General features: G+C 54.2%; 3 protein-coding genes across 8 annotated transcripts; 2 read left to right on the plus strand and 1 right to left on the minus strand.

Annotated features, from left to right (window-relative positions):
• Positions 1-4335: 4335 nt before the first annotated feature.
• Positions 4336-24822, minus strand: MAP2K2 (mitogen-activated protein kinase kinase 2). 2 transcript variants are annotated; one of them, XM_065578398.1, is made up of 11 exons: positions 24598-24822; positions 22725-22935; positions 19610-19756; positions 18789-18866; positions 17936-17987; positions 17705-17829; positions 15256-15469; positions 14117-14181; positions 13076-13137; positions 11303-11348; positions 4336-9140 (listed from the first exon to the last, which is right to left on the minus strand). In XM_065578398.1, exons 1-11 carry the CDS (start codon positions 24681-24683, stop codon positions 9030-9032), a joined length of 1197 nt encoding a protein of 398 aa, XP_065434470.1. In that variant the 5' UTR covers positions 24684-24822; the 3' UTR covers positions 4336-9029. The 2 variants fall into 2 exon arrangements, with proteins under 2 accessions (XP_065434470.1, XP_042697414.2); XM_042841480.2 differs by lacking the exon at positions 24598-24822 and having other exon boundaries at positions 22725-23117.
• Positions 24823-32753: 7931 nt separating this feature from the next.
• On the plus strand, positions 32754-47028 carry CREB3L3 (cAMP responsive element binding protein 3 like 3). 5 transcript variants are annotated; one of them, XM_024105803.3, is made up of 10 exons: positions 32754-32935; positions 36949-37085; positions 37612-37909; positions 39415-39533; positions 40951-41088; positions 41833-41939; positions 42300-42368; positions 42762-42846; positions 43760-43856; positions 44872-47028. In XM_024105803.3, exons 2-10 carry the CDS (start codon positions 36951-36953, stop codon positions 45204-45206), a joined length of 1383 nt encoding a protein of 460 aa, XP_023961571.2. In that variant the 5' UTR covers positions 32754-32935; positions 36949-36950; the 3' UTR covers positions 45207-47028. The 5 variants fall into 5 exon arrangements, with proteins under 5 accessions (XP_023961571.2, XP_023961570.2, XP_008167107.2 ...); XM_024105802.3 differs by having other exon boundaries at positions 32755-32935; positions 36946-37085; XM_008168885.4 differs by having other exon boundaries at positions 32755-32935; positions 36946-37085; positions 37615-37909.
• Positions 47029-55728: 8700 nt separating this feature from the next.
• On the plus strand, positions 55729-58130 carry LOC101932822 (relaxin-3 receptor 1-like). The gene has a single exon (XM_005281269.3). The coding sequence runs from the start codon at positions 55823-55825 to the stop codon at positions 57101-57103; it is 1281 nt and encodes a 426-aa protein (XP_005281326.3). The 5' UTR covers positions 55729-55822; the 3' UTR covers positions 57104-58130.
• Positions 58131-69225: the final 11095 nt, after the last annotated feature.

Here is a 69225-nt window from a genome sequence, read left to right on the forward strand (position 1 = left end):
TCAGGGCACAGACAGATAGCTTGGGGGCAGCCTAGCAGGGCGCCGGCCAGTATGGAGATGGTCATGTCTCTAGGCAGTACACCCCCCGGATAACACAGGGACAGAGAGCTGGGAATGAAGGCATCATTGTGCTCCATGAGCGTGAACGCATTCACCTCACAATTGTCAGCCTTTGCAATTAGCTGGTTCCACATGGCAAGCAGGGCCAGGCAGAAAGAGGACGGACGCATCCCTGAGATGTCTTGGAAGCTACTTGTTAAACTTATTCTAGACTCTTCAGAGGAAGAGCCGGTCCAGGTAAATCTTTCTGGAGACAGAAAGCACCGATCTCCAAAGAAATGCATTCAGGCTGAGTTGCTGTACGCTCAATTCCCACCTGCACCAGAGATTTCCCAGGTGACTTGATTATTTGTATTCCTGTAGCACGTAGGAGCAGAGTTTGGGCAAGTCCCATTATCTGCACCTGTGCAAAATGGGGACAATCTTTTCTTTCGTCTCAAGCCCCCAGTCCTGCACCCGGATCTGCACAGGGCGACCTCTGAACCTTCCCAGAGCCCCACTGACGTCCCCATGGAGGAAATGGCAGAATTAGGGCCTCTTTGGTACACAACTGTCTTGTTATGCCTGTGTACAGCACCTGACACACTATGATGCCAATCTCCCAAGTAAATAATGGAGCGCTGTCTACTGACAACACTGAGATCAAGCATTTCAGGGCAGCATCCTGCCCTATGTTCTGCAAAACCCCGTGTGAATTTCATCAAACACGCATAGTCTATTAAGGACCATTGCACCAGTCAGAGGGACTATGGTTGATGCTGTTGCACCAGACATCGTGTAGTGTAGCTCCCAGATCTGGCTCAATCCTGCCAGGTAGGGTCAGGGGGACGCACCCCGCCACGCACTGATGGAGAGTGAGTTTTTGCATCCATAAGCGAGACATGGATTTCACATAGGAGGTGGTGAGACCTATCGGTGAGAGAACGTTCAATTTCCTGTGACCATTTGAATTCTGCTTGCAGCCTCGGCAGACAACTCATCAACACTCTCCACGGTACTCGCTTGCATCTGCCTCAGGGGTTCTGGTGGCCCAGTTCCAAGGGGATGTTAAGTCAGCGTTCTACGCAAGCTTTATAACAACAACTTTTCCTTACCTGTATTACCACCGTCCCCGTCGATTGTTAGAGATGGAGAGAATTTTTAAAATTCAATTCCCTCTGCAGTCCTGACCGGTTTCCATTTCCGAGCTTGGATAATGAAAATCCATCCATCCATCGAGCTAGTATTACTGGTGGCTGGCGAGCGTTTGGTTAAAGACTCTTCCCTTGCACCTGCCCATCACCCCCACACGTCTCCGTTGATGAAGATGTTTCCAGGGATATTAGGTTTTGAAAATATCTTTTAAAAAAAAAAATCTAAATTTTGGGCCAGACTTGTGCCTGAAAGAAGCACGTAGGAATGTTCTAACCTGCCACTGTCAGGGCACCTCAAGAAAAATACCAGCACAGCGTCTCGTTCTGCTTTCGGTGCCATTGGTGGAAGCTGAACCTCAGAAACCCGGACTGGGATTTTCAAAGACGCCTAAGGGAGTCAGGCGCCTGTGTTTGGCTCCCAAAGCTGTGTTTGGCTCCACAACGTTGCTGTGTTAATGCCTTTGATTTATCTGTACATCTATCCAACTACTGACCTGGGATCTTAAACAAGTGCTTCCCAAGGGGCCTGTTAGCATCTAAACAAATTCTTTGAATATTGAGAAGTGTATTATAACCATAGCCAGCCCTTGCAAGGATCATGGCTGCAAGATGACCAAAGGGGAGGCCAAAGACCTGGTACATGGACCAGATATCAGTGGACTGTAGAGACACCAATCTGCATGAGAGTCAGGCGTAAAATCATGAGTTTTGGAAGAAGGCTATTAAAGTCACCGACCCCAACAGGGAAGTGGCAAGAAAAAAGAAGTAGTGTTATGACCATAGCCAATTCCTGACAGGCAGGCCACCACGCAACGGAGCAGGCCAAACTAACATCTGAACCACAGAGCTGGGCTGAGAAAGGAAATTCTGTTTTGTTTCATTCCAATTCAGAGAGAAATCCAAACGGATCAAAATGTTCCGTGGAAGGGGATGGAAACCAGGTATCCTGGAAGCCCTGAAGTCTCGTGGAGCTACAAAACTGCAGTGCTGACATTTGGGCTCAGACTGAAGCCCAGGTTTTGGGACCCTTGCTGCTCGTGGGTCAGCTGCGGATATTTCCTTGCAGTGTAGACATACCCAAGCAGGCAGGAACAGCGCTGCGTTCCATCAAATCATCATCAAAATCAAACTCTCGCTGCAAAACTTTTCACTTTTGCATTGGCAAATTCTGACCGAAAAAGGTTTCATCTGAATTTTTCCCCGCCTAGCTCCAGTTACAGTACCCCCAGGAGCCGATTCTCCTGGTCACGTTCATGTCAACAGCAAAACTCCGGTTGACTTCAATGGGGCCAGGATTTCACCTTCCATTTCTAACACACAACCGTCCAGAGCACGGGAGAGCTTTTTCTTTAATTAGCTTCTTGCTGCTCGAGTGCCATTATTTTAAGTGTTTCAGGCTGCCAGGTGCATAAGCCAGATCCGCTTCACTGCTACGTCATGTGCCACACTGCTCACTCCTTTCATCGGAGGGTGCCATTTCGCCCAGCGTTTGCTCTGTCCAGAGGATCAAAAATGAATGCAGGACTCTTGTGTATTTTGCTAACAGCAACTGATTATTCATATCTGCTTTCCAAGCATCTGTGCTGTTTGGGTCAGTTTCACTTTACAACTAAGGGAAACTATTTTTTTAGTCACGTGATTTTTTTTTTTTTTTAAACACCTACATTTGGGTCCTAAACTGGGCGGATTTCTCTTTGGAAGAAGAGTGATGTCAAATGCGTCCTCTTCTCTCTGTGACGGCCGGGGGACCGTGTCCCATTTTTCACTCAGCACCCATCCCCCTTTTAATTGTGGATTTCTCCAAAACAATATTGTACAGGCAAATTCTATGCTTAATGGCAATTAGCCAGGCTGGGTAAGGAATGGTGTCCCTAGCCTCTGTTTGTCAGACGGTGGAGATGGATAGCAGGAGAGAGATCACTTGATCATTACCTGTTAGGTTCACTCCCGCTGGGGCACCTGGCATTGGCCACTGTCAGGAGACAGGAGACTGGGCTAGATGGACCTTTGGTCTGACCCAGTACGGCCGTTCTTATGTATGCTCCTCCTCTACAGCTAGGGAGACAGAGGGTATTCTTTCCCCACTAGCATCCATGATCCCCAGCACGCACACAATGTTCTGGAGGCAGAATTCAGGGTAATGAGAAGTGCCTCTTTCTTCGACATACTATGGATTGCTACTAGGGTCCGAGATCCACAGTGCTGAAATAATTCTTCATCCTCTACCTTCTTGAAGCATAAGAACGGCCACACTGGGTCAGACCAATGGTCCGTCTAGCCCAGGATCCTGTCTTCTGACAGTGGCCGGTGCCAGATGCTTCAGAGGGAATGAACAGAACAGGGCAATTGTTGAGTGATCCATCCCCCATTGTCCAGTCTGAGCTTCCGGCAGTCACAGGTTTAGGGACGCCCAGAGCATGGGCTGTATCCTTGACCATCTTGGCTACTAGCCACAGATGGACCTATCCTCCATGAATGGATCTAATCCTTTTTTGAACCCAGTCATACTTTTGGCCTTCATAACATCCCCTGGCAACATGTTCCACAGGTTGACTGTGTGTTGTGTGACATACTTCCTGGTTTGTTTTAAACCTATTAATTTCATGATTCTTGTGTTATGCGAAGGGGTAAACAACACTTCCCTATTCACTTTCTCCACCCCATTCATGATTTTATAAACCTCTATCATATCCCTCACCCTCCATCATCTCTTATCTCCGATGAACAGGCCCATTTTTTTTAATCTCTTTGTCTAGAAGCTGTTCCTCATCCCTGTATAATTTTTGTTGGCCTTCTTTGTACCTTTTCCAATTCTAATATCTCTTTTGAGATGGGGCGACCACAGCTGCACGCAGTATTCCAGATGTGGGCATACCATGGATTTATATAGTGGCATTATGATATTTTTTGTCTTATTATCTATCCCTTTCCTAGTGGTTCATAACATTGTTAGCTTTTTTGACTGCCGCTGCACCTTGAACAGATATTTTCAGAGACTATCCACAATGCCTCCAAGATCTCTTTCTTGAGTGGAAATCGCTAATTTAGACCCACCATTTTTTATGAAGGTCAAAATTCATGTTTCAGTTTAAAAATTCATGTTTAAAAACCACCTGTGATGAAATTAAAGAGGAAAAGGGCCTTTTAATGTAAAGTGCCATTTATTTATTTTTTTTCCATGATGAAAATAGTTAAAAAAAATTGCACCAACAAAACGCTCAATACACTTTCCCCTTCACCTCCAAAACCAAGCGCAAAAGCAAAACAAAAATATCCTAAAGCTTTCGAATCGTAGACCTCCCTACCATTTTTTAGTTAAATTAGAGGCAAAAAAGATACACCCCCCCCCACCCCAGAGCCTCATGGTTCATATACATGACCAAAAAACAGTACATAGTCATTCAGAGCACATGATCTCACCATTGCAATTAGATTTTTTTTTTTAATTAACCCAAACACTTTGTATAATACATTCAATCCTCAAGAGTTACCAGATTTGATGGAATATAAGTGCACTCTAGGAAAAAAAAAATTAATGGGTTGTTGGAAAACATACAACTGCCACTCAGGAATGATGCTTCAGATTCTAGCTCTCAAATCTTTGCTAGCTCTCCAGTCTTCCCTCGGGCTATTAAACTCTACCCATTTTCTTCCTGCGATATAAATATTACGGGACACTGTGGCAAATGGACGGAGAGAGGCATATTAGAGTGAAATCTGAAGCCTGCAGCATAAGTTTTGGTTTGGAGCAGCAGTGGAACCTGTCTCCCCTTCTTCTGGACATCAGGAGATGGTAAAAGCTTGGCAGACGTTCCCCCGAATGGAGTGAGAGATCCACATTCTTCCAGCTCTCTCAGCTGCGTCTCTGCATTAGTGTCCTATTCGTCTGATTAACTAGAACCCAGGCATGAGAGCACCTGATAATCTGATCAAATAGGGTAACTCGGGGGTAAAAATAAAGGCCTTCAAAAATGTAAAAATGACATCAGTGCTTGAGCCACTGGTACTATTTGAAAAAATAAGCACAATCCACTATATTTGTGTGTGTGTGTGTGTGTGTGTGTGTGTTGTTTTAAACACCCAGCATATCTGAACCACAATCAGCAGCATGAAATGCATCTATGGGTAGGGAGGGAATCCCCCGCCCCCCCCCCCCGTTAAATTATTACACTGTCGACATGCTAGTTGAAAGACTTTACTCAACACTGGCTGGCATCTTGCCCTTCATCAAGGGGGTGAAACCGACACCATACAGACACGGCAAGTGCTTCATGAGTGATCAGGTTCCGCCCGACACCCTTTCCTTTTCAGGTACATTCGATACATTACCCAGTGGAACGCGGTTACAGGAAAAGAATGTATGGGTTTTGGGGGAGGGGCACGGATATGTCTGCTGCCTACCCAATAACGGGACTGTCCCTTAGAAAGCAGCGGTAGCCAAGCTTTCCAAGCCTCACAAATCACGCCCCCTCACAAATCATGCCCCCTCTTCCCCCCTCCCCCGAATTTACAGGTTCACAATTGACCTTCGCAGCCACCGAGGGCTGGTTCAGGTTGTTCCTTAAACAGTAGCACAAGAATGCTAGGGCTGAGGACGCAGACAGCCTCTGCCCGTTAAGCCAAGACATCGTGCCTTAAGAGACCCGACAAAGACAAGATTTCTAGACTCTAGCCAAATGGAACTCGCACATCACACCCTCCCAAAGCCAAGAGGGCAAGGGAATGAGTCATTCCTATGGCTTGTATTTCTACAGCAGGCAGGAAAAGAAAGGGTATATTTAAAAAAAAAAAAAAAAGCATAAAAGGCTCTTTGAAGAGACCCTGTCCATGTGATCCATGCAGGCTATCTTCCCACCTCATGAGACTCAACCGTTACCACAGATCAAGGCCCTTCCTTGCTCCCGTAACGGCAAGGTACGTACCTATCATTCCCTAAACTAGAGAGGTAGCTTGAGAGAAGCAAGATTCCACCAAAGGTGAGCAGGCCCTTCTGGTTAACCATTGTTTAACCTCTTATTCCTTTCCCTCAAGGAAATGAAGAACCGGATCCCCCCTGAGAAAGAGGAGATAATACACTTGGCAAATTCCATACACACTACTGCCGGTCACACAAAGCAAGCGAGTACAGTCCCAAAAGAGGCTTTCTCAGACTTCGTGTCTGGATCAGCAGAGCAAACAGCTACCTCAGTTAGCCACTTTCACTTCGCCATCCGGGTCTCCCTGCCCAGAAAAACGTTTCTGAGAACCAGGCAGCTCACGGGAAAAGGCAGAAAGCAAGATCCGCTTGCCCAAGGCAGTGGGGTCGGGGCAAGACTCTACTCCTAGCTCGGCAGCAGAAAAGAGAGCGTACGACTGGTGTCCCCCTTCTAGGGAAGCATGATGGAGATCTTCATGGTTCAGAGGTTGCCAGCAGGACTGTCGTTAGATGAAGCACGTTTGGAGTTACCACCCCACCTATCACAATTATGGATTTGTACTGGCCTTCGGCGGGGAACGCCGAGCAATGGGGGAAGCGGTCATAACTCGAAGTAGCAGAGCTTCCCCAATGGAAGAGGCTAAAACTGGACAGGACTCCTAACTACCGGAGCTGAAGACGGAGGGGGCCTGGGAAAGGTACTGCAATGGTGCAGGCAGCTCTGTGTAACAGTTCAGCCACCGTGCGATGGCATCCTTACCTATCAGAAGAGCGAAGAGACGTGCACCATGTCTGGGTGGCCTTGACAGGTCTTTCCCCTACCCAAGGAGCATGTGCCATCAAACTGGCAGGGGGGAGATTTTGCCCAGGCAAAGAGGACAGCCTAAGACACCCAGCTCCCATTAATGCCAATAGGAATTAGGCACCTAATGGTCCTTGGGGAAGTGTCCCCCAGAGACTTGATTGCTTTTGGCTAGTTACGTCACAAAACTAGTTCCGATGTGTGGTTTCATTCCTCCAGTGGCCTTGTACAGCATCTCGCCAGCTGGTCATAAGATGGCTGGAGTCACAGCTACCTCGCCCTGGTCTTCTGCCTTACGTGGTTGTCTAAAGGCTGCCGGTTGAATGTGCAGTTATACAGTTAAAAACCAGCCACTCTAACACAGTGAGGCCAAGCAGGGGAGGGGAGGGAAGAGAATGAACTTAGAAAGACTAGGTATATTCCGGGGGAGATCACAGGTTTGAAACACTCTGGTAGGAGCTGGGGGTGGGGGGAAAACATCAGTGCTGGAGGAAAAACAAAACAATCCTGACCACTAGCAGGCAGCGTGGAGACCCTTTCAAACAGGTAAAGAACCCTGGGTGGAAATCTGCTGTTTGGCATCCTGTAGGATTTGAGGCATCTCACCCATCCTCTCCCTGCCTCTCCAAAGAAAGTTTCTAAAAACGCTTGCATCTGCCACAGCCCTCATGGGAGATGGGTCTCACTGGACTGTGGAGCAGCACAGAAAACGTGCAAAGGATCAGCTACACCACAAGAGCCTTTGGCGTTTGCACCACACTCCTGGATGGCTGCTAGATCAGCCTGGTCAGTGCTGTGAGTAGATCCGAAGGAAGATCAGGACTTTTCTTCCCTGGGCCAGTCGCTAGGGATTCAATTCCCAACACAGCATCTCTGACTGGCGGCAGAACGCGCTGGATCTGCAGAGAAATGCCCGCTTTCCCTTTGTATCGCCAACTGTCGGGTGTCTTCCCTTCAGAGTGTGGCGGGGCAGTTGGGCAGTAATGCTGCTGCAGTCGCTGGAGGGTACTGTCTCCTCCATCACAATTCTGGGAGGCCCACGCTTACCACAAAAAGCTTCTTGCCCTGACCGTCACATTGACCGGAAGAATAGCCAGTATTGCCCTGCAGTCTGTTATTAACTGGCTCAGACGCCTTTCCCTTTCTTAGCAGGCTAACCGCCCAATGTGGCGACTTATAGCCCAAGACGATCACCGAACACGCAGTGCGTGCCTGGAACATACTAAAAAACCCCACGTTTTAAAAGCAGAAACTTTTCCTCGCTACACCTGGAAGATCAGCAGGGAAGGAAGTTGGGCTACTAGAAATCAACTTTCCAACGCACAGTAATGCAAAAGGACCTCAAAGCTACATGAAGAAAAACAGGATTCCCTAGTCAGTCCTTTCTCCATCTTCTGGGTTAGGGCAGAGCCCTGGCTGGACACAAAGAGGAACAGGACAAGGGGAGCTAAGAAAGGCTTCCCTGTTAAGGAAACGTGGGAGAGAATTTAGTTGCCACTCCTCTTTCCCCAACTAGGCTAAAAATATTACCCACGAACCATCTCTTTGTTCTCGCAGTACCCCTGCTCATTTCCCCAAGCAAGCTCAAGGAATCTACTAGTCTCAACACCTTCACTTCCCCTTCTTGCTCTCTGCCAACACATATGCAAGAGCTGTACCATCTGGCAACTGTCCCTGCCCTCACCCCAGCCATTCCGCATTGATAGGTTTCTCTGTGTCCAGTGCTACAACTTTCGACACTAGCCATTTTCAAGCCCACACCAAAAGGAAGTGTACAAAGCATGTGATCTCCCCCCCCCCCCCCCCCGCACACACACCATATTTTTTTAACCCAAGGGAACAGGTTTCAAAAGAGACAACATAAGCAGCAGCACATTTCCCAAATGTCAGAAACGTCAAAGACTGAGCCGCGCTTGAACGCAGGCATGAAAAAACAAAACAAAGAAAGCAAGCCCGTTTCTGCACGTTTGTTGGATGATGGGTATTTCCCAAAATGATGGTGCTTCGCCGTTTTGGGAAGGGGATGGGGGGGGAAGGAGGGCGGTTCTGTCTTCTACTGAAGGGCAGGAAACGGTGGCAGACAGGCAGATGTATGGACACAAGGCAGTTTGCTTTGCCGTCACATGGCGGTGCGGGTGGGAGTGCTGGGCTGGTTTAACCGCAGCGTTTTACATAGCCAGCCTGCAAAATCCACCTCTTCCACTTCAGAGCGCTTGATAAAGGCGTGATTCTGAAAGGGGAAAAGAGAGAGTAAAGCACATGCATCGCTTTAGTCTAGCACAGCTCACAGGACACTCCGTACTTCCCTACCACAAAGTCCTCGCTCGGTCTACACTACACACTTACTTCGGTATAACAACATTGCTCAGGGGTGTGAAAAAATCCACAACCCTGAGTGACAGTTATACCAACCGTAACCCCCCGTGTAGGCAGCGCTATGTCCTGGGAGAGCTTCTCTGGCTGACGTAGCTACTGCCTCTCGGAGGGGGAGTTATTAATCCGAAGGGAGAGCGCTCTCCTGTTGGCTTAGGACTTATCTCCACTTACCGGGGATTCATGTGCGGCGACTGATCCACCGGGAGGGGGGGGGGGGCAATTTAGTGGGTCTAGTGAAGACCCACTAAATCGACTGCCGATCTCTCTCCCGCCTCTCCGGTACTCCACCGGAACGACAAGCATAAGGTAAGTCGACCCCGGCGGTGCAAATGCTGCAAAAGTCGACCTAAGCTACATCAACTCCAGCTACGTTATTCACGTAGCTGGAGTTATTCACGTAGCTGGAGTTGCGTAACTTAGGTCGACCTAGCCCCGTAGTGTAGACCTGCCTCAGAGCGTCTTCTCCAGACGCATTAAAACGCTGCAGCTGTGCGGATGTCAATTTGGCGGGCAGCGCTGCCTCCCGAAATCAGTGTAGGAGGGTCACTCAGATCAGACAAGGGACAGCGGCACCCAAGGTCAGGATTCTGGAGCAATTACCTAACCTGAGACGGCAGGTGCACTTGGCTAGCTGCAGCCAGCCCCTCTCAGGTCTAATGCTGCCATCTGAGAGCCAGCGCTGATGTAACAAGGGCTCCCCCGGCAGTGCTTTACAGGACATGAATGGGAGGACGAAGGGCTGCCACAGGGTAATGGTGTCTGCTGCTGCCGCTATACTAGATAAAAGCCAGGAGATCTGTCTCCCCAAAGCAGTTCTAACCCAGTGACGGGGTCTATATCACCCAATGACTCATCATGTTGCTAATGGTTTGGTCTGACAGACGCTTGTGCTGCAGTGACAGCTTCTTGCTGGAGTCATGCTGTACTGCCAGCACTGTTCTGATGGAGCTGGAGGACCGGCTCGTTCTGTTCTCCAGCCAACAAACCCAGCTTTTTAGATAGATGACCAACTAGCTGTTATTTTCAAGTGTGGGGCTGGGTTTTTTTTGGTTTTCAGACAGTTTATCAGTAGGGGAGGGGATGACAGCCATACTGCTATCTAATTGGCTGATGCACTGCATAGGATAGAATGAACAGACACTGGCGACAGTCCCAGTGAACAAGAAAACGCATGCATCCCCACTGTGGCCCAGCTGGCAAGCCTCGTGGGAGGACACCTAGCATGGGGAGCTGGGGGGGGAGGGTATGCAGCTCCAGGCGCACAGGCAGAGCGGTGTGTGATCTCAGAATTGGCTCAGCAAAACTCCAGAGCTGCAAATCATGTACTCCACCCCCCGGGGCGGGGAGCCTTAGATGCAGAACTGACCCAGAGCGGGCAGGATCTGAGGAGCCTGCACCCCAGACTTGGCTGTCACACTGGGAGACGGCATGTAAAGGATCTGCCACTCCACGGAACTGCCAGCCATTGCACCCGGAGGAGGGGGGAGGCAGGTGATGAAGCCCAGAGCACCAGCTCCAAGAGGTATTGGGGGGAGGGGGCACAGTCTCCCCATCCCAGGCCACAGCAGCTGAGGAAACCAGTGCGCAGTGGGGAGAGGATCTGGACCTTACCAGGGAAAATTGCTCTCCCAAACCGCCTGGGAAGACATGGAAATTTCTCTGACAGAAACTACTGTTTTCCTTCCCAAAGACTTCTCTGAGGAATCATGTTAGGAAGGCCGGGTGCCTGCCCTGGGCTTGGTTAGCAGGATGGGCTGCAGGACCTACGTGTATTGGGCCCGGTTCTGGAAGACTGTAAATGCCATCAATCTGACTGGCATTTTCCTGCAGCTTTTCCCTCACCTCCCACTCAGTTCATCCTTAATGTCGCCTTGGAGCTTCCAGTGTCTCAAGAGGAGGAAACCACATCCAATAGCATCCGCTTCTGGGAAAGGAATGGAGGAAAATCCCGCCCACAATGCAAGCCCGAGGCCCGAGCTGCCCCCAGTACAAAACAACTTGCAGCTCCCCACTCACCATCAGCATCTTCAGATCTGCCCGTTCTGCTGGATTTTTAATTAAGCTGAGAACAGAAGAAAAGGAAGGAAAGCTCTGTCAGACCCCTCTTGTGAAAAGCTCCTTATTTGGCCAGGCAGGCTACCCAGTCAGGTGTCTGGTTTATTTGGAAGCCAGAGAATCTTAGACCTGGTCACTTCTATCACAACTCTAAAAGTGGCTTTGTGGACCCACTGCTGAGGGACACTCTCCAAGTCTATCCTAGCAGATTCCTGGAGAGCAGGACTCCCTTGAACAGTCAGACCTTAATATCAGGTCTATCCAGGTTCTCATGCCATACCGCAGTATCCATGCACTTACCAAAACCTGCAGCAGGCTTAGGAGATAAGCATCATAGAAAAACTTCGGGGAAACCTGATTCTCAAGGAAGAGTCTAGCAGAGGCTGCTGCTAAACCACTCCCACCCTCATTTGAAAATAAAGATGAGAGCGTAAGTTTCCAGCAGTGACCAGCCATTTTAGGAGCCCAGCTCTGAAACACCAGAAAGACACCTTATTTTGAGATGGAGCTGCTGTTCTACATTTCTGAAAATCAGGCTTCTTCGAGGAGTTTCAAGTTGGGCACCCCAAAATTGAGGCTCTCAAAGTCATTAGTCACCGTGGAAAATTTAGGCCTAGAAAGCTGCAAAAGATCAACCCATATCTGAGACGGCAGTGCATCCATGAACCAAAGCAAAGCGGGCGGGTCTCAGTTCAGGCCCACAAGTCATGCTGCTGCCTCATTAGGTGTATCTAATATGGGGGCCGACAGCATCCATTAATGTTGAAAATTGGCACTGTAACGTCTAAATACAACCAACCCCTCCTTCCCAAGTACACAGTCTACATTAATGACAGGCTCTTCTGAACATGACTCGTAAGCAGAGGTAGCTGAGCTGGCAGTGTCATCAGAGCATGAAGCCCCAAACTGAAGAAAAACAATCCCTTCTAAGGCTAGGTCTACACTGCGGGGTGGGGGGGTGGGGGTGTCGACCTAAGATACGCAAGTTGCGTATTTTAGGTCGACTTACCTGGCTGTGTGGACAGCGGCAAGTCGACCGCTGCCGCACCGCCGTCGACTCCGCTTCCGCCTCTTGCCACGGTGGAGTTCCGGAGTCGACGGCAGAGCCATTGGGGATCGATTTTATCGCGTCTTCACTAGACGCGATAAGTCGATCCCCAATAGATCGACTGCTACCCGCCAATCCGGCGGGTAGTGAAGACGTGCCCTGAGTGAGGAGACGGGCAAGAGATTAAGAGAGAAGGTCTCATGCGCCTAGAAAACATTCTAGGCAAGCTTCCTCTGGGTGAGTGTTTGGAAGGATACCACATCATGGAGAAGGCTGCCAATAAACCAGCATGGGCTGCTGAGTTTATCTAGGCATCCACCAAAAGGCTTATAATAAATACAAAGACAGACTGGAGGACTGGATGACTCAAGTGACCAACCCACACTGGTAGCAACTCCAAGCCATTACCCAGCAGCCATTTTTGTAGCCTATACGAAATGGGCCGGTGGTCTTAGTAGAACAAGCGCCCATTTAAGAGCTCACAGGGATCACAGATTGAATGGATCACAAGGACTGACTGACGGTGGTCCCTCCAGGTCAGAGTGGAGGCACGCTGGCAGGGGCACATGGGAAAACGTGTGCTGCCCCTGCCAGCCTTGTTATGGGATGGAAAGTTTCACTCTCTAGGGCTGCCGAACCAACCCCGTGCACAGCCTTTATGTTCACTTGTAGAAAGAGATCCTTACCATTTATTTACAAACTCCTGGAAGTCTTGTGTGAAAACTCCATTCGGCAGCTTAGGAGGAGGCTGGGAAAAGAAGAAGGGTTTTCTGCATCAATGGGTCAGGAAGAAGCAGTCACTGAAAACCTGCAGCCCGAAGACCTGACTGTTCATACGTTTTTCCCTTTAAACCTCAGAACCACTGCTTCCCTTTATAGCCAATAGCCTCCCATCAGTGCATATCTTCTGCCAGCTATACCATTCAAGGCGTCCGAAGGAAAGCCTTGCCCCCCACCCTAGGTAAAGCACTGCCCATTTGGCTAGGTGCACAGGGGAAGCAGAGCTGCCTACTTTTGAAGCATTAGGCATTAGTCGCTGCCAAAAGGTTGGAGTTCAACATCCCAGATCAGTGTTCGGATAAGACACAGCAAATCCCACATACCTGAAACCCTACAGCAGATGGAACTAACTCAACAGGTACAACTGCGGTTAGGTAACAACTCATCATGTCACCTTACAGGGGAAGCTGTTCCTCCCACAGACTAGTCCTGCCTCCGTACTGGGATATGCTCACTTTAAGACCCCAGATTGTAATTTACCTTAAGGTTTTTCAAAAAGAGACCAGGCGTTCGCCCCAGGCTGAGAACACTGGGGTGATCTGGCTCCTGGCAGAGGGATTGTTTATCCTTCACAAGTCTATGGAGGAGTTTGTTCTAAATGGCTGATTACTGAACAAATAGTTCATTAACCCTCAGGGCTCCCCTTTCTACTCTTCTCACAGTTCCTTCAAAGATATTATAAGCCCTTGTCTGCAGGGTCTTATTCCAGAGCTAGAGGCAGTTTAGCGTTGTAGACTTTAATCCCAAGAGACAGGAAGAACAAGTGGGAGAGACGGGCTGGGATCCGATACAAATAGAGTGAGTAGGAGAGAAGGAGATTTTAGTGAAGCTTTCAGTTCTTGTTACCCCTTTAATTGATGAGCAAATGAGGATTTTCGATCTATTCCAAGTCCAGAGACTCCAACAAACAGAGGGAAAGGAGATGAAAGGTGATTTCAAATACCAACCTCATTAACAATATAGTCCAGCAGTTCGAAGATGGCCATCGCAGGCCGACTGTCCATTCCGTGGCCTGTGTAGTTAAGAGGACAAAGGCAGAGTAAGAAACTGCACAGGGACGGAGGTAACAGAACCTGCACAGTGGAATTCAGACTCTGATGGAAGCAAAAACAAGACAATGGGGATGGATTTTTTTAAAAGCCCGTTTTGAGCTTTATGGTTGATGCTACCAAATCACGGATCCATTTAATAGCTGGGAGCATTTGGGAAGCACAAGATCATAGAGCTTGGAGGGCTGGAAGTGGACCAAGAAGCCTTTTGCCTTTAGATCAGCAGTTCAAATCCAGCCACTCAATAATTACCATCTAATGGCTGTTCAGAGGCCTACACGAGATGAACTTGGTGGCCTCAGTCCAGCTCTCAAATACACCACAACTGGCACATATTTGGCCCCTTTGGGATCAGTCTAATCAGAGGCCAAGGAGCCAATGGGCTGCTGAAACTGAACTAGCCCTTACCCCAGGCCAGGACTCAGGCACGCTAGCAGGAAGCTGGCTCTGCCGATACAAATGCCGTACCTGACCTGTGGGTAACGGCACTAGCCTCTAGGGCTGTCGCTTCTCACCAACAAAGTTAGTCAGCAAAGCAATCTCACATTGCTAGAGATACCAATTTCCATTCAAGTTCTGCACAGTTAGGCCAAGATTTTCCAATGATTCTGTGGGCCCCCAACTTGACACTCCTTAAAGGGACCTGATTTTCAAAGCGCTAAACACCAGGCCCCTGAAAATCAGGCTCCTTTCAAAGTGCCTCAAGTTGAGCACCCCAAATCACTAGTCATTTTGGAACATCTTGGCCTTCATGCGTATGCTGCCTTTAGGGGAGACTGATTTTACACACGTATTCTGTAAAAACCAGAGAAGCAAGAGTGAGTGCTGGTTCTGCTTCCAGTGTTTGGGTATAGGCCAGTCTTCTGCAGAACAAGTTCCCATTAGAACCCTTATGTATTTGCCTCGCTTCCATTCCACGTCCAAACGCAGAGAAATGATGAAAGCCAATTAATGGTCCTGGATTGTTTCATACTTCTAACCCAGCCCCATAAACCAAAAAACCATCCCAGCAGACAGGTGTCAATTTCAGCCCCTACCACTGACAGGGCGCCCTGGGGGTCTGGGCCGCGGTGAGATGCTGTGAGGTTCTCCCTCTGCCCCATCGACCATGGGACGGCCAAATATCGCTTCCAGTTCCTTGGAGTCTGGTGGGGGGATTGGGTACCTTCCGATAGACAGCTCCACCAGGGAGAGACCCATGCTCCAGATGTCGGATTGAACTGAGTAATGAGTGCCCTGCAACCGCTCAGGCTGTAATGAAAAGTCACAGATGTGCCTCAGTAAAACTGTACTTCCCAACAGAAGAGAGGTCACCACATGGAAGAGACTCCATTGACTGGAAGTCATCTGTGGCTATGGCACATTACTGCAGAGAAATTCTGCCTCACCTGGAAGGATACAAAACACTCCCCACTAATTATACATTTCAATGAAATAGACATGACTCTCTCTCTTTCCCCCAGCCCCCGCCTCCCACACCTTCAGGCTAAAGTGGCTCTGGCTTAATGCAGTTTTTCTGTTTCGAGGCTGAAATGCTGCGGGGATAGGCTGTTTGGAAACTCACTCAGTCTTCTTTATAAACTAGAATCCTCTGAGGACCTGCCACTCTTGACACCAGCAGGAAACATTAATATGCTCAGAGGAAATATGGGCGGTGGGGGGGGATTTCTTCTACCTAGAAAGGTCATGTCCACAGAATGTGTAGTGCAGGTTTTATATACTTAAATGCTACTTGAGTGCCGCTCTTCTTTAAGTTCTGCTATGGCCAGAAGAGTGATTGACACCATGGGGTTATTTTCTCAGTGTATTCAGATCTACTTTACTCAGTATACATGTAAAAAAAAAACCAACAACCAAAAAAAAAAAACCCACCACACAACTGCCCCATACTACAAACTCCCAAATAGAATCTGAAAACCTAGCTGGGTTTTCTGCTCCTTACATCACCGCAGAACCAATAGGGGTCACAGCTGTTAGTAGAGATATGACTCAAAAAACACACAGAGCTGAGGGACTGAGAAAGAAGAGGACTTTTTTTTGTTTTGTTTTTTCAGTCTCTGTCCTAACTATAACTGCACTTGAAGAGGAACGGTGCCCAAAATACAAAGAAGTTCAGAGGGAAGGACACAAGTGCAGGCTGACAGCACCCCTAAGAATCCACGTCTTTGTTCCTAGCCGTCAGGCTGTGGAGATGCACATTATACGCCACCCCACTGAGGCAAACGAGCTAAGGACCAAGTGTCAGCACAGATTTAGAGTTTTGTAATTATACCGGTCAGTAAATCTCCTGCTGATGAAAGCAAAGGACGCTGGCTAGAATGGGAGTTGTGCAAGTTTTCACAGACATATAAGAGTCAATATGCAACAATTCCATTGCAGAAAGAGAAGTTACATTGCCCCCAGACTGTGTGGATAGAAAGAGAAAGCCCAACAGCATCTAATGATTAAAGGAACTTCAACTTAAGACATCTCACCTAAAAATAAAAATTAATGGAGATATCCCATCTCCTAGAACTGGAAGGGACCTTGAAAGGTCATCGAGTCCAGCCCCCTGCCTTCACTAGCAGGACCAAGTACTGATTTTGCCCCAGATCCCCAGGTGGCCCAGTCAAGGATTGAACTCACAACCCTGGGTTTAGCAGGCCAATGCTCAAACCACTGAGCTATCCCTCCCGTGACCTCTTCAGACCTCTGTCTGAAATTCTTCTACCTACTGCTACAAGTAACACCCGAGGTGACTGTCACTTCTCTTTTTCCAGTTCACGTGGGGCACTTGACACCCCATTGCCCTGCACCGTGTGGAATATCTGCATCAGTGTGAAGCGAATGGAACATGTTACCATTCTGGCTTTCACTTTGCAGCTGGTGTGAATGACTGCACAAGGCAATGGAGAATGAAGTGTTTTATGGAGTCCATTTCAGAGTTTTCACCGGAATAAGCCAATATCCCTTAGGTGACTTGGTTCTTTCCACGCAGAAACAAGAGCGGAGGGGGGGGGGGGGGGGGAGAAGTGGAGAGGAGCAAAACGACTTAGAAGTTCAAGTGCAACTCTAAGCCCACAAATATTGGCAGGGGAACTCAGGAGCACATATAGGACTTCAAACTACTTTTAATTCTTTTTTTAAACTGACCCGTTTTAAGGTTGACGGCATTCCTGTAAAAGGAGCATGTTTATGTAAGTGCACTTAGGTGTTCTTTGTACATCTAAAAAATAAATCAGGCTGGAGACAGAAGTGAAGTGAGGTCTTGATCTAGCCCTCAGTGATTTGTCCATATATTACAACTACCTCTCTGGCTGGCCAGGTTGCTAGTTTCGGCATAGAAGGGTGTAACAGCAGGATACTACAGGCCAGGCTAAGAGTGCCTGGCGGAGTTGTGAGTGATCCTGGACACGATGCTAACGCTCTGTCTGGTTCCCGAGAGTGGTAAATCCCTCTCCCTTGTAGAATACACCCAAAGGTTTGCATAAGAATAAAGGGGCTTACAGACATGTAGGATCGAGTCCCCACAAAGGAGTTTGCCATGGAGTCAATGAGCTGACCGCTAACCCCAAAGTCACATAGCTTTATCTCTCCCCGGGAATTGACCAGGATATTAGAAGGTTTCACATCTGAGAATAGAAGAGAGAGAGAGATAAATGTATGCGCAATGCTAGGTAAGAACAATCCAGATCTCTTGTTGTCATGAGAAGCTATTTTTAGGTTCTCCCCTCTCACCTCTGTGCATGATCTGATGCTTCTCTCTTAGATAGGCCAAACCTCGCAGAACCTAGAAGGAAACCAAAGGACAGAAAGAGGTAAAAGCTGGGAAGGAAAAGTCTTTCCCTTTGGAGAGAGAGATCCTGCACAGACTTAAGATGCTGTAATACTGCAACATCACCAGTAAAGCCTCCCTGTAGCAACTAAGGGCTTCAGCTTTAGGGAGTAACCGGCACACAGCCGAGCAAATGTTGGCTGCACTTTAGATCCACTCAGCTTAAGGAGATAAAACTTTCAGACAATTGAAAATCCCACAGTGTTAGATATGAAGTCACTGGTTCATTGGCTCGATGGAAGCTTTCCATGAGGCTCCTACACCAGTTTCTACCCTCCCAGCTGGGGCTGCAGTAAATGGTCTGAAATATACTAACTTCACAGCCCATACGGTTATTCTTTTGACTCCTAGTTGATGATACAATAACGATATACGGGGTGGAGAGAAAACCTTCGTTTGCAACTTGAATTAGTAGGTGTATCTACCAACAGGAGCTCCAGCTCCAAGGAAATAAGAGAGTCCTGGGGTACAGAATGGATTTCAGGAAGGGTTGGGAAACAAACCGGCAAAGGGTCAAGACTCAGACAGTGTTTGCTCCCAGTACACCCTGAGAGACAGTAACTTCTGATAAGACCAAATAGCAAGCGTGAAAAGTTGGGATGGGGGTGGCAGGTAATAGGCACCTGTATAAGACAAAGCCTCAAATACTGGGGCTGTCCCTATAAAATCAGGACATCTGGCCACCCTATTCTGAAAGCCTGAAGCCTCTCCTCTTCCCTTTGGGTTTTGAGTGAGCTCTGGGAGAGGGATACTCACCGCTATGCTGACTTTCCCCAAGATCTCCTCAGGAATCCTTTTGGCTTCTTTCAACACTTGATCCAGAGAGCCTCCATCCTAAATTCAGAGCAGAGAAGTTAACTGAGCACTAGCAGGAAAATAAAATAAGATAAACGGCCTGAAAAATGTTTTCCAACTCTAGGCTCTATATTTACATACCTATGAGGACTGGGCGGTGTAAACAGCATAACACATTTGGGTTCACTAGTCAGTAACACTAGATCAGACTGTTCACAGATTAAGGAAGATCTCTCTGGTAATCACCACAGATGGGTGTTCCGAGGATACGCCCATCTCTTGCTAAGCACTTCATGATTAAACTTTGCTATCATAGGAAATGCCATTTTAATGGCCTCGTCTAACATATTAATGTCACAGGCTTTCCGCACGGTTTCCCCTACACACTGTCAATGCAAAGGCAGTGCTGACTGCACCAATGTGGAGGGGATACAACACACCCTCCCCGCCAGATACAGCGGAAGACGCACATTGCAGTTCAGTGAATTCTGTTCAGTGGAGGGTTTGCAACATTTCCTCTTGGCTGGACCCCAAAACCACCACTTCCGCTTTCCAGAAAGTCAATTTCTCTGTATTTTAGCTGCCCATGTAGGGCTGTGTTGCTCCTAGACAGAGTTTGATGTCCCAGCTCCACCACCCATGCACTGAGCAACAAGCCTTTTGCTGTCAGAAAAACCTCTAGCATCACTTACTCCTTTGCATCTACAACCCAGAGGGATCTGCCCAGCATACAGCACTGGAGAGCAGCAGCAGCTGCTTAAAAGGAGGGAGTTTAGGCTCACCATATGCTCCATGCAGATGCTGATCTCCCCATCGCTGTAGAACGCTCCATAGAAACCCACAATGTACGGAGAGTTACACTCGTGCAGGACCTGCAGCTCTCGGATAATTTGATTACGAATGGCGGGTTTAATTTCTAAATGAATCAGCTGCAAAGAGAGAAAAATCAAACAACAGAATCAAGGAGCAGCTACGAGAACATACAGATGTAGCCTGGAAGTAAGGGAAGGGAGAAGCGGAAGAGGGGTTTGAAAGAGCTCCACTTTGTCCTGTGCTGGTGACAGCTGGTCGCCCTATAGTTACCACTCTAAGCGGTGAGACTTTCTGGACAACTACTCTTGATTTCTGCATGCTGCACAGAATGCAACGGAGCACACTAGTCACCCCCCGGCTGACAATACAGGGTACAGGGCAGAAAACCAATGTAGCAAACTGGGTGCAGAGACGACACCCAACATAGTAAACGTTTATCACAAAAAAAGTCATCTCTACAGGCACTGTAAAGGGTGTTTGAATACCAAAGAAACCAGAGAAGAACTAAAACATGGTCACTAAGAGGGAGTTGTTTGAAAGTTGACGAGCAGCTGAATTATTCCTTGGGCTCCATGTAGGACCAGTTTATCGATGTGCAAGGAATACCTCGCAGGAAGGGAAGCTGCAGCCGCTAGAAAAAGCAAGTAATTCTCAAACAGTGATCACCATTACACGCTTCAGAGTCTCCTGGGACTTCGATCATTCTACATGGGGAGACAGGGAAGGTTTGGACCAACAACGTACAGCCCTATGTTTGACCATGCTCAAAATCTCAAACCAGGCTCTGAACACAGGTTTCCATCAGTTTTCACACACACAGCATCCCGCTGACGCCCTTCCAGCTCCAGTACTCCCAAGCTAGATGCTAATGTGGAAGGCTTTACAGATACTGCTTTCCAGGGGAAGCCAGTCAGTGGGACATATTTGCTCATCAGACCCATAGAATTTTACCTGTTGCTTTTAAAATTCATCCCTATAAGACAAGAGACCGGAGTTTCAAGTTAAGTCACACTGTGGATTTGAACAACCGTCAGAAATCTTACGTGTTCTCTCGCGGAAGGCTAGCCATTTTTCTGACAGGCGGGTAAATTATTTATTTCCATTATTAGGCATCATTAGGTGGATGAACAAATTGTGTGTCTGGGACAGTACGTTTTCGTGACAAATTCACAAGGCTCTTCACAGAACTATTCTAGCATTAACAAAGATATTAAGTTGGAGGTTGAGAAAGGACGTCTCAAGGCACAAGGATGTCTGGGACTTTATTGCTGCGTATGATCTAATTCACAGCGAGTGGCAAACAGTCCAGGAACCACTTTAACTGACCTGTCCTCTGCTAGCAAAGTGCACTTCTTTCTGCAGGTTAAGCCACACATTTTCTCTCCTTGTTAGCTACACCTTGCCCCTGAAAACTGTATAACTTTCCCACAAACCTCATCCAATTTAGTCGAGTTGATTAAGAGCTGCTCTAATGGAAAGATAAAGCATGAACGTGCTCTAAACAGTACATAGGATTTGACATAGTACAACTCATGTTCCATGGCCTAATAGAATCATAGAATATCAGGGTAGGAAGGGACCTCAGGAGGTCATGTAGTCCAACCCCCTGCTCAAAGCAGGACCAATTCCCAACTAAATCATCCCAGCCAGGGCTTCGTCAAGCCGGGCCTTAAAAACCTCCGAGGTGGAGGAGACTCCACCACCTCCCTAGGTAACGCATTCCAGTGCTTCACCACCCTCCACAGTGTTTCCTAATATCCAAACTAGACCTCCCCCACTGCAACTTGAGACCATTGCTCCTTGTTCTGTCATCTGCCACCATTGAGAACAGCCGAGCTCCATCCTCTTTGGAACCCCGCTTCAGGTAGTTGAAGGCTGCTATCAAATCCCCCCTCATTCTTCTCTTCTGGAGACTAAACAATCCCAGTTCCCTCAGCCTCTCCTTATAAGTCATGTGCTCCAGACCCCTAATCATTTTTGTTGCCCTCCGCTGGACTCTTTCCAATTTTTCCACATCCTTCTTGTAGTGTGGGGCCCAAAACTGGACACAGTACTCCAGATGAGGCCTCACCAATGTCGAATAAAGGGGAACGATCACGTTCCTCGATCTGCTGGCAATGCCCCTACTTATACAGACCAAAATGCCGTTAGCCTTCTTGGCAACAAGAGCACACTGTTGACTCAAATCCAGCTTCTCGTCCACTGTGACCCCTAGGTCCTTTTCTGCAGAACTGCTACCTAACCATTCGGTCCCTAGTCTGTAGCAGTGCATGGGATTCTTCCGTCCTAAGTGCAGGACTCTGCACTTGTCCTTGTTGAACCTCATCAGGTTTTTTTTGGCCCAATCCTCTAATTTGTCTAGGTCCCTCTGTATCCGATCCCTACCCTCTAGTGTATCTACCATGCCTCCTAGTTTAGTGTCATCTGCAAACTTGCTGAGAGTGCAGTCCACACCATCTTCCAGATCATTAATAAAGATATTAAACAAAACTGGCCCCAAGACCGACCCTTGGGGCACTCCGCTTGAAACCGGCTGCCAACTAGACATGGAGAAGAAGACACTGAAGAAGGGGACAGAAGATTTCTCAGAGAATTAATTATGGAAGAAACTCATCTTTGTGCCACTGTATCAAATCCAGCTCAGGTCAACAGTGGCAGAAAGTCAGGATCAACTGACGACTGGTGGATCATGCATAACAAGTTTGAGGAACCTCAATCCATTTGCTAGTGTCCACATCACAAGAGCCACCATTGCTGGTAGTTTCAGCAGAAAGGACAAGGAGACTAAACTCTCTTCTCACCCCAAGGGGGGATGCTCCAGGTCAGGGTTGAAGCACAGAGAAAAGAACACTGCTGCTGCCGGGGCAATACCTGTTCTAAGGATACCAAGGAGACTTGGTCTCCAGGGCCCATAACCAGGCACCCTTTACCAGTATGGAATTCATTTAAGGAAGCAGAAGGGTTAGGATAGGCAAAGTTCTGCTTGTCTAACAGGGTTTTCTGCTATTACAACCTCTCTCCTGCGTGGCACAATAGGCCAACACAAGCACAAGAAGGACAATTCACTTGCCACCTCTCTTTTACCTTTCGTGCCATAATGAGTCCTGAGGGTTTGTGCTGTACTTTGGTGACCACCCCACCGTTGCCAGCTCCCAGCTCGGAGATCCTCTCAAAGTCGTCATCCTTCAGCTCCCCAACCTTGGCTTTCTGGGTGAGGAAAGCCTCTAGCCTCTTCTTTTGCTGCTCATCCAATTCCAATTCTTCCAGCTTCTTCTGAAGATCTACCAGGTTTGCCCTGAAGAGAAACAGGGAGGAGCAGAACAAACTGTTAGAGCCGGTTAGGTCTCTGCTAAAGACAGAGAATTTGACGTCCCTTCCTCCAGAGGAGATGGCAAAACTGGAACTCTGTCTGTTTGCTAGGTACACAAAGAGCCAAAAGGCCCAGCATAATACAAGTCCCATACATAGTTTATGTTGGATCCCTTCAGCACTGCCGGTAGGGAGAAGGCAGCTAAGAGGAAAGCCTTCTCCAAAGCTATGTGTATTCAGATTCAAATCTTGATATGGCAGTAAGATAAACAAATGACGCCTTATTACAAAGGCACGAACCCTGGAATGTTACTGATAGGGAATTGCCATATTGGAGATAAATGATGCAACATCTTCCCAGAAGCACAGATCCCTTACAGAGATGCATTTTTTTTTTTTTTTTTTTTTTTTACAATCAGCCATTTAAGCAAAACCAGGGGGAATCATTAAAACCTTAAAGGCGCTCCAGCAGCAGTGCTGCTCACTGCCGGGAAAGGAGCAAACTGTGCCAGCAGCCGCTCCCCTTTCTGAATCCAGGGATACATCTAGGCAGTCCACTAAGTAACATGAGAGGGACTTTCCATGAAGTCATGCAAATCCCCCAGCTTAAAACACTACACCCCTCACCATCCTGCCCAAACACGATGCCTATCTATTATCCATGCACAATGGGGCATTTATGCTCTGACGCCATCTGCCTTTTGGTGCTCCTGTTGGGATATCTTTGGTCAGGAGAAGACTGGACTGTCACTGTGATAGGCCCAACAGTGTGGAGCTATTTCCCCTTTGAAATTCATCCCAGCCCTTTAATCCACAATTTTAATCCACCACCCTAAAACGTCTTTTTTTCAGCGGGTGCTTTTTACGATCACCTGCCAACCCTCACACCTAGAGCCCACCCCCTCTTCCCTGGCAATAGCACCCCATCCCCCCAGCTTTGTTTCACAGGTAAATGTTTACGGTGAAGAACTGGGCAGAGCTCCAAGCACTTAGGACAGGTGACTCTTTACAGGTACTCCCCGTAAACTATACAGCCCTCATCATCTCTGAGCCCCCCTTCTCTCTCCAATCCACCCCCCCCAGCACAACTGTCCCAACATCCCCTGTACCCCCAGCGTCACCTCTCTCCCCCCACGCCCACGACACCAGCCAGTGTGAGAGGCCCAGCTAGGTGCCTTTGTCTCGGGCCCTGGGGCCTCCCGTCCTAACCCCGGCCACCTCCCTGCCCTTCCCTTGGCCCCCTGGGGGCGACCCCTCTCATCACCCCATTTCCACTGGAGCTCCTGCCCCCACCCCCGCCGTTCCCTCCGGGGGGGCACCTCCTGCCCCGGCTCCCCCCCATGCCCCCAGCCCCACAGAGCCCCACTCACAGTTCCCAGCCCCCCACTCTGGGCTCCCCCCACCTCCCCAACCCCCCACTCTGGGCTCCCCCCACCTCCCCAACCCCCCACTCTGGGCTCCCCCCACCTCCCCCGCCCCCCACTCTGGGCTCCCCTGCCCCAGACTCCCCCCAGGCCAGGCTCCCCCTCCCCAGCCCCCCACTCTGGGCTCCCACCCCCCACTCTGGGCTCCCCAACCCCCACCTCCCCAGCCCCCCACTCTGGCCTCCCACCCCGGCCCCCCTTCGCCCCCCCGCCCCCGCACTCACTCGGAGGAGCCGTCCGGGCTCGGGCCCTCGGCGATGGTCGGGGTGATTGTCAGGGCCGGCAGCACCGGCTTCCTCTTGGCCGGCATGGCCGGGCCGGGGCCTCCCTCCTGTCCCGCGGAGCCTAGCGGGGGCCCCGCCGCATGGCCCGGCCCGGGGCCGCCCTACCCCCCGCGGGGCTCGGCGAGCCGCGCTACGCGAGGCCGGGGCTTTGCGGCCTGGCCGGGGAGGGGGCAGCGGAGGCCGGAGGGAGTCAGTGCGCGGGGCCGGGCTGCATCGCAGGCGGGGCCGCACCGGAGCGAGCCAGGCGGGGAGGGGCGGGCACTCCCGGCAGGGGAGGGGGGGGGGCCGCGGGAGTCTCGCGAGAGCGCGCTCCCGGCTGCGAGGCGCGGCCCCGGCCAAGGCAGCGCTCGCCGCGTGCGCGCCAGCGGGGACGCGCAGGGAGAGGGATGGAAAGCGGGGAGGGGAAGGAGAGATGGGGTGGGTGTAGGGTGGGGGATGGAGGGATGAGGGGATGGGGCAGAGGGGTTGGGGTAGGGAGGGGGATGGAGGGATGACGGGGGAAGGGGAGATGGGGTGGGGGTAGGGTGGGGGATGGAGGGATGAGGGGATGGGGTAGGGGGTGAAGGGATGAGGGGGGAAGGAGGAGGGATAGGGTGGAGGGATAAGGGGATGGAGTAAGGTGGGAGGGATGATGGGGCTGAGGGTCGAGGGATGAGATGGTGAGGGATGGGGTGGAGTGGAGGGATGAGGGGATGGGGTAGAGGGGTGGGGGTAGGGAGGGGGATGGAAGGATGAGGGGGGAAGGAGAGATGGGGTGGGGTAGGGTGGAGGATGGAGGGGGGAGGGGGGAAGGAGGGATGGGGTGGGGGTAGAGTGGGGGATGGAGGGATGAGGGGATGGGGTAGGGGGTGGAGGGATGAGGGGGGAAGGAGGAGGGATAGGGTGGAGGGATAAGGGGATGGAGTAAGGTGGGAGGGATGATGGGGATGAGGGTGGAGGGATAAGGGGATGGGTCAGAGGGTTTGGGGTAGGGAGGGGGATGGAAGGATGAGGGGGGAAGGAGAGATGGGGTGGGTGTAGGGTGGGGGATGGAGGGATGAGGGGATGGGGTAGAGGGGTGGGGATAGGTTGGAGGATGGAGGGATGGGGATAGGGAGGGGGATGGGGAGGAGAGGTGGGGGTAGGTTGTGGGGTGAAGGGATGAGATAGGGTGGAGGGATAAGGGGGAAGGAGAGATGGGGTGGGGTAGGGTGGAGGATGGAGGGAGGAGGGGAAGGAGAGATGGGGTGGGGGTAGAGTGGGGGATGGAGGGATGAGGGGATGGGGTAGGGGGTGGAGGGATGAGGGGGGAAGGAGGAGGGATAGGGTGGAGGGATAAGGGGATGGAGTAAGGTGGGAGGGATGATGGGGCTGAGGGTCGAGGGATGAGGTGGTGAGGGATGGGGTGGAGGGATGAGGGGATGGGGTAGAGGATGGAGGGATGAGGGGGGAAGGAGGGATAGGGTGGGGGTAGGGTGGAGGATGGAGGGATGCGGGTAGGGAGGGGGATGGGGAGGAGAGGTGGGGGTAGGTTGTGGGGTAAAGGGATGAGATAGGGTGGAGGGATAAGGGGGAAGGAGAGATGGGGTGGGGTAGGGTGGAGGATGGAGGGATGAGGGGGAAGGAGGAATCAGAGATGGGTGGGAATGAGGGGGTGAGGGATAGAGGGATGGGATAGGGTGGATGGTGAGGTGGGGTAGGGATGAGGGGAGTGGGGGATGGAGGGTTGGGGAGCTGGGGATGAGTGAATAGGACTGGGTGAACAGAAGGATGGTGGGAGTGGAAGGTCTGGGCTTTTACGGAGTTATTAGCTGGGAATAACAATTTCTGTAACTTTAGTTTTCATCATGCAGATTTCCAGGTGTTCTCATCAATAATAAATCTTAGACTTTTTGGAGAAGTTGGAAGGATGCAGTCAGACCCACCGTTCTGTCTATCAGCCATCTGCCTGCCTAGCGACTCAGATGGCTCCCTGCCTCCAGAGCATCTGAGCACTTCCTACGGGTTTTAAAACAGAAAGAACAATAACACTCTCTTCCTTCCTCCCCAGCCCATAGGAGAACTAACTGCATTCGCTTATAATTCATATGGGTGTGTGAGAGAGTGAGGGCAAAGAGATGATACTGCTTTTAGTTCTGCCTCTGAGCATCATGTGGACTCAGGGATCGTGCTCCTTGTAGAGCAGTATTCTGCCACTGATCTTGGCTGGTCCCAGATGCTGCAGAAGACGGGTAACTCTCCCGTCCCAGGTGTGTGATTATATCCCAGTCGGGTACCGGTACCAGGGTGTTGGCTGAATTAGAAATCTAGGTAATAAATACATGATAAAAGAACTAATCATTATCAATGAATCATAACCAAGGATAGATTCCCTCATGACACACTCTCTAGTGATCCGCTCATGCCTCAAATCACAGTCTTGTGTCACCAAGTTGTTCTTCCTCCCCTCTTCCCGGGTCATCCCCCTGGTTGCCACCCAGACCTGGGCTAATCAATTGGAACCCCCCCTGTGGGCTTGGTTGTGAAGCTGATGAGATGGCATTGCTTCATTGATCAAAGGGCAATGTTCAGTTGCATAATTACATGCAGGCAATTAAAATCAAGTGCACTCCTGATCCCGGCAAACCCTGATAACTGAACGTTGGTACCAGCGCCAAGTGGGTGAATTGCCAGCATCAGTTTTGACAGACAGGTTGTGACCAAAAAACCCCAAACCCCAGCCCAAGCCACTTTCACATTTCTCCTCTTCCAATTAATGCTATAACATCCCCTCTGTGAGCTTCTGACTCCAACAAAATAGCAGATGAAATTCAGTGGTGATAAATGTAAAGTGAGGCACATTGGAAAACATAATCCCAACTGAACATACAAAATGATGGGGTCAAAATTAGTTGTTACCACTCAAGAAAGAGATCTTGGAGTCATTGTGGATAGTTCTCTGAAAACCTGGTCAATGTGCACCAGCAGCCAAAGAAGCTAACAATGTTAGGAACCATTAGGAAAGGGATCGATAAGACAGAACATATCACAATGCCACTATATAAATCCATGGTACGTCCATATCTTGAATACTGCCTGCAGTTCTGGTTGCCCCATCTCAAAAAAGATACATTAGAATTGAAAAAAGTCCAGAAAAGGGCAACGAAAATGATAGGAGTATGGAACAGCTTCTGTATGAGGAGAGATTAAAAGGAGTGGGACTGTTCAGTTTAGAAAAGAGATGATTAAGCGGGGAGGGATATGATAGAGGTCTATAAGATCATGAATGCTGCAGAGAAAGCAAATAAGGAAGTGTTATTTACCCCTTCACATGACACAAGAACCAGGGGTCACCCAATGAAATCACTTGGCAGTAGGCTTAAAACAAACATAAAGAAGTGCTACTTCGCACAAGACACAGTTAACCTGGGGAACTCGTTGCCAGGGGATGTTGTGAAGGCCAAAAGTATGACTGGGTTCAAAAAAGAATTAGATAAGTTCATGGAGGATAGGTCCATCAATGGCTCTTAGCCAAGATGGTCAGCAATGCAACCCCATGCTCTGGGTGTCCCTAAACCTCTGACTGCCAGAAACTGGGACTGGATGACCGGGGATGAACCACTCAATAAAATCCTCCCTTTTAGTCCCAGAAGTCCCAGGATGTCAGCCCCTTTTGATGAAAAATTTTACTTCAGGCCTTTGGCACAGCCCCTTGGTTTCCCATCTGGTTTGATACAGATGTTTATTTTACCTTTAGGTCTCTTTACTACAAAGCACCTTGGATACTTTTGTAGCTAGAGGGGGCTGCAAAAATTAAAATGTGTTACAACAGAGCCCTGCTTATTTGTTGGGGGAATGACATAAACCTTTGGAAAATCAGGAGCTTGGTGAATTGGGGAAGCGTAATACAGCTGCGTCTGCCTGAGTTCGCTCAGCTTTTCAGCCTGCTGGGTAGTCAGACGGCCTTTCCACTGTGCTCAGGGTGTTGTGCAAACTACCGAAAACCCACTGAAATGCAGCCACCTCTGGGGTGGGACGCAGCTGCTGTATAACAGCACACAGCAATGCTACACAACAGCTCAGGACAGGAAGTGAAGGAGAATACAGTAATCACTTGATGCGGTATGTAGGGAGACAGAATAGAATGGCCTGTGGCTAGGAGGCTGCCTTTAACAGTACAAATCTTGCAAAAAGTGTCATGGGCTCTAATCACAAAGCTCGCAGGCCTTCGGTTTTGCATTTCAGCTGAAAGACCTTTCCACTCCCAGTGTCTTACGGCATGAAGTTTAAGGTGTATGGGAGTTGGAGGCTGGCCAGCCATACTTTCGAAATGCCCCAAGCCTTTTTTCTTTCTTCCTTCTCCCAGATTCTCTGCTATGGGCGAGGGATGCTATCGAAGGTTCTCTAGTGAGCTGTATAACTGAGCTTTAATCGACACGGACTGCTCTGCATGGGCATCCCCGCGGCACAGGCTATGCGCCCGAAGTCCTGGCCCAGCACGTGCCACCTCAGCATCAAACCCAGGATGGAAGGGGGAGGTAGGGTGACCAGATGTCCCGATTTTATAGGGACAGTCCCGATATTTGGGGCTTTTCCTTACATGGGTGCCTATTACCCCCCTACCCTCTGTCCCGATTTTTCACACTTGATATCTGGCCACCCTAGGGGGAGGCAGTCTCTTTGTTGGCTTTTCCACCGTCCTGCTTGGAGGCCAGGAGAGGATGCCCCCAGCAGCCTGGAGTTAGCTGCTCTCTGCTGCCGTTATGCTCCAGGTTCTGCTGATAATTGTCAGTTATTCCCCAAGCTGCCTCCTGCAGAACGTGAAGCTGAAACTTGCGACCTTTGCACCAAGTGCCATGGATAACCCGGCAATAAAATCACACACCTGAGGACATTGCCCAATGCAGGCTCCTGCCCCGATGCTATTGGAGCTGACAGCACCTGGGGAACAGGATTAAAAAAATCACAACTTCCTCTGGAGGTGGTGGGGGGGGTGTGTATGAACCTGTATGCACCCACTAAGCAGCATTAGAGTTCTGTCTCTCTTCGGCAGTGGGGGAGCTCTGTGTATCGCCTGGACTGTTGCCCAAGAGAGCAGCTCCACATTCCCTCTTGGGAGCGATCTAACGGGCCCTGAATTTTGATAGACCCTGTTTAGTCTTACGCCTTCCCTGTCGATTTTGACTGGAACCTGCTTCTGAGCAGAGGCAGACTGGAGCGTACCTCTGAGATGGGGTCAGTGGGCTTTGGGGGGGAGGCGATCTGCTAAACTCACCCTCCAGATCTGCCAAGCAGGTGCCTAGTGGCCAGTCTCCACTGTGTTCACCTGAGCTTGGCCGCTGGGCTTCAATCCCTAACGGCGCCCCGCTCCCTTAAGGCCCGATTCTGTGCACCGCTCCGCATCTCCCATGAGGTGCTGGGCATCTGCAACTCCCGGGGACATCAGCAGATGCTGAGGGCCCCCAACGCCTCCTAGGATCAGGCCATTGATTGTTAATCAGAAGATGTTGTGCAATGAGATAACAGTGCTAGACGCTGACCTTGCATCTCACTCATGGCCTTGCCCCTCGCCCCGGCCCCTTGCACCACGCCGCAGTCACAAGGTTTCTTACTCATCTGGGCTTCGGGATCCCTCTGCTAGGGGGAAAATCCGCCTAGGCCTCCCACTGCTGGAGGGGACGGCTGGGCCTCAGGCAGAGGGGATGCTTGTATATTTCCCACCTTGCTCCCTTCCCAGCATTCCCGGCCCCAGAGGCACAATCAGGATCGATTGCCAAGCCTACCATTCCCCTGTGACAGCCTGGAGCTGGGCTGGCCTGGCAACTGGCTACTACATCTCGGGCCTGGGCTTCCATGGCCCTTCTCTGACTTGCCCCACGTGACTGAGAGCAGGATCCGACCTTCGCTGTCCTAGCGCCAGACGGGAAGCACCGTAGCCACAGCCCAAAGCATCCACTTGCCCAGATTCAGAGGTTTCCGTGCATGGTTATTGGAAAAGCCTCTGAAACAGGCATTTTCCGCCCGAAGGGCAAACCGGCCCCGTGCAATAACGCAGAGTGAACAGCTCCCACAATCTGCACTGAGAAAATCACCTTCCGGGCCACATCGCTCCTCCCATTGCCCACCGCACCAGCCATCAATGTCCTCCGTAAGTCCAGGAGCTTCTCTGGCCCCCGTGGCTGCAGTAAACAGGCACCTGACAATCGTTCATTCTCCCAGCTCCCCTGGCAAATCTGTATCATTATCTCCACCTTACACAGGAGGAGCTACTCAGAGGGATGCCGTGACTTGTCCACGGTCACCCCGGAAGTCTGTGGTAGCACCAGGATTTGAACCTTGATTCTCCGGAACCCAAGTCCACAAGCCCAGCCTTCCCCTCAACAGGCTCATCCCAGTCTGCACCTCGGACCTCATCTGCTACCATCTTTGTGCTCTGTTTATCCGCCAGCCGCAACACTGTTCGTCTCCTTAGGATCATAGAAGCAATTCCTTCGAACAGTCAAGTTATAGAGCCCTCCCCAGAAGGGTTATAATAGAAATTGGCAACGTCTTCACCATTACAATGATTCGTAGAGTTTAAGGGCAGAATACACCTTTAGATCATCTGGTCTGACTTCCTGTATGTCACAGGCCGTAGATTTCACCGCTAGCCCTGTCCTGGGCCTGCTAACTAGCGAACCGCTAAAGTACAACTTCCGGAGAAGCAGCTAATCTTGATCCGAAGACATCAAGAAATGGAGAATCCGCCCTTCCCTTGGGAGCTCGGTCCATTGGTCAACCACCTTTGCTGTTAAACATTTGTGCCATAATTCTCATTTGAATTTCTCTGGGCAATTTGTAGCTGTTGGATGACTATGTTTTACATTAACTGCAGCTGGGCGTTCGGGACCGCTTCACTCCAATCCAGGCCTCGCTGCTGTCATCCAGGCCTGCATCACTGCAGTGCGCTCTACATGGGAGTACTCTCAAAGTCTTCCCAGAGGCCTTACCTGGTGTGGATGGCTGCCTGTCTGGTGAGGTTAGCCGTAGGGCTCTTCGCCTAACAGCCAGCCATGGAACAGACCCATCAAAACTGGACTGGTCTATGAAGTTCAGGACGTGTGGCCTGTCCCCTCTGATTTCCAGTGTGCCCATCACCTTAGTATCTGGGCAACATGATAAGCTCAGCTGCTGCACTACTGGGGAGAACAACTCATGTGCTTGAAGAAGCTACAGGGGAGCTGCTCCGGCAGTGCTATCGCCCCATAGGCACCTGGCAGGCCAGAGCCAAGAGGCCTGACTGGGTTGTCACTGATGCTGGTGTAAATCTGGAGTGACTCCATTAAAGTCAATGTCCAGGTAGTCCAAGTGAGAGCCAGGTCAGACCTCAGGATGTTAGTTCCACCCATTCCATCACCTGGTCCCATATGGGAATTCTGCCCACTGAGGGAGGAAGAAGACAGAGCAGGATAATAACGAGGGAGGAAGAAGACAGACCAGGATAATAACCTTCTACTCCTTAGAGGTTTACATCCATCGATCTCAAAGTGCTTAAGAAGGTAAGTACCATTATCCCCATTTCACAGGTGGAGAAACCAAAGCACCAAACCTTCTACTCCTTAGAGGTTTACATTCATCGATCTCAAAGTGCTTAAGAAGGTAAGTACCATTATCCCCATTTCACAGGTGGAGAAACCAAAGCACGGAGGTTAGGTGGCTTGGACCAATGTCACACAGCAAGTCAGGGCCAGAGCTGGGGGTAGGACCTAGGAATCCAGGTGTCCTGCCATGTGCCCTGGCCTCAGAAGGCCGGAAAGGCAGCTCATGTGTTTATGGGATAAGATAAGGGCGCGAGTCCAAGGCAACATCTTCCAAATGCCCCGGGATTATTTCTGACACCCAGAAAATGTGATTAATGCTGATGCGTTGGTCTAGCAAAAGGGAAATCGTTCCTGAAAGTGGGTGAGAGTTCACAGAGAGATGGGGCGGGCTGGGACTTTGCACCGCCGGGCCCAGGGCCCACCCTGGCTTGGAGAACAACAAAAACATCTCGGTAATAGTTACCCAGCTCCCCTCAGCCATTACCGCTCCCCTCTAGCCGTCAATCAGCATAGAGCCCTTTGCCCCACTGTCCAATCAGAACCGGGGAGGGTTTTGCAATCCTTGAGGCTATTTCTGCTCCGTTGGAGTTTAAACTTTGCCACTGAGTGAAAGAAACTTTGGGGAGAAGCAGAGAGAGAGAGAAGACTCATTCCAGCCACCAGTGCTTCCCGGGGTTCGCCGGGAACCCCCAGTCCACATCAGCAGAGGCTCTTGGAGTGGGACTTGGCTATAGACAGAGGTGAGTCCATGGGCTAATTCCTCCAGAAATCTGTCCTTTTGGTGTCTTTTCCTAGCCGCCCTGAGTTTGGCTATCAGTGCCACACAAACAACAGGACAAAGGTCGGGACAGGGGGACAGAAAAGTCCACTGGCCAAAGAGTGATTTAATAACAACCGATTGCTGTTAATAGCATATTAATTAGCAATTTCCCACGCAGACTCAAGCAGCTACCTTAGAAAGTCTGCCTTGGGTTGGGGTGTGTTTTTTTTTTTTTCATTATATTTTTCAAACTTACCATCAACCATTAGTATTTGGCATCTCCATTATAAGCATTGAGTCCAGATCCGGTCACTGAATATTCGTCTGATGCCTATAAAATGTGATTCATGCTGGTACCTGTTTGTTTCTTAGGGCCAGAATTTTCACAAGAAATGGGTCCTAGGTGGTATGATACAAATGAATCATCACCACTCCTCATTTGGGCTGCCAAATAAGTATCCAGATTTTCACAAGAGCTTTGTAGCACAACGGGGCAGCTGGGGATTAAGATCTGGAGTATCTGTACTGTAGTTAAGTACCTAGACGGGAGCTGAGCTCTTTTGAAAATCTGGCTTCATAGCTACAGAGCGCGGCTGGCTGGGAACCGATTTGTTGGGTACCTGCAAAAGATTTCGATGAAAACAAAACAAGACTTTGTCAAGATTTGCCGCCCGAATTTTTCGCCAAACTGAAACATTTTGGCCAGCCAAACTCCAACCAAAAAACCGTTGGGTTTGTGGCCAAGCAAAATGATTCAGTGTCTGAAGAGGGAAACCTTTTCAGGTTTTTCAACAAAGGCCCCCAAATTTCTTCAAAATTGGCCCTTGCCCGAGGAAAAGCTGTTTGGCACCGAAAAAACGTTTGGAATGAAAAACATCATCGCCGTTACTCCAGAGCCCAAGGGTTGTGTTTGCAGAAATAATTAACGGGCCACAGTTTGCTTTAGCCTGGGGTAGACTGGGAGGAGCTCTGCAGTGCGCCTGATCCTCCTTGGCCTTGTGCTAGCCACAGATTTCCGATTCCTCCCGGTGTACGACACAAGAGAGCCCCTCGGTGCTGGGTTTGCACCGGGGAAACGGGAGCCCAAGATAGGGGCAGATGTAAGAAATCAAACTCAGTTTTGCATCCACTGTGCCCTCCCCCAGGTCAGCCAGCTCCTGCCCCTGGAGGGGGAAGGACCCAAAGTCAAGTAGCTGTTTTCTGCCTCTCTGTGGAGAGCCTAAAAAAGAGAGCTGAGAGGCACTCAGAACTCAGAGGCCCCAGAACCCTGTGGAGGGCCACGCTATGGGGCAGGAGAAAATGGACAGCCATGAAATCACCCCGGCTCTGTAGCTGCGGAGTGAGTCCCAGGCAGGGGTCAGCTCAGAGGTTCCTGGTTGCCAGGAAACAATTAGTTGCTCATTATTTCAGGTGGGCACCAAGTGAGCCCATCACCCAGTCACCTCCCCTCTTAACCTGCCAAAGGCAGCCGCTAACACCTCCCACTCCCAGTCCTCGATCCGCCTCCATCGGCTCTATCCGCCTCAGGGGCCACCAGAAAGGGCTCTGCAGGCCGAGGACTATCCTACGGGCGCAAGCCAGGGCCTGGGATGTAGCAAGGATGCTCCAGGTTTCAGGTCCTCTTGCTTTGCCTCTCTGAGCCCAGCCAAGTTCTCACCTACGTGAGGCAGGAGGGGGGGGATATTTGGGTGCTTTGGACACTTCTCTCCAGCCAAGGGCCCTCTCCCCGTGGCTGGGACGGCCACCTCCACTACGTTGGCGGTGCGTCCTGACAACCGGCCTTTGGGGGTTTGCCAGCACCATTTCCTCATCTCCAGGGGCTCAGCAAGGTGGGGTTGGCACATGCAGGAGGGAGTCTGGCATCAGCCCATTTCCAGAGACCTGCTGTATGGAGGAGAATTGCTGATCTCCGGGGACCCAACGGGGTGAAGCCCTCGTGCTTGGAGCAGTTTGGAGGGACCTTTATTAGTCACCAGCTTGGCCCAGGAGCCTCCCTCCTGCATGTCAGAGATGGGGGGAGCGGGGAGGCTCAGAGCTATCAAAATGCCAACCCCTGCCCAACAGAGCGGTGCAAAACAATAGAACGGACCCTAGCCACTTAAGACTTATTGGGTGTCCCTGCTCTGCTCCCCACCGCCCCTGGGAACTCCAGCACAGCAACGGGGAGAGAACTCGGCTGTGCAACGACATTTCCTGTCTCTTAAACTAATGGAGAATCTCCCTTAGGTGCTGGCAGTATAGGGGCTATGAAACACAGGCTAGGTGTTTGGATTCCCTCCATTAGAGAGTATTGGTGCACACATATGCACGCAGGCACACAAAGACAAAGACACCGCCCCACACACTTCTTTGTGTCTACACCACAGCCAAGATTTTCAGCAGTGACTAGCAACTTTGGGTGCCCAACCTGAGACACTTTAAAGGGCCCGACAGTCGGAGGGGCAGGTGAAAAGCAGCCCCCTTTACGGTGACTTAAGTCAGCCCCCCAGGATCACTCATCCCCTTGGGAAATAGTGGCCTGTCTTTCCCTAAGCGCGGGCCTCGAGGGAGCCGCCCAGGGCCAGCCCCTGCCTATGCTACGCTGGGGAAACGCTGCAATGTTGTTCCCTTCCAGTTGGAGGTGCTGCTGGAGACAGCCAAGGCAGACGCAGAGAGTCAGACGGGGAGAAAAGTTGGAGGTTCAGAGTCCAGCAGTAAATGTGGCTCCAGTCAGGCTGAGCGGGAGCGGGGGCGGGGGCGGGGGGGAGATTCTAGGAAGAGGCAATAAACCCAGCCGTGAGGCCTGGTTAGGCTCCATGGCCAATGCTGAGGGAAGGGGAACGAACCTGAATGTTCCCCACTCCCCTTGGACTCCGTCCCCACTCCCAGGCCTGGGGGCAGAGCCGGCGGGGAAGAGGATCCCCATCCCAAGGCTGGGGGGGACACGGCACATGCCAGGCAACGAGCTGAAGAAACAGAGAGAAGAGGAGCTGGTGGGGAGATGATTCCCCAGGGGAGGCAGGTGTCACGGAGTCCCCGGGCGATGCTCTGGAACTGCTCCCCACAAAGCCAGTCAGGACTTCGGAGAGCCTCCTCTCCCATGGAGCAGACTGTCTTCAGGGCAAGAAGTTCCCATGGCTTCACCTTCCTGGGACTGACCTTGGAGCATTCAGCATATGCCCGTCCGTGCGCTTCCCACAGCGAGTCCACCCAGGCCGGGTCCTGGGGAAGCCAGAGGGTCCTGCACCCCCACTTCGCCGTCAGACGTGACTCTCAGCCAGCCAGTAAAACAGAGGTTTATTAGATGACAGGAACACAGTCTAAAACAGAGCTTGTAGGTCCAGCGAACGGGACCCCTCGGCCGGGTCCATTATGGGGCCCAGCAAGCCAGACACCCACGTCTGCACTCACTCCCCGTCCCCAGCCAGCTCCAAACTGAAACCCCCTCCAGCCCCTCCTCCTCTGGGCTTTGTCCCTTTCCCGGGCCAGGAGGTCACCTGATCTCTTTGTTCACCTTTAGCCATCCCCTTGCAGGGGGGGGGAGGGCCCCGGCCATTTGTTGCCAGGAGACAGAGTGTCGGTGATTTATGCACACTGGCCCTTTGCTCTGCAACAATCTCACCCCCTAGAGACTTAAGAAATGCATAGGGGAAACTGAGGCACCCGCACACTATTCAGAGGAAACATTAAGAACAGTCCCACTTTGTCACAGCAGGGCAGGAGGGATTTGCTCTCCCATCCCAGTTCTCACTATATCCCTGAGCCCTCCCCAGCTCTGCACCCCAAGCTCCTCGCTGAGCCCCCACCTCTGCACCCCAAGCTCCCCACTGACCCCCCCGCTCTGCACCCTGGGCTCCCCACTGAGCCCCCCTCCCAGCTCTGCACCCCAGGCTCCCCGCTGAGCCCCCCGCAGGTCTCTGCACCCCAAGCTCTCCGCTGAGCCCATCCCCAGCTCTGCACCCGGGGTGCCCAGGGAGCTGGCCTGGCCTTACGGCACTGTCTCTTCCCCAGCAGACATGGCCTCCAGCTGCCAAATGGGCAGCATTGACAGCCTGGAGCTGCTGGACCTGCTCTTTGACCGACAGGACGGGATCCTCCGGAACGTGGAGTTCGGGGGCCACACGGCCGGCTGGCCCGGGCCAGAGCAGAGTGTGAGTTCCCCTCCCCCAGAGCCGGGGCCAGCGGGGGAGGCAGGGGCACACGAGGGAAACACCAGCCTGGTCTCCCAACCAGGCTTTCCCTAGGGACCCCTCTGCCTGGGAGGCCAACAAGTCACTGACTGATCCGCCCAGTGCAGAGCACTAGTGCCGGGGGTGGGGAGGGGGAGGCTGACCCCACCTCCTCCCCTGGGTGCACTGGGGTCCCCTCCCCTGGGTGCACAAGGATCCCCACCGTGCTACTCAGTGCACTGGGAGCCCCACCCCCTCCCCTGGGTTCACTGGGATCCCCACTCCATGCACTAGTGCCAGGAGCCCCTCCCCACCCCTGGGTGCATTGGGATCCCCACCCCATGCACTAGTGCCGGGAACCCCAGTCCCAGCCCCACCCCCGCCCCCGGCTGGCTCACGCTCTGGCAGGGCGTGTCCATGGGCAGGCCAATGCCCGGCTCCATCCATGCCCTGCTTCCCCCTCCCGTGGGTGACTCGTCTTCTGGTCTCATTTCCGTCTCTTCTCCAGCAGCTGCCCGGTGCCCAGGAGAACGAGGATTTCCTCAGCTCCATCCTGGGCTCGGGGGACTCCAGCTCTGACTCCCCGATCTGGTCCCCTGCAGCCAGCGACAGCGGCATCTCTGAGGACCCGAACTCGGACCAGCTCGACAGCCCCCAGCACTACGTGCCCACAGGCAGCCCGGGGGGCTACTCGGATGGGGGGCCCGGTGAGCCGGCGTACCCCTACCAGGAGTCCTCCCAGGCCCAGCCCGCTCCCAGCCTGCCTGGGGCTGACCTGCGGGAGGCCGAAGTCTCCATAGACCTCGGTGAGTTCAGGTGTGGAGCTGGAGTGGGGGGAAAGAGGAGCCTCATTGGGGAGCCCAGGATGAAGGGAGCTGGGGGGCTCAGCGGGGAGCCTGGGGTGCAGTGCTGGGGGGGTCAGCAGGGAGCTCGGGTGATGGGAGCTGGGGGGTCAGTGGGAAGCCCGGGGTGCAGCGCTGGGGGGGGGGTCATCAGGGAGCCCAGGGTGTAGAGCTGGGAGGGGGGGTCAGTGGGGAGCCCGGGGTGCAGAGCTGGGGGGGGTCATCAGGGAGCCCAGGGTGTAGAGCTGGGAGGGGGGGGTCAGTGGGGAGCCCAGGGTGCAGAGCTGGGGGGTCAGCGGGGAGCCTGGGGTGCAGAGCTGGGGGGGGGTCAGCAGGGAGCTCGGGTGATGGGAGCTGGGGGGTCAGTGGGAAGCCCGGGGTGAAGAGAGCTGGGGGGGTCAGTGGGAGCCCGGGATGCAGCACTGGGGGGGGGTCATCAGGGAGCCCGGGGTGTAGAGCTGGGGGGGGGTCAGTGGGGAGCCCGGGGTGCAGAGCTGGGGGGCTCAGCAGGGAGCTTGGGGTGCAGAGCTGAGGGGGTCAGCGGGGAGCTCAGATGATGGGAGCTGGGGGGGTCAGTGGGGAGCCCGGGGTGCAGAGCTGGGTGGGGGGGCTCAGGGTGCAGAGCTGGGGGGGGCTCAGCGGGGAGCCCGGGGTGCAGAGCTGGGTGGGGGGGCTCAGGGTGCAGAGCTGGGGGGGCTCAGCGGGGAGCCTGGGGTGAAGGGAGCTGGGAGGGGGACTCAGCAGGGAGCCTGGGGTGCAGAACTGGGGGGGGGAGCGAAGGGGGGGGGGCCCAGACGGGTGCGCACGCAGCCTGTGCGCGGGGCCTGAGCGGTCCTTCCCGAGCACACCAGCCCGTCCGGCGTGGAACTGCAGCGCGAGTGGATCTTGCCGGTAACACCCCGAGTCACCAGCAGATGGCGGTAAATCCCGCTGGTTGCAGCCAGCCCTGGCACAGCGAGGAACCTGCAGCCAGAGCAGGTTGGGGGCAGGGCCGCCCGGGGGGCAAGTGGGGCAATGTGCCCCGGGCCCCGCAGGGGTCCCCACGAGAATATAGCATTCTGTAGTGCTGCAACATTTTTTATGGAAGGGGCCCCCGAAATTGCTTTGCCCCAGGCCCCCTGAATCCTCTGGGCGGCCCTGGTTGGGGGTCTGGCAGCTGGAGCCCCAAGTCCCAGGCTCAGCTCCACACTCAGGGCCTGATGCTCCGTCAGCCCCCACCCTGTGTTGTCTGGTGACTCGCTCCCACTGGGCGCGGGAGTAGCCCGGCTCGGGGGCGGCGATGAACCCGGGTGCCAAGCAGGTGGCGTCAGGCCCACAGGACTCCAGCGAGGGAGATCCTGCAGGAGACTCAGGAGGTGGAGTGAATTGGGGCCCGGACACCAGGGCTAACGCCCCGAGCAAGAAGCCGGTCAGCTGGCCTAGGGCATTGATCACACTGACCCCCCGTCTCCCCTTGTCCTTCATCCCAGACATGTGGAATCCTGGTTTTTTCTCGGAGAAGAGTGGCGACTTGCCTGCTCCCACTCAGATCGCCACTTCCTGCACCCTGACGGTGAAGGACCTGCTGCTGTCCAGCAACTGTGAGATGGTGAGGGCCTTGCATTCCACCTGCCCATCCCCAGGAACTCCCCATCCATCCACCTGTCCACCCATCCCAACCCACTATCCATCCCCCCATCCATCCACCTGTTCCCCCATCCTTCCCTCCATCCATCCACCTGTCCACCCATCCCAACCCACTATCCAGTCCCCCATCCATCCACTGTCCCCCTGTCCATCCATCCATCCATCCATCCACCTGTCCACCCATCCCAACCCACTATCCATCCCCCCATCTATCCCCCCATCCCCCGTCCTTCCATCCATCCATCCATCCATCCATCCATCCATCCATCCATCCATCCGACCATCCATCTGTCCACCCGTCCCCACCCACTATCCATCCCCTCATCCATCCATCCAGTCCCATCCATCCACCTGTCCACCCATCCCAACCCACTATCCATCCCCCCATCCATCCACCTGTTCCCCCGTCCTTCCGTCCATCCATCCATCCATCCATCCATCCATCCATCCATCCATCCATCTGTCCACCCGTCACCACCCACTATCCATCTCCCCATCCATTCCCATCCACCCACCTGTCCACCCATCCCAACCCACTATCCATCCCCCATCCATCCACCTGTCCCCCCCGTCCATCCATTCTCCTGTCTACCCATCCCCACCCACTATCCATCCACCTGTCCCCCTGCCACCCTATCCGTCCATCCATCCATTCCCATCCGCTCTCCATCCATCCATCCTCCCCAATCTTATTGTATCCATCCGTCCACCTCTCTATATCCTCCATCCATCCACCTGTCCCCCGTCCATCCATCCATCCATTCCCATCCACTCTCCATCCATCCTTCCCCATTTGCTCTGTAATTACTGGATTGCAGAAGGTCAGGTCCAAAGAGTCCGATTCTCTCTTGCCCTGCACCTTGCGCAGTCATTGGCACCCGTGCAAAGGGATGTAAAATGTCCCCAGAGCAGAGCGGGGCATTTTACAGCCCCTGTGCCCTGTTGTACACAACAGCATGAGCTGCAGGGCAGTGGCAAACTGGGCCAAGCGTGTGTTAATTAGGGTTTGAAAGTTCGGCATAGATAACCCTGGTAGGGGCTGGGCAGATGACAAGCAGGGACTGTGAAAAGCGTCCTCCACTAGGGGGCAGTGCCTGAGGACCTGAGTCCATTCCCGTCATATCTCTGCTATTCCAGGCCTGCCCCCCACCCCCAACAGCGCCCCTCAATCCTGACCTTGCAGCCTTGGGACTTTTCTGACCCTCCCAAAATCTCTGGTTCACTTTGAGGTCTGCAGAGGGGTCAGGTGGGCTTGCCCTGCCCCCTGGGATGGTCCCCCCAGCTGGGAGGATGGCCATGTGGCCGGGCTCTCGGAGCAGAACCGGGGGGGCAGGGGCCAAGGCGCTTCCAGGGATAACACATTGGTGCCATTGACACAGCAGCAGCAGCAGCTGATGACCCCAGTGCTGTTGAGACAAAGTCATGGGCACTGCCAGGAGCTGGTGCTGACGGAGGACGAGAAGAAGCTGCTGGCCAAGGAGGGGGTCACGCTGCCCACCCAGCTGCCCCTCACCAAGGTAAGGAGAGGCCAAGGGACGGGATCCCCCCGGGTCACCTTTACAGCTGAGTCTTATCCTTCCAGTGCATGGAGAGCCAGCGGGGTAGGCGTGGAGGGGGTTGGGGGCGTGGAGGGCCCATGGGATGGGGGTCCCTGCTGGGCTCATTGTGGACTCAGCTGTAGGTTCTGGTCTGCTGTTGGCTTCTGGAGCAGATCTAGGCCACGGCGGTGCCACTGACTCCAGGGGTGTGGTGGTACTCGCTCACCCCAGGGTTGAATTGGACCCCAGCGGAGGAGCCTGGGTGGGAGTGAGGGACAGTGAATGGGCCACAGGGGTGGCTTGTAGGACAGGTCTTGGTGGATGCCCAGGCCCTGGGGGAAGCGGGTTGTTCACACAGGAGAGATCAGCCCTTGGGGGCTAGAGGAGGGAGAGCAGCGGGGCTGGGTTGTTCGCCATCCCCAGAACCTATGCTCCCCGCTGGGCCATCTCAGCCGAGTGAGTTTGGTTAGTGTCAGAACTCCTGGGTCCTATCCACTGGGGGGCCTTAAGCAGGTCCCCTCCCCTCTTGGTGCCTCAGTTTCTCATCTGCGGGGGGGTCAGGTAACTGCTCCCTGCAAAGCATTCCAGCCCCCCAGTGAGAGGCGCACAGTAGTATCTATTCTCCGGGGTCACAGGGTGATGGGCTGTGGGGCTGGGAAGGACTCCAGTCAGGGAGTCCCCGCCCCAGCGCCATGGTCCGGGCTCTGCCCTTCTCTCCGGCAGTACGAGGAGCGAGTGCTGAAGAAGATCCGCCGGAAGATCCGGAATAAGCAGTCGGCTCAGGAAAGCCGGAAGAAGAAGAAGGAATATATCGACGGGCTGGAGAGCCGGTGAGATCCCGGCCGCTCTCGCCGCACATCCGAGCAGGAGCTGCCGGCCTCAGGCGGGAGCCGGCTGGCTCTGGGCCCCACTCCCCGGTGCCCTGCCCCTCGTGCAGTCATTTACCGCTGGCCCACGGGGGCACAATGCCCCTGGGCTGGGCTGTTGGCGGTGCAGGCTCGGGTCCTCTCTCTAGACGAGAACCTGCCTCATGCCCCTACCTAGTTCCCACCCAGCGCTGCCCCACGGAGCCATCTCTGCCCCCACCCCAGTTCCTATCTCAGCCCTGCTTCCCCATGTCCCATCTCTGCCCCCGCCTTTCCCATCTCAGCCCCCCAGCGGCTCACGCCTCCTCCCGCTTCTCCCCCCAGGATGTCGGCCTGCACGGCGCAGAACCAGGAACTGCAAAGAAAAGTGCTGCACCTGGAGAAGCAGAACTCGTGAGTCCCAGCTCCCTGCTGCCGGGGGGATGGGGGCACTGGCTGTCTCCCCCTTAACCTGAATAACCGGGTGATCCGGCTGCAAAGAGAGCCCAGGGGATGCCTCCCCCAGGCCCCCTGGAAGTGAAAGTTACCCAGAGCCCCTCTGGAGATGGCCCTGCTAGCTCCCACCTCGGCCATCGGGGCAGGCTGGCTCCCTGCACTTGGCCCCGGGGCTGCAAACAGAGATGGGCCCAAGTCGCCCACTTCAGCCCTGCCGCCCCCTGGTGCCTGGCAGGGGGCTTTGATCTAGTTCTAACTTGCCCCGAGGGATGGGTCTGCCCCTGGGGCCCCACGGGGGGCAGTGCTCCCCCCTTCAGCCCCTGCCTCTGACCGGGTCTTTTCCGCATCCAGGTCCCTCCTGGAGCAACTGAGGAAACTCCAGACCCTCGTGGTGCAGTCGACTAACAAAGCCGCCCAGACAGGGACCTGCATCGCGGTGCGTGGAGATCTCTCACCATTTGCCCCCTTCTGTGCTGATGCCCCCAAGGGGGGCTGGGCCTAGCTTTAGGGGAGCGGGGGGCTCTGCTGGGCAAGATTTCCTGGACCCCCTCCATCTCCTTTCCCCCCACTGCCTCCATGTAGCCACGAGACCCCTATTCCTGTGCAGGGGTACGGCCCAGCAGCAGCTGGGGGCTGCACCAGCACCCCCGGCTCTGCCATTTCCTCTGTGTTGGGGGTGGGCTCTGTCATGGTCTGGCTCTGAGGAGCTTTGCCCCCCACACACACACACATACTGCTGCTGACCACAGGATGGCGCTCTGATACCACGGGAACGGGCACAGGCAAGGAAGGGTAGATGGACAGGCGGGCAGACAAACATCACAGCGTGTATGGGGCCGGATAGAGAGTCAGAGAGAAGTGAGATGAAGGGGGATGGAAAGAGAGCGAGACAGACAGAGAGGTATGAATGGGGCTGGATGGACAGATAGACATTGGGGATATGGATGGATTGACAGATAGACACTGGAGTATGAATGGGGATGGATGGACGGACAGACAGAGGGGTATGGATGGAGATGGACGGACGGACAGACAGACAGACAGAGGATGGGGATGGACGGACGGACAGACAGACAGAGGGGTATGAATGGGGATGGATGGACAGACAGGGGGGTATGGATGGAGATGGATGGACGGATGGATAGACAGACTTTGTGGTATGAATGGCGATGGAAGACAGACAGACACAGACTCATGACCTGCTCCCAGTGTCCCTAGGAAGTTGAAGTAGGTCCTCTGGCTGGTACCCAAGTTCCCCTCCTCTTGCCCCCCCAACCCACGGACGGGTGGGGCAGGAGACCATGACTATCGGAGGGACCAGCTGACGTCTCTCTCCCTCCGACTCGCAGGTGCTGCTGCTCTCCTTCGCCCTGATCGTCTTCCCCTCCATCAGCCCCTTTGCCCCCAATAAAGCGGAGCCGGAAGGTGACTTTGGGCCGGTGAGAGGTACGTGCTGGTAATGTGCAGAATGCAGGGGGAGTTCAGGGGTCCACAACATGCCGGCAGCTCCCTGGGAGCTGAGGGGTCCTGCACAGACCTGCTGGCAATGGACGGTGTTGTGGTTAAGGTCTGGGAGACAGGACAGCTGCCTTTCAAGCCCGGCTCTGCCATGACTCGCTGGGTGACCAAGGCACTGACCCAGGTCCGTGCCTCAGTTTCCCAGTATGTACCACCAGGAGGATACTGATGTGAGATGACATCGGTGGTGGGGTAAGCAGGGCTGAAGCTAAGCCCTTGTCCACAGGCAGTACCCCCACCCCCGCCATTCAGATGCTAGGCTGGGAAGCTGCCGTCTTCCCAATCAAAGTAAAACCCAAGGGCTTTACATTAAAATTTGGTTTAATAAAAATTCCCCTGGCACTTTTTTTTGCAGTCTGAATGCCAACCTGGGTAGCACTGCCTTCCTAAATGCCCCATGGAGCTTTCACTAGACATTGGTTCTTTTTAATTCCTGGGGCCGCAGAGCACTGCGGGGTTGCTGCGAGCTGTTAAGCAGTCGCCGCGTTCCACCCCAGAAGTGGCTGCATTTCAGCACTGGAGGGAACACGATCCCGAGGCAGCACTGCCGTATACTGTTATGCAGATGTCCGGTTCCACCCCAGAGGTGGCTGTATTTCAGCGCCGGGAGAACGCGATCCCGGGGCAGCATTGCCGTATGCTATTACGCTGTCTGGTTCCACCCCAGAAGTGGCTGCATTTCAGCACTGGAGGGAACGCGATCCCGAGGCAGCATTGCCGTATACTGTTATGCAGCTGTCCGGTTCCACCCCAGAGGTGGCTGCATGGTAGTGCTGGGTGGAGCAATTTCCGTGCCCTGTAAAGAACCATGGGGTGCAGAATGATTCTCACAACTTGTGGGGGAAGGGCGGGGGGGAGGGGCACTGCTGAATGGTGTTGGCCGGCTGGCGCTGGGAGACGCCCCACTGATTGGGCTTGTGCCCCCTCCGCCCCCCCGTGGCAGTATTCTCCAGGTCTCTCCATAACGCTGCCTCCTCCCGGGTGGTCTATGCCCTGATGAAGGACGGCGCCGAGAGCCCCCAGGAGCCGGAGAATCCCGTGTGGACGGAGTACGCCGGCGAGGCCCAGGGCGAGCCCCGGGGAGTCCTCCGCAAATTCCTCAGCAGCCAGGCGCTCGGCAAGCCCCGGGCAGAGGCTCCACAGGCCAACGGGACCGGGGCCCTGCCGCGGGACGGACACTCGGACTTGGAGGGGCTGAGTCACGACGGCCCCATGGCGGCCTCGCTGGCCTGGACAGAGCCCAGCCAGGTGCGGCTGGAGCCGGCCGAGGAGCTGTGAACGCCCCCGGCTGCCTCCCCCGTGCCCGGCCAGCGACGGCGTGAGCGGGAGGGCCGGGAGCCACTGGCCAGGACTCTGGCCGGGGAGGGGGCACTGATGGGAGTGCTGCCCTTGGGGGCTGCCTGGGGTGGGGTGTGGCGTGTGGTGAGAGTGAGAGAGAAAGGGGGTCAAAAGAGGGGGGGCAGCTGGCTCCTTGGAGACTCCAGCAATCGCCGGGGAGGGGAGCCTGGCCCCTGGGCAGCTGCCATTTCACCCAGCCCAGACCTGCAGGGGAACAAGACTCTCCGGCCCCCATCCAGCCTTCCACCCCCCTGGGCTGGGGCACGGTCACCGCCAGGTCCCCTGGAGATTCCATGGGCTGGGAGGTTTCCCTGCGAATTGTCTGACATTTCCCCTTCCTCTACTGCCCCTTCCCCCCTTTCGGTGACGCCCGTTGGGGATTGCAGATGTTTATCCCAGCGCTGCCCGTCCGTCCCAGCCCCACATTTGTGTCTCTTCTCTGTGCTCCCGCAGCTTGGGGAGGGGAGGTGGGGACCTGCACAGAGCGGCCCAGGAAAGGGACAGGTCGGTCCCCTCCCGGCCCCATGGCATGTGGCCTCTGGGTGCATAGCCCCCAAATCCCCTCAAAGGCCCGGGGAGGTGGGCAGAAACCGGGCCGCCCTGCAGCTCCACTTTGCAGGCTTCTGGGCAGCCTGGAGCGGCTGGGGGGGTGGAGGGGGATCCAGAGGCAGTGGGGAAGGGGACCGGGCAGTTTCCAAATGGGAGCCGATCCTGTCGGAGAGAGGCGCAAGGGGGAGCGGGGCCCTTTGTGAAAATGGCGGGGGACGGGCTGGAAAACCGCGGGTTGCTCTCCCCAGTGTGTGGGGAGCTGGTTAATACTCAAGGAAGGCCCCGCGGACATTGGCTAGGGGGCTGGAGTGCAAGCGAGTCGGGGCTCGGGCTCTGCCTGCGCCTAGCACTGCCTCTCCTGGGGGGCACGGAGGGGATGGGGTGGGGAGGTGAAATGGCCAGGCACAGCCCGGGGGGCACAACCCCTTAGGAGCCAAGAGCTTGCTCCTGAGTTCAGCAAAGCAGCGCTGACCGCACCTGGCAGCTGTGATGCGCCAGGCCCGGTGCTGGGATCCGGCTTAGCCGCCAGGCAGAGGGAAAGCGTCAGGAGCTGCGCGTGTGTGTGAGTGTGAGAGAGACGCTGCTGTTGGTCATGTGCACAGGGCCCCCGGCCGCGCAGTTCGATGGGACGCCAGGGCTAAGATGCTGGAACTGAACCACCTAAGCAAGGCAGCGTGAGCCCCGCCTGGGTGTCTCCCCCACTTCCCTCGGGGAGCCTAGTCCCCAGGCTAATATCCTGCGGGGGAGGCATAGGGAGAACCCCTGAGGTGGTGGCGACTGACCCCGCCTAGGGTCTCAGAGCCCTTCCCCAGAGGGAGGCCTGCGAAATCCAAGGCCGCCCAGCGGGGGGGGGGGGTAAGTGGGGCAATTTGCCCCAGACCCCGGGCCCCGCCGGGGCCCCCATGAGAATATAGTATTCTCTAGTATTGCAACCTTTTTTTATGGAAGGGGCCCCCGAAATTGCTTTGCCCAGGCCCCCTAAATCCTCTGGGCGGCCCTGGCGAAATCCAGCTGGTGCTAGGGCAGCCTGTGTCCCTGGCTAGAGTGGGGCACACGCTGCGATTCTCTCCAGGGGGGCCCCGCATGGCCGGGGGGGGGGGCCCAGCGGGGGATGCTGGGATATTTGGTGTTTCTCTGTGTTTGGGGGCAGGGGGTGTGGATTGTTTTTTTTTAAGCCTGAGTTTTCGTCTCCTAATAAACTATTTTAGAAGAACCGGCTGTGGAGTTTGGCGGGGGTGGAACCAGGAAGGTATACGGGGTTGGCCAACATTGGGACGGCCAAAGGCCAGCACCCGACCGCCCGCGGCTTTCCACCCCCCACCCCCAAGGACGCTTCCCCTACACTCTCCCTCTGACCGGATTGTCAGACGCGCCGAGCACCCAAGTCAATGGGAGCTGCACAGGCTCCGAAAAATCTGCCCCATGGGGGACGGGCAGGGCACTGTGGGGAGGGGGCTCCCTCCTCCTGCAGATTCCCCTGGCCCGGCTTCCTGCTCCACCAGTGCCCGCCCGGCTTTACGCTGTCCTCCTTGGCACTCACTCATGGATGGGGGGGGCAGCAGAAGCGAGCTAGCACACACTTGGAGGGGCGAGCAGCTGGGGGAAGGATGCCCGGGCAGGGCCGGATAAACGTGTCCAGGACCATACGGTTGTAGCTGGCTGAACAACAGAGCAGGGGCCTGGTAGCACTTCCTGGGCAGTGGGGGCTGAGGGCACACGGGTCCTTGGGAGTGGCAGACCTGTGGGACTGAAGGAGGAGGGGGCAGGTACAGAGGTGTGGGGCTGGCGCAGTGAGAATAAGGAGGCGTCGGCCTTTCCTTGCTGGAGACCTGGCTGCAAATCCCAGCGGAGGGTCACGGGCCAGGCAGGTGGGTGCGTCACAAATGCAACCACGGCTCAGTAGCGAGTAAGGGTCGGGGCAGAAGGGGGCCTCCAGCAGGCATGTCCCCTTCGTTCCTAGAGGGCAGCAGTCCAAGTCACCCCCATTGCTGGCTGACTCCCCTCTGCCCACCAGGGCAGGGCAGGGCAGGGCAGGGCCCGGAGATAACCAGAAGATTCAGTCTCCAGGGCTCTTAGGTTTGGTCTTATACGGTGTGGCTACGCTGCAATCAGCCACCTGCGGCTGGCCCGTCCAGCTGACTTGGGCATGCAGGGCTCGGGCGATGCTTGGGCTGCGGCCGGAGCTCTGGGACCCTCCCACCTCTGTTGTTAATGGCCGTGTCGACCCACCCTTAGAGACTACACCACAAGGACTCTTGGGTCCAGTAGGACCCTACCCGGGGCGAGCTGATTATCCCATAACGGCCCGGCATCCTGGAAAGCCCAAGTCATGTTGTATTTCTTCCCCGCACGGTGCACCTGGTCTGGGGCAGGCCCAAAACACAGTCCCACGTCACGCCGCACACCCCTGCTCCAGCATCTTCTGCCACATCCAGACTCCACCTTGGTCTCCACCTGCCCTTTCAGCAGCACGGCCGCCCCAGCCTTCCCCGCAGGAGACCTTCCAAGCATCTCCCTGACTTCCAAGGTTGGCAGAGTAGCACCACCGCTGGTCTAAGGCCCTCAGCCCTCTCCCGGCCCTGGCCCTCCGGCAGCAGACTTACCCCTGTGCTGCTTTGCTGTCCTCAGCCTCCCCCAGAGCCCTCCTGCCCTTCCTTGGAAAGGCCCCTCCCCATTCACACCTGTCTTCCAGTCATGATTAGCCCCAGCTGCCACCTTGCTCTTTAATCAGGTCCTCCTGGGGGGCACGTGTGCTGGCAGAGAGGTGCTGGCCCCTCTGCACTTAAAGGGGCCAGTCACCCAGGGGCTGCAGGAGGGCAAACGTGGTGCCCAGGTATCTGTGTTGCCACTTGTCCAGCTGTGAAGGATGGGGAGGGATAGCTCAGTGGTTTGAGCATTGGCCTGCTAAACCCAGGGTTGTGAGCTTAATCCTTGAGGGGGCCACTTGGGGATCTGGGGCAAAATCAGTACTTGGTCCTGCTAGTGAAGGCAGGGGGCTGGACTTGATGACCTTTCAGGCTCCCTTCCAGCTCTAGGAGATGGGATATCTCCATATATTAATATTAAAGGAGCAGGGTGGGCGTCCCAGCCCCATTCTACATTGGATCATGACCAAGGGATTCCTCCGCTCTCCTCTGGAGAAGCGGGTGGGGCAGCCCAGAGGTGGCTGCATTCCAGCAGAGGGAGAGGGAGTTCTGCCTGTGGAGGCCGCACGCTGCTCTGGGAGCCTTTGGGTAGCGATGCTCTAGAAAAGCGAAGCCAGGAAGTAGCATCATCTCCATCACTCTGGGCGTTGGACGCTCGCCCTCCCCACGTAACCTAACCACACGCTTCGGGGCGCAGCATCTCCTTCATTACCTGCAGCACTGAGCAAGGGGCCCGCTGTACCAGAGGCGCTTTCCCCTTCCCTTCTAGCACTAGGCCTGGGCCCTGGCTGGAGACAGACCTCAGCCTTGCTAGGCCAACGCCTTGTTCCTCTGCATTCAGCTTTCCTCAGGCGAGGTCCTGACCACAATGTGGGTGGAACCGAGGGGCTGTGAGATGCCACGGCTGGGGGGGCGGCGCTTTTACCCTTTGATGCCTGATAGATAGATGGAGTTTGCCACAGACACCCTGGGCTCCTGACTGGCATCGAGAGAGAAGAGTGCGAGGCTGGTTGGTGTGAGCAAACAGGCCAGCCAAGGAGAACGTGGGGAGGGGAGGGAGCACATTTCTGGTGGGCAGGAAATCAGGGCTGGGCATTGTTATGAAAGAGAGGATTTCCCCTGGTGTCCTTAGCGTCCGCTCTCCCCTCCACCCCAGAAGTGGCTGCATTTCAGTGGCTGCGTGTGGCCAGGGACAGATCCTGAAGTCCTGGGCTTGGGCAAACTCCCCTTAACGGCAAAGGGAATGTGCCAGAGTGCAAACTGAGTAAGGACCCTTGGGATTTGGCCTTGATGTGGCAGCAGAAGTTGAGCAGGGCAGTCACGGATCGGGCATGACAGAGAGAAGCTGGATCAGTGGGGAAGAAGGCGGAGCAGAGCTCCACCCAGTCAAAGGGTCGTTAGGCTGTTAGGAGCCTAAATACTCTGAGGATCTAGGCCTCTGTCCCTGAGCCACACGCAGCGTTCCTGCCTGATTCCCGTACCCCAGGTGAGCACATTCCCGGGCTGGCAGTTCCCTGGGGCCTGCGCTCCCGAGAACAGCTCTGCTTGTTCGCAGCCCTGCCTTGCTTTCGTCCTCAGCCTCAGTTATCCTCAGGCATCAATCTGCATCCCGAAATGAAATGGATGGAGCAGGGGCTGGGCAGAGCAGCTGACTCCGTAAGGGACGGCAAAGGCATGGGGCCACGCCCCCACAGCGCCTCCCAGAGTCAAGGAGAGGTGTGGCGCCTCCGGGAACTGCCAGCGAGGTCCAGAGACTAGAGCACTGGATGGGGACTCACGAGACCAGGGAGCTAGTGCCAGCTCTGCTACGGCGCTGCTGTTTGACCTTGGGTGAGTCACTTTGCCTCTTGGTCTGTTGAGATTGTCAGCTCTTTGGGGGAGGGCTGCCTCTTCTTCTGTGTTTGTACAGCACCTGGCGCAGTGGGACCCTGATCTTGGTTGGGGGGGAGCCTCTTGGCACCACCATAATAATGAGGGGCTCCCAGGGTCAGGTTCTTTGGCTCTTCTCTTATTCAGGCATAACCCCCCTAGAGCGCAATGGAAGTTTTGCCCGAGTAAGGACAGCAGGACGACGCTAACGCAGAGGCGCCGTGTGGAAGGAGCAATGCACGGCGCTGGCTAGTGGATGTAGCCAGCCAGGGCTCTTGGTGCAAAAATGCCAATAGTCACTTCTCACACCCTTGGAGTCGGGGCAAGGCTGATTAAAATGCGCCAGCCACCAGAGCTGTCATTACTGCCCTGGATAAGAAGGGCTCGAGGATGAAAATTGCAGCCTCACCCAAGGACGCTTTGCCAGGCTTAGAAGCAGATGCCAATCCCATTGGGGGGTGGGGGATGAGCTCAATTTGCAAGTCATTGGTTTTGTTCGGAGCTGCGGAAGCCCGGGGGGTTCATTCGTCTTCGGTCGCAGGGAGCGAGCTGGCTGAGTGCGCCAGAGTGCAGCCCAGCGGGGATGGGGGGTGGGGTGGGGGGGGTGAGATGGAGCCGCCTTTGAAGGGACAGTTCATGACGCTGAGGGCATGTCGACACTCCAAACTGGCAGTGCATGTCCTTAGGTCACCTGGAGCGCTTCCACCGACCTAAGAGGGGCAGTGTGGGGAGCGGACAGCCCGGTCTCTCAGCTCCACTGGCAACTCCCTGTTGGACCCCGTCTGCCCCACAGGTCCCCGGCACGTTGTGTCCCCCCCCCGCTCCCTATTCCCTGCCTGTCAGTGTAGTAGGGTGGGAAGAAGGGGACGCTATGGGATGAGAATCTCAACCGTTAATTCTCCCTTTCGTCCTTCCCTGCCAGGAAATTAGTCATGAATTTCTTCTCCACGCACCACCTACTCTGCAGTCCCTTTGCCAACAGGGCCTTGCAAATGTGTGCGGTTGGAAATTTGTACCGTTCGGGTACGTCTACACTGCAAAAAAATGGTGAGCTCCTAACTGGGGCTAGCTACCGCGGGGCAAACTCGAGTTCAGCCCCCGGCTCCTCCGTGGGCTTTCCCTGGAGCTGCTCACCCATGCGGCTGCGTCTTCACTGCTCTTCTCACCTGAGCAAGAGAACCCGAGTTCAGAACGTGCCTTGTTTTGGCAATGTAGACGTACCCTGAGTTATAAAAGTCCTGTGATGTTGTTTCTGATGGCCAGTTCCTGTAGGGGTTGCAAAGTGGACGTGTTCCAACGGGCTGCATGGTTTGAAATCAGTGTCTTAGTCGGAAGGTACGTGCATGAATTCCAGGGGGGGTTGTAGGGCCCTGGGGGCACGTCTACACTGCATTGTAGCCCCAGGCTTTCCAACCCACCCTTGAGCTTCCACCATGCATGTAAACCTGGGCATTGTACACCGGGTCTCCCAGCTGTGCTAACGCCCACACGGCACTCCCAGCCCTCCTGACTCGGGTCTGCCGCTCGACCTGCGTCCACGCTGCAAAATGACAGGGCTCGGCGCTCTGACCCCGCCCCACTAGCAGGGTCCTGGGACCCAGGGCCTGAGGGTTTGCTGACCCGAGTCAGACTGATTTGTGTGTGGACGGAAGTGGGGCTTGGGCTCAAACCTGAGTCAGAGTGCGAGCGTAGTTAATTCATGCAATCCGAGAACAGGACCCATCCCCCATGACTTACTGCTATGTCCCTAACCCATCACAGCCCCGCTGTGTATTCGAACGCAGCCCCGTGCAGAAGGCTAGCACACGGCCAGTGTGTCGCTGCCGTCCTCTGTACGCCCTGATTTGAAGGCTTAAGGATTTCAGTTGTGCCTGGCCTTCGCGCTGGCCTCCTGCATGGGCTGAATTTCACCCATTGCGCCCTGCGATGGTTCCTTGTTTAAGTCGCAGGTGACTTCTGGTTCCCTGATTGGATGGCTTTATGGGACTGACCACCAGCCAGTACTGCCAACTGCAATCTGACAAGTGACTATAATAATAATACAGAACCCTAGCTTTCCTCTCGCACTTCTTATCCGCAGAACGCAAAGCTCTTTACGAAGGAGGTCCCCGTTTTAGAGCTGGGGAAACTGAGGCACAGAGCATGGCCGTGACTTGCCCAAGGTCAGCCAGCAGGTCGGTGGCAGCGGTGGGACCAGACTCCATGGCTCCTAGCACCCTGTCCAGCAGGTCACCCTGCCTCCATGACTCAACTGCTAGGGAAATCAAACATCAGTGTGTCCCCATCAAATCCACTCAAATCGAAACGCACTTTCTGATCAGAGCGGCTCTTTTGCAGACAATTTTCTCCCCCGGCTGCTCAGCTCTACAGACTCTCAGGACACTCTGATCCTCCCGGGTTCCTATTTGCAGACGCGATCTCCCCAACAGACCCTTTCAATCGCTCTCTTCCGTGTCACCTACGCCGAGCGCCGTGGTGGAGCGCAGCAGCTGGACTGGCTACAATAGAAGCTGCCAGTGTGTGTCTCGTGGTCACCAGAATTAAAGATTACTGGCAGTTTTAATGACGCAGACAAGCAGCAGGAGGGCACAATCTATGGGAGCTCGTCCCTCAGTTTGAATCTAACTTGTTTGCAAACCTGTTCTGGGCCTGATTTGGAGAGGTGCTGAGTACTTGCAACTCAGGATTGGACCCTAAATGTTTTATGGGACGTCTGTAATTTAAGGATAATGTCTGGGCGTAGTGTAATGTAATGGGAGTGGACTACATCCACCCTGATTGAATTGGCCCTGTCAACACTGGTTCTCCACTTGCGAAGTAACTCCCTGCTCTCCATGTGTCAGTATATAATGCCTGCATCTGTAACTTTCACTCTATGCATCCGAAGAAGTGAGGTTTTTTACCCACGAAAGCTTATGCCCAAATAAATCTGTTAGTCTTTAAGTGCCACCAGACTCCTCGTTGTTTTTGTAGATACAGACTAACACGGCTACCCCCTGATACTGGGCGTAGCTCAGTGAATCATAGAAATGTAGGACTTAAAGGGACCTCCTGAGGCACCTAGTCCAGCCCCCTGCGCTGAGGCAGGACCAAGTCAACCTGGACCAGCCCTGACAGGGGTTTGTCCAACCTGGTCTTAAAAACCTCCAGTGACGGGGCTTCCACCACCTCCCTTGGACACCTAGTCCAGAGCTTTACTCCCTTGAGACTTGGAAAGTTTTTCCTAATATCTACCCCAGTGGTAGACAACCTATGGCACGGGTGCCGAAGGCGGCACGCGAGCTGATTTTCAGCGGCACTCACACTGCCCGGATCCTGGCCGCCAGTCCGGGGGGCTCTGCATTTTAATTTAATTTTAAATGAAGCTTCTTAAACATTTTAAAAACCTTATTTACTTTACAGACAACAATAGTTGAGTTCTATATTATAGACTTATAGAAAGAGACCTTCTAAAAACGTTAAAATGTATGACTGGCACGCGAAACCTGAAATCAGAGTGAATAAATGAAGACTCGCCACACCGCTTCTGAAAGGTTGCCGACCCCTGATCTAACCTAAATCTCCCTGGCTGCAGATGAAGTCAATTACATCATCCTACTTCCAGGGGTCATGGAGAACAATTGATCACCGTCCTCTTTAGAACAGCCCAGTTCACTGTCATGTTGGCTAGGAATCAAACCCAGGTGAGCGGCTTGGGGGCTCGCTCTGCTCACCGCCCTGCTGGCGACATGCCCCCAATGCTCACGGAAAGTGCTTTTGACAAAGGTGTAATTTAAGATTAAATAGCCAGCAGTCAGCCTCTCCAGGCTGGAAGCTGGCAGGTGAAATGAGGAGGGCAAGAGGGGAAATTGAATGCAGTTTTCAATCTGACAGGTAGCGGATGTAAAGTGCGGGGAGAGCAGTGGTTATCTGCTAAGTGGGTCTCTCCTCCGGAGACGGTGTGTTTGTTCAGAGGATTAAATTGGGTCAAAAAGCCTTGCACGATCCCTGTATCCCATTCTGACTCCTAATGACTTCCAGAGAATGCTGGAAATGAAGATCTGGCCCCCCTGGAAATTCAGCCTGGAGAACTGAAATGCCTCCCCCCATGCTCGCTTCCACGCGTTGTTTGAAGACGACACTGGCTGATCGGTAGGGTAGAAGAGCTCAAACTGCAGGGGCAGATTCTTCCCTCGCTGGTGTAAATCAGGAATAAGGTGAGTGAGTGTGGAAGGAACCCTAAAGACACACCGGGCCAGATTCTCCGCTGCCCTGCAACTGGAATTATCACCAGCGCAAAGTGGGTGTGAAACGGGACCTGCCTGTCACACACGACTGTGTAGATTTGCTCTATTCTGATAATCAGCTGCCAACATTTCACACCAGAGGGGGCTGCATTGCAATGATCCGTGGGGCAGTTCCCAGCCACGAGCTTTGGGATACGGTAGCGGGAACAGGTAAAAACTGGAGTGGAATGGAAGGCCTCTCTTACTTAGACTGTAGGGACCACCTTTTTGTTCTGTGTTTGTACAGCGCCTAGCGCAACAGAGTCCTGGGCCCTGACAGGGGCTACGACAGTACAAACAACAACTAACAGTGGAAGCGTGTCTGAGGGGCTGGCAAACCTGTATTAACAGAGTAATAGACACAGGGCTGCGTTGCACCCGGCTCGTCTGCACTGAAACAGGTTCATGCCGCTGAGGCCACCTCCTCTCCCGTCCCCCCCCGCACCCTCTGTTTGTCTCTCACCCAGCTATTGCACCTGGCCGTTGCCCTTCGTGAGACGAGCCAGTGGTTAGGGCTGTGCTAGCCTAGAGCTCAGGAGACACAAGTTCAAGCCCCTGCTTTGCCACAAATGTCCTTTGTGTCCTTGGGCGCATCCCCTAATCTCCCAGTTCCCCCCGCTGTACAATGGGGATAACAGCAATGCATTGACGAGTGGGAGGAGCTCAGATACGGTGGTGATGGGGGGGCCAGATACCTACCACAGCTAGTCAGATTATTAGCAGGTATATTCCAGTAGCACCTAGAGGTGGTATGGACCCTGGGGCACCAGGTGCTGCCCAGACACACAGTGAGAGACTGTCCCTGCCCCAAGGAGCTCATGGTCTAAATAGACAAAGGCGGGAGGGGAAGCCCTTCGTCCAAGGTCTCAGTTCCCGGCTCCGTGCCTCAGTTTCCCCCGTTTCGAGCAAGGCGTGTCGTTTGACTACACGTCTGGACGGCGTCGAACACAATGAGACGCTGATGCCGAGTCGGGGGGGGGGGTCTGGGTGCTGCTGTAGGGCCAAGAAGAAATACGGTAAACATCCTACGGGGGACGTTGGTAAAAGTCACCTTAATAGTGCTCCCGCTCACACTGCGATTCCTCTCCCCTCCCACCCCTTTCCTTGCCTGAGCCGCTCCGGCGCACCGTCCTCTCCTGCTGTTTCCCTGCCAAGGGAGCGCGTGCAGGAGAGGAAAGAGTTAGCGAGGGGGAGCAGGCAGCAGTTTTGCTACTCCCGTGCTCTTGCCATGCGTGGCAGGGAGGGGGCTCTCTGCAGGCTGATCAAAACGGAGCGGTGCCGAGAGATCGGCTCAGAAACTTGGTGGAAGCAGCGAAAAGCAGAGCCCGGCGCGAGCCGTGGCTTGGAAGGGGAAGGCGAGGAGAGTCCAGGAGCAAGCACCAGCATGTCTAAGCACAACTGCTGCAGCACGGATGAAAAACTCCCGGCGGGAGGCAACAGGAATATCTCCAATCACAGCCTGGTGGACCTGGTCTCCTTCCTGCCTTCGGATGGCACCCAAGCCACCCGGATCGCTATCGCTATTGTCTACTCCGCCGTCTGCACCCTGGGGATGCTGGGCAACCTGCTGGTGTTCTTCCTCTTGGGCTCCAGGCACCGCCGGAGAATGTCCAGCGTAACTTTCTTCGTGCTCAACCTGGCGGTGACCGACTTCCAGTTTGTCCTGACCTTGCCCTTCTGGGCGGTGGACACGGCCCTGGATTTCAGCTGGCCCTTCGGCAAGGTCATGTGCAAGCTGATCTCCTCGGTCTCGGCCATGAATATGTACGCCAGCGTCTTCTTCCTCACTGCCATGAGCGTGGCCCGCTACTGCTCTGTGGTGTCGTCCCTCAAGGCCGACCAGGGCTCCTCCTCCAGGCGTCTGGCTAAGGTGGCCAGTGCCATCATCTGGCTCTTTGCCGCCTTAGCCACCTTGCCACACGCCATCTTCTCCACCACCCATAGGGTCTCCGGGGATGAGCTCTGCCTGGTGAAGTTCCCGGAGCTGAAAGACATCGACCCCCAGTTCCTGCTGGGCTTGTACCAGACCCAGAAGGTCCTGCTGGGCTTTGTCATCCCCTTGGCCATCATCTCGGCCTGCTACATCCTCCTCCTCCGGTTCCTGAGCAAGATGAGGATGAGCCGCAGCAACCCCAGGACGAGATCCCGGGTCACCAAGTCGGTCACCATCGTGGTGCTCTCCTTCTTCATCTGCTGGCTCCCCAACCAAGCCCTGACGGCCTGGGGCATCTTCATCAAATTCAACCTGGTGCCCTTCACTGAAGCCTTCTACAACACCCAGGCGTACATCTTCCCCGTCACCGTGTGCCTGGCTCACACCAACAGCTGCCTCAACCCCATCCTCTACTGCCTGGTGAGAAGGGAGTTCCGAGAGGTGCTGAAGGGACTCTTGCTCAAGGTAACCCCTTCCTTCAGCAAACGTGCCAGCAAAGCCCACCCCAGGCAGGGCTCAGCCCTGCTAGCCCGGCCAGCAGCGAGGGAACTGCCTGAACCTCAGTGCTGTGGGTGAAGCTCCGCTCATCTCAATGTTGAGGGGTCATGGCTGAGGCACCGGATTAGGACCCAGGACAACTGGGGTCTCTCCCTGACTCTGCCTCCGTCTCCCCTCCCACCTTTTGTCTGTCTTGTCTATTGAGATTGCAAGCTCTCCGGGGCAGGGACTGTCTCCTGCTTTGTGTATGTACAGCGCCTAGCGCAAAGGGGCTGCAATCTCAATGGGGGTCACTAGGTGCTATCCGGATACATTTGGGGCAGTAGTGTCTGTTCATTCAGCTCCCTGCACTGGAGTCTTTGGGGGCCCCTGGAATACAAATAATGACACTAGTGAGGGAGCGGTGTGTGTGTGTGTGTGTGTGTGTGTGTGTGTGTGTGTAATCTAGTCAGTCTTTAAAATGTATGTGGGATCCAAGTGTTTAGGGGACAAAATCCCTGGAGATCAGCTCTAGGTGGAGATTTTCCAAGCTGTCTAAGGGCTTTGGACTCCTGATCCCCATTCGAATGAATGGGAACTGAGTGTCTCAATCCCCTCTGGTATACTGAAAGTCACAGACTTATAGGGGAAAGAGAAGAGTTTCTAAGGCAGGGTGTGTGTGGGGGGGGGTAGCAAGGGGGGGAATGCCTCTGTACTGTTCTTCCTTTGAAGTCTTGCTTCGATGCCCAAGCCAAGAAGGATTTCAGCACTCCGGACAGCTCCCCAAGAAGCCTTGGGAAACTCCCAGCTGAGGCAAGAAACCCAAGGCAGAATGACCCTATGGACATGATTTTGTGCTTTGGCGATGGCTGTTCTGTCCGATTCTCCCCTGCGTGGGGGAACGAGGCCGGGGCAGCTCCCAAGAGCAGAGCTGGAGCTGGGAACCCAGCCATCTCTGCTCCGGCTTGGGACACAATTGCTTTGGGAGGGGGCGGTTCTGGGGGCAAAGAAGGGGATGTGCCATTGGGGGTGATCTGTGTGAGTGTATCAATTGCGACAAAACCCAAGTGGCATGTGAAAGTCTAACGGTAAAGTCATTAAAAAGGCCGGGTGTCTCGGCGTACAATACTGCTCCTAGACGGCTGCTTGGCTGCGAGAGAGAGAGAGAGGGTGCTGGTGAATGAAAACAAGTCCGTGTGTGTGAGAGAGCACGCATACGCACACACTGGTCCTGCAAACTGCCTGGCAGAGAAGACAAGTCCTGGTCCCACGAGCCCTGAACCCCTTTTCTCTTAAGATAAACAGCAGGCTCTGGGGGAGCAGGGAGTTGAAACCTGGCTCTTTGATCAGTCCCCGGGGGCCGGCAGGGCTTCTGAACAGTGGGGATATGGCTCAAGCCCTGTCTTAGCAACCACAAACACAACGGGGCAGGGGACGATGGAGCCTTGACTGCACGTTTCAAGTCAGGTTTAATTGCAAGTGTGTGAATTAGTAGACGAGGGAAACAGAACAAAATGCCTTTTCTGGCTGTTCTGGGGGGCTGGCTTTGGGCTGTAGGGATTCCTGCATGCCTGTGACCGGATGTCCTGTAAGCAGGTCTGAAGGAAAGGTGGTTGTGTAAAAGGCCCTCATTGGCTCCAAGGTCTGTTGCACAAGCAGGCGTTGTGCAGCGCGACCTGCGAGAATGGCTCTGACACACGCCCAGTTGATGGGCCTACACCTGCATTCCTCTGAGTGGAACCCCACCGTCCACTCTCCATTTGACCGGACCACCAGGGTACAGCACCCCCTGCTTCCCAGCTGTATTGCCTCCAGCTCGCCCAGCGGGGTTTGGCCCCTGCTCTAAAATCCTCTTTGGGAGCTGTGACAGCTGCTAAAGGCAGCGACCGAGACCAGCTTGTTCCAAGCAGAGCTGGGCTTCTCTATCCATAGGAACATCCCACTCAGCGAGAAAAGGGCTAAAATAAAACCCCAAATGCATCTCATCTCACCTCATTCTTGTACTCGCCTTGCCTGCTTATGTGGGTTCCACTTGTCCCAGCCCCCCCTTCTGAGTCGGAGGATCAGCCAGCATCTTTCTTAGTCAGTGTCGGACTCTGAGTTCACAGGCTGTCCTCCATCCAATTCAAAGTTCCTTGAACTTCCTGAGACCCTGAAGGGAAGGGGTGGGGGGTCAGGTTAGACTTCAAAGCAGTAGGCTCTCTGCTTTGTCCTTTAATTCCTGGTGAGTGGTTAGCTATTGGAAGTATCGGTTTACTTCTGTCTGCAGCCCCTGGCCTGGGTTACTACAGGATGTGTCAGCAATACAATACCCACCAAACCCGCAGAGAAATGTATACAACTTTCATAAAAACTAATATGGGCAGGTCCCACGTTCTACGCACCACGTTCTACACTACTAGGAGTCTCTGACACCCCCAGCAGCGAGATGAACTGGGTCAGAGGCGCAGCTGGGGTCCTTGGGAGAAGCCACAAAAATCAGTCTATTTGTGATTTTATCATGATCTCTAGTGTTTTCCTTAAAGCCCCAGCGGCTGGAATAATGCGCTTGCTGGAGAATCTCAGCTTCCAGAGGGAAAGTAAGTTTCAGGCCCTTGTGGTTGCAGAGAAAAGCTTGACAACATGACATAAGGGTACCCGGAAAGCTCAAAAGCCAGAAGGGAAATAAAAAGAACCCAACATTTATTCTTCTAAAGCCCTCACTCAACAATCTCATGGAGTTCTGAAGCTCGGGGCTCGGCCACACTGTCCTTGCGTCACGCTGTTTTGTGCCATGACACTGCTATGTCTCCAGCCGGCGGCAGCATGGGGTGACACCCTGTTGCAAACGCTGCATGCCCGGTCACAAGAATGTCAGCCTGGCTGGACCGATCTGACCTGAGGGCCATGACCAACACCAGATGCTTCAGAGGAAGTGGCAAGAAAACCCAGATGTGGGATAACCTGCTGTTGGGAGCCCTTCCCTACCCCCGCTGATCCAGGATCCAGGCCAGGGGGTTTCAATGGCGTTCATAGAATATCAGGGTTAGAAGGGACCTTAGGAGATGATCTAGTCCCACCCCCTGCTCAAAGCAGGACCAATCCCCAGGCAGATTTTTGCCCTAGAACCCTAAATGGCCCCCTCAAGGATTGAACTCACAACCCTGGGGTTAGCAGGCCAACGTTCAAACCACTGAGCTATCCATCCCCCCCGAGTTTCAGGATGCCAGGGGACTGGATGTTCTACCTCCTCCCCTCTCCTTCTGGCTTCTCGGAGGGTGAAGGAACTGCCTGTGTCTCTCTTGCTCCAATCTGCCTTATGCACACCAAGCAGCCTGGGGAGGACCCGTGTGTCTGGTGCAAGACCGTTGTCCCAGTGCTCCTGGCAGTGGCGCCGCGCTGGCGTAGCTGAGCGTCGGGCCCCCGGCTATGTCGAATTACGGCCTAGACAGAAAGAACATTTCTGCCGGAAGAGCCCAGCACCCATTGTTTGCAGGGGCAGCTGCTAGGCGCTGAGCACGCTGGAAATCCGACCGTTTTCTCTGGGGGCCTAAGTGGAAGCCGTGAGGTTTTGAAAATCCATCTCTTAGGCCCTGGGCGTAACCCCCAAGAAAAACCTGGGCCCAGATCTTTAGCTGGTGTAATTCACCGGAGCTCCAGCAGCTGAGAATCTGACCCTGGGTTTGTAACGGGAACGGTGACAGCAGCATGGTCCAGCAGTGAACGCACAGGAGAGGGGGGGCAGGAGAGCTTGACTCTGTTCCTGACTCTACCGAGGTCTCACTGGGTGGCCTGGGGCAAGTCCTGGCCCCTCTCTGTGCCTCACTTTCCCCTCCGTAAACGGGGGATAATGAGACTGACCCAGTGCGTAGGTAAGGCTTAATTGCTGTGACTATGAGCCTGTGGGGTGGTGTCAGACTCCACTCCATCCCCTTTTATCTCTTGTCAGACACACCGTGTCGAGCACGGCAAGCCCTGAGACGCTGTGCAGTGCAGCTCCCTTATCAACGACTGGAAGCCGATAGGCGCTCGTGCGGGAGGGCGGGTGTACAGGAGAGGCTGGCATCTGTGAATTAATGAAGCCACGCACCAGAAATCACAAGCGGCTTTGACAGCAGAAGCTCGTGGATCGGGGAGCTGCAACCTTTTGGATAAATGTAAAACCCAAATGTCAGCGCCCTGATTCTAATTAAGTCTTTTATTGCTCGTCTCCGAGCCCACCTGTGAACGTTACGTGTCACCCTTTGATGCGATCCCCATGCGAAGGCACGGCTGTAGAAACAGCTTCCTCGCCTCCCTTTTGCTGCGGCCACAAATGGAGCTGATGGGTATCTACACACACACACGCAGCTTTGCTCGGCTCGGTTCAAAAGGCTGCTGCGGGCAGCTGGGAAAAGACCATCCAAGCCCTGGGTGGTTTAAGCGAGACTAATAAACAGCATCGGCGACCAGCCAAATCGCCTTGAACATGACACTTTCCTGCAGCTCGGGAGCCGGGAAATTCTAAGCTGGAGATTAAAGTGATTGATTTGTGGTCTCCTTTGCTCCAGGGGTCAGAACTCGCTGCCCCAGGCCGTAGCTGCCGTAAGGGGAGGGCCTGAACGGGAGGGCCGGGGGAAAAGGATGAAGAAGAGGTTAAGGACCACGCTGCAGTCTCAAACTCTCAGAGCCTGGCTCTTGGCTCAGGTGGTGAAAATCAGGAGCAGTGCTGGACTTGTACCCAGTCAGAGGAGAACCAGACCCTTTGCTTTGCTGTCACTGGCAAGTTTAAGGGCCTAATTCTGACAGGTGAGTGCGGCTGGCGAGGGTCGGGGGCAGACTGGCCCTGTTTGGGATTGAGCCCTAAATGCTTGACCCTGCAAACGAGCTGAGCACCCTGGTCCCAGTCTAGCGAAGGGCGGACGTATGATCTTCCCTTCCAGCCCGTGCCTGGTACCACTGACTGAGAGGGCTTTCGATGTGCTTGAAGTTCAACACACGCTTAAGTGCTATGCTGGGTCATAGAACCAGAGGGGCAGCAGGGACCGCAAGGGTCAGCCACTCTAACCCCCTGCCGAGATGCAGGATTTGTTGGGTCTAAACCATCCAAGACAGATGGCTCCAGCCTCCTTTTGAAAACCTCCAGTGAAGGGGTTTCCAAAACCTCCCTTGGCAGCCTGGGCCATTGTCCTGGTGCTTTTACAGAGAGGAAGTTTTCCTGGTCAGGGCCAAGGTGCTTGACCGCTGTAGGATTGGGCCCAATAGATTTTTAAAGTCAATTAAGATTTTTTTTTTGTCTCCTCGCTTAAAAAAGAAAAAACACCATTTTTATCAACTTTTCTGATCAAAAAATCAATTCATTTTCCTATAGATTTCTCAGTGGTCTTAAGCAAAGCAGATTCACAGAGGCGGGGAGGAGGGGAAACCAGCCCCCACTCTCAACCAGCCACACACGCGGAACACAACTCTACAACAGCAACGGTGCAGAAAGCGGCGAGTCTCCTGGCCCCCGGGAAGCACCAGCCACGGCCCGGGGTTCTGATCTCAGTGTCAGGCCGGCGTCACTTCCTGGCGGTCAATGGGGTTTACCAGCATCACTGAGATCAGAATTCCCCCCTGCGAGCGAGGACGGCTGTCAAGAAGAGACCCATCATCGGGCCAAATTCAAAGGCGGATCTAAGGGTGTCTGAGCTGTTAACTGACACTGACTTCCAGCCTCAACGGTGTGCTTGGTTCACGCCGGAGATGTCCTGGTGTGACGCCGGTTCTGTGGAATCCCACTGGTACATAAAGCTGTTGTGATTCAGTAACGAGTGAGGCCATGAGGCGCTCTCGGATACAGCCACCCCACTCCTGCTTCCCCACTCCCACACGCCTTGAGTGGTTATTAATGGGCACGCACAGGTGCACAGCAGGGAGGAATCAGCCCCCCCCCATAGTCTTTACCCCGAGTTACCCCTCACACATCACCGCCAGCTTAGCCCATCCATACCCGTAATAATTTGCACCTTGTATCTCAACGCACTTTACAGGCATTCTTGATTAAGCCTTTACGGCCCCACCTACGAAGCAGGTCAGAGTCATTATCCCCGTTTTGCAGACGGGGAAACAATTCACCCAAGTTCCCACAGTAGGTCTAGCCAGGAACAGAACCCAGGAGTCCTTGACTGCTAGTCCCGTGCCCTAGCCACTGGACCACACTGCCTCCTCGGGGCAAACACGTCAGCTGGGTGTGCTGTAGTGACCTGCACTGGTGTGGGATCATACAGTCGCCCTCCCTGGGACCCGCGTACAGATCAGACAGGGAGCAGTGGGTCTCAAACTTTTGTACTGGTGACCCCTTTCACATTGCAAGCCTCTGAGTGCGACCCCCCCTAATAAAATAACCCCCCTTTTGAATATATTTAACACCATTATAAATGCTGGAGGCAAGCGGGGTTTGGGGTGGAGGTTGACAGCTCGCGACCCCTGTTGTAAAGCTATTCCGGTCGCATAAACAGACAGACAAGCCCCGAATGCCTTGTCTGGCTTAGGCAGCAATGCGCAGCCCGGAGAGTTATTTGCAAATCACCGTCTTCTCCATTCAGCTCTGCAAAGGAAGCGGAGATCAAAGGGAAGAGGCAGCGCCAGGGGACCACGGCTGAAAACACGCAAACCCAACAGGGCTGGTTTGATGTTGCATGAGACAGAGCGAGAGAGAGAGAACAACCCTACGACGAGGCCTTATCTACAGTGGCAGCAGCCGGCAGGGTAGGTGGAGCTACATTGCAGGCTGCGTCCATACTCTGGTGTGTACCTACGCCCGGCCGTGAAAGACTCTGGCAAGGGGAAGGCAGCGGGGAAAGACTTGGGCACCGTGGGGGTGAGGTCACTGTTCACCACTGCAATGCAGCCACCTCGGAGGTGGGCCACAGCAGTTGTTGAATAGCCCCCAGCAACGGCCAAGGATCCGGAAGCCCCTGCTCTTGCCTCTTCCTATGGGGTTAGACTCCTGGTCTAAGTCCCTTCCTGGAGGAGACACGTGTGTTGCTGCCTCTAGTGGTGGAGAACCTCAGCCGCTTTCAAAACTAGAGAACTGGCAAACTCAGCCCACGGCGTGCACCCTGTCCCAGCTGCTGCCGCATGGGCCCTAACACAGCACCCCTGCCTCCTGCTCAAATCCATTGGAAGAGGGGGTCAAATATTGCGATAGGTTGGGCTAAACCTCATTGGAACGAGGGAGTGTAGCCACCACCCTTCATTTGGGCTAAAAGTAAGAGACAATGGGGGCCTCAAACCACAACACAGGCTCAGGAATTAGAACCACATGGGCAGAAGGGCCACGTGGGGGGTGTTTGGTGAAGGGTGTGTGTGTGTCTGGGAGAGAAACAGACCCAGAGAAGGCAGCAGCAAGGAAGCGCCAGGCACAGCCTGAACAAGTGCTGGAGGCGCGACCCTTGGGAAAAACCTAGGGAGCGCTTTTTGGGCAGAGGACTGGCTGAAAGAGGCTTGGAGCTGCAAGCAAAGAAACTCCCTCCTGCTGTTTGGTTCCTTGTGCGCTTGGGGAAACAAGACGTTTGTATGTTCCTTGCAAGTAAACAGGATTGCATATACCTGACTCCATCACTAGCAGAAACAACCTGCAAGGCCCATAACTTTGGCCAATCGCTCAGGTCAAAAGGGGTAACAGCATCATTGTGGGGCGCTCTGGCTGCTGGCCTGATGCACGCACCACTGGGGGGTGGTGGGGGGTGAAGAGAGAGCCCGCAGGGAAGTGACAGAGCTAATCCCTCTAGGAGATGACACGGTCTCAGGGGAAGTTGCCTGTGATTTCAGTTTGATGGACGCTCAGTGACAAACACTGCTCTGCCTCTGCCGGGGGCGATGTCCCCTCTTTGTTTACTTCGTGCTCAGCATTAATCAAACCTTCCCTCCCCCTCGGATCCAGTGTTTGGTGGATGGTGCCCAGGCGAAGGGGCGGGGAGGGGGCGATCAATGGAAGAGGGCTCCTCGCTTTCTCCCAAGTGCCTGGCCCCACGGCGGCTGCTCTCCCGCAGAGCGGCTCTAATTGCTTTTTCCCCAGCCCGCCACTTAATCCTAGAGACCCCAGATCGCTGGCCACTTAGGAAAACGTTGGCTTAAGAGACAGGCCCAGCTGGCAAGCCCCTGGCAGAGCCCCGCGCTAAGATGGCTTCGGACAACAAATGGTAACGAGTCCCCTGCGATTCTCAGAAACCAGCTGAAGGGCGGGGAAACCAGGGCAGCGTGAAACCCCCCAAAAAGCCTTGTCGCTCTTCACCTGCCTTGCAGGGGGCAAACGTTTTCTCTCTGGGCCGGGGCTGGCATGTCCCACTTCAGTGGAAACTTGGGAGGACAAACAGCTCCCCGGCTCAGGGCTTCCCATAGCGTCCAGCGCTGCAATATTGAAGTTCCTCTCCCAGGTGCAGGAGAGCCACAGGGTGGTTGCACTAGAGGACTCCAGGGAAGGCTTCCATTCGCCCCCCTCCTCCGGAGAAGCGTCTCTGCCAGGGGAACAGGGTCTGTACATTTGCCAGCGCTGGTGGAAACGCCGTGGCAAAGAGGGGTGTGTGTAGCATGTGCTGCTAGTGACCAGATCCCGGAGTCGGGTTGATGGGGAAAGTTAGCTCCAAGGCCGCTCCCCGCTCTACGTCCAGTTTTACATGCTCCACAGCACCCTGCTTTCGCGGTGCACCTTCGCTAATTGGAATAAACTCAGTTACCGGGTCCTAAGCCCGTACCCACCTCTTTGCTGAGGCCTGAACCCCCACCACAAACGCCAGCCTAGCAGGCCCCTTCGTTCCGCCTCTCCCCACCTTCGAGGCGGAGAGCAGCTAACTCTGCTACAACTTCCAGCAGGCCGTCAAATTGGGGGCTGGAAGTTCCCTTGGCCTTGAAGCCGCGTCCGCACATCTCAGGGAGGCAGCAGCAGCCCCCCCTCTCAGCGTGCAATTTGAACAAATAGTTCACACTCAAGCCGAGGTCGCTGTATTGGAAAGTACAGCAGGGAGCCCTGCGAAACGAAGCCGGAGAAAGCTCTGAAGGGAGGCCGTGCCAGGATGGATCGGACCAGGCCCGAGGTGCGGAAATGGCTCAGAGCAACAGTCAGGCACCTGGGATTTGGGACCGTTCACGGGTGAGGCGTCACCTCGGTTGCGTTAGATGTTTAAGGCTGAGCCGCCGAAGGAAGCATGCAGAGATGAGCAGGGGGATAAACACGCTCGTATGCAAGAAATGCAGCCGCCCTGTCAACGCAGCAGGACGTTTGCAAATGTTCAGGCAACTCAACAGCCAGGATCGGATTCTCGTTTCCACTACAGACAATGCTCTAGCAGCACGTTTCCCAGAAGCTGGGAATGGGTGACAGGGGATGGATCACTGGGTGATTCCCTGTTCTGTTCATTCCCTCTGGGGCACCTGGCATTGGCCACTGTCGGAAGACAGGACACTGGGCTAGATGGACCATTGGTCTGACCCGGTCTGGCCGTTCTTATGTCACTTCCCCCAGTCCGAGGCCCCTTCACGTGGACAGACGTATAAATGCCCTCAGTGTAAGTGAGAAAATGGCCCTTGGGGAAATCAATCCTGTGAAATGACCCCCTCTTAGGCGACCGGCCTGCCCTGCGCGGGCTGCAAGCGGTAACTGCTCCACTTAGGAGATAACTGCCTGCTCCCTCTCATGCATTGTCAGTGGGATTATTCGGCGGGCAGCTCCGCTCTGTTCAATCAGGAGCCATCAAAGGCTAATTCCACCCTTCACTGCAATCGGAGACAATTACAGAGCGGGGTGACGCCACCCGAGGTGCAGAAAGAGAGAGAGACATATAAAGGCCCCAGCTCTTGTGTAGCAAAGCGCTGGGCCCCGCCTGGGAATGGCAAGGATCTGGAAGCCCTCCATCTCCCAAAGACCCCATGAGATCAGGGCCCCCCATGTGCCAGGCGTTGAACAGGCAGTGAGAGACAGCCCCTACCCCAGAGCGTTTACAGTCTAAATGGACCAGACAGCTATGGGGCGGCGGAGGAAGACACAGACAGCGGGGCCTGATGCCACTCAGTGGGTCAGAAGCAGAACTGGAAGTAGAACCCGCTGGGACATGCTGTCTCTCCCCCTAAACTACGTGGCTATGGAGAACAGGGGTGGGGCTGGATGACTAGGGGTCAATAAGGGGATATGGAACCTTCAGCATCTGACTCAACAGATGACAGGCCGGGCAGGCCAACACCGGTCAAGGGCCTTCACCAGCTGCTGCCTTTGGAAGAGGGCAGGTACTTGCGGTCGGGCAGGTGCCCATGGCGCAGGTAGAGCCTCCTCCACTGGCAGAGAGACTAAATCGTGAGTGGGCCACGAGGACTAGACTTGGCTCATTGCAAGAGGTGACCCCTCCTGTTCTAGGGGAAGGACCCATCGGCTGAGTGCGGATGGGAAGCTTGCAATGACGCAGTCCATGCTAGATGGGTGGAGGAGCGCTGGTCCAATCTTTCACAAGTAATTCCACCTGGAAACCACGGACCCGCGTGGTTTCCTCCAGTTGCACCAGGCTCGGGTTTGGCTGCATCATCTTCTTCGAGTTTTTGCCTCGCAGGACAACACTCCGCTCTGCTAAGCGCAGACACACAGCGAGTGCCCAGGCCAATGGACATTGACCTTCACGCTGTTTGCCACCTGACGTGCAGAGCTCAAGCCATTTTCAGGCTGCATGGAGCCACTTCTCCCCTGCCTGCCTGACTGCCCCAGTAACAGCGGATGATGATGCATCTGTAATGAGGCCGCCTGTTGCCACCTTCTACCCACGTAGCCCTCTCCTGTTCTTCACATGGCTCCTCCATGGAGCAGAAGGCTTCCTTCTCTCCTTCCTCAGCCCCGAGGGACGGCGGTTGGCAACAGCAATGGTCTAAGCTGGCTTAAAGCGGGGGGAGGGATAGCTCAGTGGTTTGAGCATTGGCCTGCTAAACCCAGGGTTGTGAGTTCAATTCTTGAGGGGACCACTTGGGGATCTGGGGCAAAATCAGTACTTGGTCCTGCTAGTGAAGGCAGGGGGCTGGACTTGATGACCTTTCAAGGTCCCGTCCAGTTCTAGGAGATGGGATATCTCCATTAAATTAATTAACTCTTTCTCAGCTGTTCCAGGGACACCAACCTGCTCCTACTGTCCCAGACTGATAGATGAAGAAAACAGATTTATGGTACTTGGGCTGCACCGTTGGGTGTTCGATGCACCTTAGGGATCTGGCCAAGTCTTGCTCAGTCAAGTGAATCTGATGCATGTCCAAGAGCACTGGTTAGACTCTTGGGAGCAAATTCCAGACACAGCCCCCGCTGCTAGACAATCCAGAGAAGTAGCTACAATTCTCAGCAATGGGGGGGTTTGTTCCATTCTAGGCGTTTTAGGTACTTATTGGGTCCCCGTTCCCCTAATACGAGCGCTTCACGATCCGTCCTGTATTTATCCACCCCTGTGGGTGATTCACTCCCCACCTCTGTGCCTCAGTTTCCCCTTCCACCTACAGGGTAGGGCAGGGCTATTATCCACAATGGACTGGGGGGGGGGAAACTGAGGCAAAGAAAAATAAAATGACTTGCCCAAGGTCACAGAGGAAGTCTCTGGAAGAGCAGGCTCCCGAACACAAGTCTCAAGGTAATGCCCTAACCACTGGACCGTACTTCCACTCCAGGAACAGGAAAGTAGAGCAAACGGCTGCTTCCTTTGCCTGCCTGGACAGGCAGCCTAAACCGCAGCAGGACTGAAATCCACACCAAAGCCCAGCGTCCTGAGGGAGGAATCCTTGCAGTCAGAGACGGCAAGAGCCGTCCAGGGAAACAGAAACCCGAAGAGCGAGCGGAGCTGCGATCACCTTCCCCGGATTAATACCTTATGTGCAACTCTGGCATTGCTCCACCTACCTTCTTTCTTTTCCCCCCTCTCTCTAATAAAATCAAGATTTCAGGAGATATTTTTAAGCTACTGATCAGTGACGCCTGTTGAATCTATTAAACTGGGGGCCAGAAGAACGGGAATGCTCTAATGGAAATGGACACACTTCCTGCAGTGTAGTTTAGTCCAGTGATTCTCAACCAGGGATACATGTGCCCTGGGGGGTACGCAGAGCTCTTCCAGGGGGTCCATCAACTCATCTAGGTATTTGCCTAGTTTTACAACAGGCTACGTAAAAAGCACTAGCGGAGTCAGTACAAACGACAATTTCATACAATGACTTGTTGATGCTGCTTTATATACCATCCACGGAAACGTAAGTACAATATTTAT

This window comes from Chrysemys picta, chromosome 25 (assembly GCF_011386835.1).
Source record: "Chrysemys picta bellii isolate R12L10 chromosome 25, ASM1138683v2, whole genome shotgun sequence".
In the NCBI taxonomy this organism is placed as follows: domain Eukaryota; kingdom Metazoa; phylum Chordata; order Testudines; family Emydidae; genus Chrysemys; species Chrysemys picta.

What these genes read in the sequence shown, in the direction of transcription:
- MAP2K2 (XM_042841480.2), bottom strand. Translation starts at nt 23,102, where the DNA reads ATGGGACTTGTATTATGCTGGGCCTTTTGGCTCTTTGTGTACCTAGCA. An exon ending in GACTCATTATGGCACGAAAG is followed by an intron (nt 19,757 to 22,724) that starts GTAAAAGAGAGG and finishes CTCTCTTTGCAG; the next exon opens with CTGATTCATTTAGAAATTAA. An exon ending in CAGATCTGAAGATGCTGATG is followed by an intron (nt 9,141 to 11,302) that starts GTGAGTGGGGAG and finishes TTCCCCTTTCAG; the next exon opens with AATCACGCCTTTATCAAGCG.
- CREB3L3 (XM_024105803.3), top strand. Translation starts at nt 36,951, where the DNA reads ATGGCCTCCAGCTGCCAAATGGGCAGCATTGACAGCCTGGAGCTGCTG. An exon ending in GGCCCGGGCCAGAGCAGAGT is followed by an intron (nt 37,086 to 37,611) that starts GTGAGTTCCCCT and finishes TCTCTTCTCCAG; the next exon opens with CAGCTGCCCGGTGCCCAGGA. An exon ending in CACCTGGAGAAGCAGAACTC is followed by an intron (nt 42,369 to 42,761) that starts GTGAGTCCCAGC and finishes TTCCGCATCCAG; the next exon opens with GTCCCTCCTGGAGCAACTGA.
- LOC101932822 (XM_005281269.3), top strand. Translation starts at nt 55,823, where the DNA reads ATGCGTGGCAGGGAGGGGGCTCTCTGCAGGCTGATCAAAACGGAGCGG.